The 64,654-nt window shown below is 40.8% G+C and overlaps 3 protein-coding genes across 3 annotated transcripts in view; all 3 read right to left on the reverse strand.

Annotated features, from left to right (window-relative positions):
- Positions 1-7,457, reverse strand: part of LOC139459437 (probable glutamate receptor) — a 14,068-nt gene extending 6,611 nt beyond the window's left edge. The window contains exons 1-2 of the mRNA XM_071240884.1: positions 7,391-7,457; positions 702-883 (exon numbers count right to left, since the gene is read on the reverse strand). Of these exons, the coding sequence (XP_071096985.1) occupies positions 702-883; positions 7,391-7,457 (249 nt within the window). The remainder of the gene's footprint in view (positions 1-701; positions 884-7,390) is intronic.
- A 7,134-nt stretch (positions 7,458-14,591) lies between these two features.
- LOC139459438 (uncharacterized) lies at positions 14,592-18,766 on the reverse strand. The gene is made up of 3 exons (XM_071240886.1): positions 18,676-18,766; positions 16,222-18,413; positions 14,592-14,663 (listed from the first exon to the last, which is right to left on the reverse strand). Exons 1-3 carry the CDS (start codon positions 18,764-18,766, stop codon positions 14,592-14,594), a joined length of 2,355 nt encoding a protein of 784 aa, XP_071096987.1.
- Positions 18,767-28,627: 9,861 nt separating this feature from the next.
- On the reverse strand, positions 28,628-60,710 carry LOC139458833 (uncharacterized). The gene is made up of 8 exons (XM_071240261.1): positions 60,659-60,710; positions 59,386-59,545; positions 37,501-37,683; positions 36,333-36,445; positions 34,391-34,594; positions 33,419-33,566; positions 32,333-32,414; positions 28,628-31,041 (listed from the first exon to the last, which is right to left on the reverse strand). Exons 1-8 carry the CDS (start codon positions 60,686-60,688, stop codon positions 29,415-29,417), a joined length of 2,547 nt encoding a protein of 848 aa, XP_071096362.1. The 5' UTR covers positions 60,689-60,710; the 3' UTR covers positions 28,628-29,414.
- Positions 60,711-64,654: the final 3,944 nt, after the last annotated feature.

Raw genomic sequence — 64,654 nt, forward strand, 5'->3', positions numbered from 1 at the left:
ACTAAGTGATTGAGATACATCGTGCTTATTCCTTTACAAGATATATACAATTCTAAAAAAAAACAAGCGTGATAACATCTTTGTCATAAAATGTCATCCTAAATTTCTGTCATCGAAAAAATATTCCTATCTCTTTCAGACGACAAATAGTCCCGTTAAGATTCGGGTTAGAATTGGTCTTTAGCAACCCATGATTATGGTAAGAGGCTACTAACGGGATCGGGTGGTCATGCTCGATGACTTGTCATGCATGTCATCATATCCCGTTTGCGTTGATCGATGTTCATGATGTCAATCACTTGATTGACTAACAAACAAACGATACACATTACAAGGTATTTTGGACAGTAGCGAAGTCGTCCAAATCCAACCGCTTTATATTCTGGAAAAGACCAAAAACCGCAGAGGTCTACACATATGGAACTGATCCCTCCTGCCTCCTCGCTAACATTGCTTCGCAAATTATGTTTCCAAAGTGTAAAAGGCTTGTAAGCCACTGATTCGTAAATGCTCCCAATGAATACTGTTTATATCTGGCTTTATCTTCCCAAGACACTTACCTATTATATAATAACTCTAGTTATCAACTTGATACCTCTTACAACGAAAACAGATAGACGACCATGGTTTACCAGCTGTTATAGTTCTTCTAGAAAGCTATATTCTTAGCGATTCGTATATATGCATGTTGTTTGACGTACCAATTGACGTAAGACAGAAACAGTGGTAGTGACGTCACAGAGGAGAAGTACATTGAGTCGAGGCTGGAGCAGCTTCTCCACATCTCCAAGGATTGTCAGCAGGTGCTCTTCTTGGAAGAAGCTGATATCATAGTCCATACTGGAAATACCTGACATTTCCAACGAACGGCCGAAGTGTATATCTGAAATACATGAAGGTATGAAGGCATGTAGGTATGAATAATACCAGTTACACAGCATGGATGGATCGATAAAGGTATCTGGGACGTTCCAGAAATGAGCTTGCGAACGTTTATAGATAACATACAACTGTGTCCTAATATGGTACAGTGATACGTGACATTTTTGTAAATGTTATGTGACATCAACGAATCATTGTCAGGTACAAACATGAACATTGAATCTGAACTCTAATAACAGATAGGTTTGACTGTGTTGACATGAGATTGAATGTTTCTATATAAAGTATGTAGTGATTGTCTTTTTTGTCTCCTCGGAGGTATGTTGCTACTTGAAGTAAATACAAATATATCATCAAATACAAATATGAGCACTAAATCTTACATTTTGAATTGGTATTCTTTCCTTATTAGCCCCTAGGCGACGCATGAAGCGAACAACCTCCGCCATCTTTCTTGCAACAGATTTTGTCTTAAGTCTACTCGGGGGCAGTCTCAGGACTTTACATCAATTTTTTCTTAGACTTAAGATATTCTCATAGATTGAGCTTCGTGATCCCCGATTTAAGACAAACTTTGGTCTTAAGTCTAAATCTTAGGGGTTAAGACAAAATATTCGATAGGTCGTAAGATGCAAAATAGTGATTAAAATTACACTGACGAGCAAACAACATTGACAAAAGAGACATTGACATTGCCAATACAGACAAGAAGAATTCATAAGACGTTGGATTTCTTCATTCGGTATTCGGCGGGTTTCTTTCCAGAATCCCTTGTAGTTAGCCACATGTATTTGCCTGAGGGTTACGTTGTCTTCTATAATGACGATTAAGGTGGTTCCAGAGAAGATCAATTTGCGATATGTTAGGACGTTATTGAAAGTGACGGAGTAATACGTTCACGCTGCATGTGGTCATGTTGCAACAGGATCTATGGGTTCTGTTTTAGAAATGGGAGCACACCTGGACGCAATACCTCGTCGAAGCTTGTGCTTCAACACAAGTTCCGGCATTCCCTGACCACATAAGCCAGGACAAATCATTACGTAACAAATGTTATATTTGGGATAACACTTTCTTAGTAAAGTACAGATTCTCGTACTTTTTTTAGGTTGAGTCCCGTCCGGGATTCGAACCCACAATTGCCTAAGTGAGGCACCTAATCGTCAGCACACAAAGTCAGCGATCTAACCCACTCAGCCACCGAGGCTTCCACAAAAATGAAAGTCCGACAACTGGTAGTCTAGATCACGTACTTTAAGTACTTTGAGTACCCCTCTGACATTACGCTGTCACTTTCAGATAGCACTGTCTCCTGGACACAACAACGACCGTGCGTTGTTGCAACAACATACATCTACCATCTACTCGGGAGAGCTGAAACCTGACCTCATCAGAAAAGACGACTCTCTGTCGTTTTCATTTTTCTGGATTGTTGTAGAGTGCGGACTCACCTGAGTCTTTGACGCCGATGTTGACGTATGAACATTGTCCCTTGAAAAGGTCAATAGGCCACAATACCATTACAATAGATTCAGTAGACATGTCCAAGAACAGTTGATCCTGATGTTGATACACTAAAGAAGCTGTTCTTAAATACAGAATATGAGGGATCGTCACAAAGTTCCAAGCCCACCAAAACAAAACCAATAAAGGTGAAAGTTTTATTTTTCAAAATAATCTCCCTGCTGTTCAATACACTTCTATGGATAGTGAAGCTTTCCAATTCCAGTCAGCTTTGAGGTCATCATTGTCGTCATAGTGCTTTCCTCGATGGTGTTGTTTCTGGTTTGAAAACAGATCGAAATCACTAGGTGCCAGATCTTTTGAGTATAGAGGGCGAGGAAGCTCTTCGAACCCACATTGTAGCACAGCAGCCTTTGTAAGTCAAGAGGAGTGAGTGAGTGAGTGAGTGAGTGAGTGAGGTTTTACGCTGCTTTTAGCAGTATTCCAGCAATATCACGGCGGGGGACACCAGAAATGGGCTTCACACATTGTACCCATATCGGGAATCGAACCCCGGTCTTCAGCGTGACGAGCGAACGCTTTAACCACTAGGCTACCCGACCCCCCCTCAAGAGGTGTGAGAAAAGGCATTGTCATGAAGTAGTAGATCTCCAGAAATCCCAATTCCTCGCTGCTTTTCTTTGATAGCATCTCTCAGGCGATGAATCAGCATAGTAGTCACCGGAATTCGTCTTTTGACTTTCTAATAGTAAACAAGGATCACACCCTTTGCATCCCAGAATGAATTCGCCATAACTTTCTTTACTGATCTTGAACACTTGAATTTCTTTGGTGCCGTAGAAGTGGATTGGTGCCATTCCATGGATTGACGTTTTGACACAGGGTCGTAGTGGTAGTCCCATGATTGATCACCCGTTGCTAATTTTCTTCAATTAGCTCTAACGTTAGATCTTAGGATCAGAATTTAGAAACTTTGGCACCAACGAGCAGATATCTTATTCAACTGTAAATGCTCATGAATAATAGTTTCAGTGGATCCATGGCTTAGACCTGTTTCTTTCTCAAGTTCAGCAATGGTAATACGTCTATTTGACAGTATAACATTGATTTCTATCTCCTTGATTGAATCTTCATTGATGGAAGTTGAGGGACGTCCAGACCTAGCGTCATCATCAAGGCATGTTCTCCCAGCGAACGTTTAACACTGGAATAGATAGGGCACATATCCTCATCCACTTGTGACATGCGGTCATGAATCTCTTGGGGAGTACTTTTCTCTAAAGTAAAAAACTTGATGACTGCTCAGTACTCGTTCTTTCCATTTCTGTGTCAGTTTGGACCGCTATCGCGTTTAGCTGACTGTCATTAATATACAGATGGCCTGTATGTAAAAGCATGACTAAGCTGTCTTATGATAGTAGTATAATTATCATGGTAGATTATCAGTTATTGCAAGAATTTGGATTGAAACCCCTAAAGTTTATGTATGCTGTTTTCTTAGAACAGATTTGTGTTATAAACATGACGTCAGATTATTATCAGGTTGTAAGGAAATGGTTTTTCATCAGAAGCCTATGATTTGGGTAAACAGTACCTGATTGCCATGTGCGTTTAACGCATGCGCAGACATACTGTATTAAAACAGGAATGTGGAAACATTTGTTTATCTTATCTATTGGATTCGTTTGCATCAGGTGAGAAATAAATGCATAGATAAACATTCCCCTTGTCCCAAAAATCATATAGGTCATATTGTATGTTTTTTATGTATGTATCAACACACAGTAGGTCTGGAATGTAAGTTTTAGAAGTCGGCAAGGCCGTCATCGGCAAAACTTCTGTTCGTTGCCGCCATATAGTCCAGGCAATCTAGGCCATTTTTTCACTAAAATTGGAACAAATTGCAACAGAATTTATTTTACAACAATGCATTTTTACAAGGTCCCGAAAACAACATACTAAAAGTCCCAAGCAATCCAAGTTTGGGAAATATGTCTAATTTGCATAATCCAATATGGCCACCAATTATCAATATATCTTCCATATTTCAGATGAGGGTCAATGTTTTGATGAAAAAAAGCATATGTTGTATTGCGAAATAGCCATATTATGTTTCTAAAAAAATATTCACAACAACTGAACGTTTTCGACTATTGACAGATCTGCAAAAATTCAAGATGGCCTCAATTTCAAGATGGTAATAGTTGTCAGTCGCAGATCGATGTTTCCGAAAATGTTGTTATATCATGCTAGTTTAGACATGAGATGGAAGAGAAATAGTTCTTTGATAGCATTGCATACAGTGTCGTTGATGCCTTAGTATAAAGTCATTTTGTCAGAATGAAATTTTACCGGGCTATGTAAGTGTTTTAGCGGAACGCAGGGTGAGTCTCTGTTGGGGGTAACGTCCCTTGGCTGTCGGCCACTGCGGAAGTAAACAAACTCAACGTCCCATTCAGTGTAAGTTAATGGAAGGTTAAGACTTGATCAATAACTACTACTAAGTGTAGAATCCCTACAATTTATGTCTTACTTTGGTACAAGTGGTTTGATGAGGATATTCTTGTAGATTAGTGCGTTTTGCATTATGAAGTGAATAAGAAAGTTTTCTCACGTGTTCTGCACATGAAAGTATTCATAAGTCCAATGTTGACAAATATATTTGTGCAGTATTCCTTTTGTAAATGCATATATAAGGGTTACAACATTGTTATAGAATAATTGTGAGGTTAAGAAATAATTATCTTTGCACAGGAATAACAGTTGCATTCCAATTAAGGGGAGATAATTATGTCTTTTCTGTCAGTTGAAGATGTTCTTTCAGTTTGTGTTCTGTATCTTGTGTATCTTCGTGTTATCAGTATTCCTGAGATCAAGAAAAATATTTTCAGGTCAAGTTTGATAAATTTGATATCAAGTTTGATAAAACATTTTGAGTATTTGTATGCACTTTATCATGTAAAGGGGGATGACATCAGTGATTATTGTCAGTTGTCAGACATGGAGTTGAGTCAAGGATAGCCATTATGGGTACAATTTTATGGAAATGTAACAACTGTAGTTAAGCAAGAAATTGTTGATGATAGGCGTTTGATTATGTAACACGTATGCGCAGACATACTGTATTAAAACAGGAATGTGAACACATGTGTTTATCTGATCTATTGGATTCGTTTGCTTCAGTTTCAGGGGATTTCAGCAGTCTTGGGGGCAGCCCGAGCAGGGGCACCTGATGGCATCAAACCTGTTACAAATATAGCTCATAGTTGAATGTTAGTCAGGCTTAGAACCTTTTTACCAGACCTCGTATGCAAATAAAGCTTATGGAGACACGTGGTTTGCCTGTCCTCAGTGTGTCCACTGCCTGCCCTGTATGAGTGCAGCCTGGTGATTGTTTTGGACGAGTCTAACATAACTGCGCAGAGATAGTGTCATGTTTTGTCCCCAACTGCAACTTATAACAGTTTCTGGACTTATGCATTGACGAACATTGTTAGCTGTTTTTATACCCACATGCATCCTATGATCATCCTTCCCGTGCATTTTGAATTTTACCCTATAAAGTCATTTTACATGGAATTCTTTGAACTAAATAACGATTTTTCAGTTCTACTTTTCATTTGTACAATTAGTTTCACGTGATTTTGGGGCATTATTACGTATTCGATTTCAAATTCAAATAAAGTTGATTTTGAAATAGTTTCTTTTGCTCGCCAAAGTGGTCACACGTCAGTAATGGCACCAGGCGTTGGCGAAGAGGATAAGCATGTGACTGCTCTATCCGTAGCCCCCACCACTCACACAGTTTTCATACTATTATAACAAAAGTAGCTGCCGTGTGAGGAAGACTGAAAAGTCCATGTCAAGGTCATAGCATGTGATAGCAGCGTGCTCCAAGAGGACAAGCGAAGGTAATATTCAGTGAGTTCCTCTGAATGTCTGACATAAACAGTTCTGAAATGACTTCATCGGGCCTTAATGACTTAATCGTTCTGTACTTGCATTCTGTACATGAGATGAAGACCCGTGAAGATCCGGGGTAGAATAGGTCTTCAGCAACCCATGCTTGCCGTAAAAGGCGACTATGCCTGTCGTAAGAGGCGACTAACGGGATCGGTTTGTCAGGCTCGCTGACTTGGTTGAAGCATGTCATCGATCCCAATTGCGTGGATTGATGCACATGATGTCAATCAATGGATTGTCTGGTCCAGACTCGATTATTTACAGACCGCCGTCGTATAGTTGGAATATTGTGTTATTTCACCTGTGTATACATGTACGTTCAGGTTATAACTAACTGGCTTCTTCAATCAAAACATGGAAATACAATCACAGCATTCAAAAACAATGGATTAATTTATCGGAGGATTTCACTGTCACGACATTATAAATACAGAAGCCGTTTTCTTCAATCGTGGTGTCCTTTTTCTCCAGTCGAGGTGGCCGTTTTCACTAAACCTATTGGCCGTTCTGTCACAGTTCCCCAGATTGGCACAGATGCGAACGTCATTTTAAATGTTTACCCATGCACCAAAATAAGACACTGAACATGGCTTCTCACTTGTTTGTTTGTTGTTTAACGCCGCACTCTGCAATATTCCAGCTATATGACGGCGGTCGGTCTCTCACTTAGGAGGCGCGGTCGGGTAGCCTAGTGGTTAAAGTGATCGCTCGTCACGCCGAAGACCCGTGAAGCAGGGGGATGCCAATCAATATTACAATCATCACTATCATCATGCGACTGTATGCCATCAAATACATCAGTATCCAGCAGATCATATTTTACTTCAACTACCACACATTCCGCTCCCCAGGTTTATGAAGTCAAACATATGAACATGTTTCACAAAGCAGATGAGCCAACATTGGCATTCGGTTCACTGCAGATTAATAATACCAAAAGGTGCAAGGTTTGCAATCGCAAGAAAATATTTCTGATTGCTTTACAGTGGTGTTTTGTAAATCTAATATCATAAGAAAGCAGTATGATACCAAGTTAACTTTGACACTTCTTTCAAACTTGCATTTGCATCAAACGACTCACCTAGCTCCTGCTGACGCAGGACGAGAACAGACTGCCAGTTGAGAGAAATCAGAAGATGCACCAGCATGGCGTTTTAAGGTTACTGCTCTCGGTGATAGAAAAGTTCTGAAAAACTTTACCAAGGAGAACATCACCGTTATGTGAATAATCAATTTCATTGTTTAACAATGCATCAACAAAGCAAATACGTTCTTAACATTCAAATCTTTTTTAGCAGGACGTAAGTGGACAGATGACAATGCTTACTTTAACGTCAACATAAGATTTAAGTTAAACATATTGACAAAGACTATGATGTTGATTTTAAAAATACAGCTGTATTTACAAAAGACTCAACTGCCTCGTTGGTAAAACATGTTGCCTGGTTACCGAAGATTATTAACCTGATGAATACTATGGTATTGAATTAACCACGACCCTACTTTTTGTGCAAGTAAACACAACGCAATATGGCTTAATTCCTTCATAATGAGATCACTATATCACCATATTTCTGTAAACATGTAAAAGAAGAAACACGTTCACGTAGTTTCGATGAATTGGACGCATTTGATTCAAGGTAAGAGTCCATCTACAATTACTTTGTTTGATTGATAAACAATAAATAGTATCTTTATTGATGCTGTTATACGGAGATATGGGGTGAGAACAAAGCCTGAAGTGGGGTTCGTCCTCTAGCTTTTCAAGCCAGATGACAGTTCAAGCCAACTGCGTTATGGAGTCATGTGTCAGTCTTCATTTATGCTTCATTTCTTATCCGTAGTTCTTCACATCCATAGGAAAGAACTTTTCAAAATTATGTACATGATACTACTCAACTATATGTTGGGGTATCTCAATAGTAATGAGGCCCGTGAAGACCCGGCATAGAATAGGTCTTCAGCAACCCATGCTTGTAAGAGGCGAATGGGATCGGGTTGTCAGGCTCGCTGACTTTGTTGATGCATGTCATCGTATATCAGTTGGATCGATGCTCATGATGTCAGTCACTGGATTGTCTTGTTCAGACTCGATTATTTACAGACCGCCGTCATATAGCTGGAATATTAATATTGCTGAGTACTGTCTTTGGTCTCCAAAGTGTATTAACTATCTTTAACTATAAATGAGTATAGAAGGTATTCAGTGAGTGTAAAAACCTTGTAAAATTGCGTCCAAAAAGTGGTATCAGGGTTACTGAATCTTGGAAAGGTTGTCATTATATAAATAAACTTTGAAAGACTTTGAAAATATTCCTGAAAGGGACATTTCGAATGTGAAGGTGACTTTGACCAAAATAATTCTTCTAATGAAGAAGCATAACATGCTACCCAAGACATGAGAATACCTTCATAAACATGTCTTCAATAAAGAATCCGAGTCCCGATGCGGCACTGTTACGGCGTAAATTGTAATAAAAAACTAAATGGTAATACTTGCAGCAAATTGTAATAATTTTGACTTAAATTGTAATAACAACGTAAATTGTAATAACAAAGTAAATAGTAATAAAATTTGACGTAAATTGTAATACGCAAATTGTAATAAAAATTGACGTAAATTGTAATAATCTCAACTTGCGGTAAAATGTAATAACTTTTTACGTAAATTGTAATAACCTTACTACCGTAGTGTCCAAGACGCCAAATGACTAGAAATGATCTTTGTCAGTTGAGCTTGCGTTTCACATGTACAATTCGAGAAATACTGTGTATGATGACACACGTACAAAACTGTTAAGTTAGTTCTATCTGTGGAGGAAATCTACAGTTTGGAAAGGTAAGCTGAAACAAGCAGCATACAGAAAAGAGCACTGGGCTGAACGGGTTTTTGATTCGTGGTATCTAGAAAAGAATGGTGATATGGGACATGATCTCAGTGATGAGGATTCATGTAGATATCTGATACGGAAGTAAAGAATCAGAAAGGGACATACCATAGGAACAACATCAATGCAATGTTTAGCTCAATTCTATACTCCCTGAGACAAAACTGAAGACAAAAACATTTTTTGTGATTCTGACCATGCGTAGACTCAGATTTGAGTTTCACTGCGAGCAACCACTGTGACAGCAACGCGGTTGTATAACATCGGGCTTGATGAGGCAGCTAATTGCCGAGTCACAGGTTATCTGCTATCCAAGAGTGATTGGGTGTTTTGATTGCACAAATTCTAGTACTTTTGCGGATTCAGTCTCATCCGGGATTCGAACCCACACTCCTCAGACTAAAGCAACTAATCGCCAGCGACCTAATCCACTCAGCCATCGACGCTTTCACAAAAATGGAAGTCCGACAACTAATAGTCTGGATCACGTACTTTGTATAACCTGGGGCGTTACAAAACAAACCAACAAACTTTGTAAACCCCTCTGATATGTTTAAACAGGTACGGCTCCAATGGTCAAAAGCTATGTAAAAACACTGTAGTTTGTACTTTACTAAGAGTGTGTCATCCCAAATAGAACGTGTGGTACATTCTTATTTACATGTAAGAACGCTTAAGTTGAAATAACAACTGACGTTACAGATTTACAAACATAACTCATACCTCATGGTGTCCATCACAATGATCGCTGTCAATGTAAGAGACCCGTGAAGATCCGTGGTAGAATAGGTCTTCAGCAACCCATGCTTGTCGTAAAATGCGACTATTCTTGTCGTAAGAGGCGACTAACGGGTTCGGGTGGTCAGGCTCAAGGACTTGGTTGATGCATGTCATCCATCTCAATTGCGTGGATCGATGGTCATTATGTCAATCACTGGATTGTCTGGTCCAGACTCGATTATTTTACAGACCGCCGTCATATAGCTGGAATATTGCTGAGTGCGGCGTTAAACAACAAACAAATAAACACAGTAACATTGCTCACCAATTTAACATGTAAAGGTGTTCATTATGAACACGATAAGAATCACCGTAACATTATGAACACGGGGCTTTCGGGTAGTCTTGTGGTTAAAGCGTTCGCTCGTCACGCCGAAGACCCGGGTTCGATTCCCGACATGGGTACAATGTGTGAAGCCCATTTCTCGTGATATTGCAGGAATATTGCTAAAAGCGGCGTAAAACCATATTCACTCACTCACTTATGAACACGATAAGAATCGCCGTTAACTACGAACTGGACCAGGTGGTCATGGCGACATGGTTGACTGCGAATACCGACCGCGTGGGAGATAAATTCATTGTTCATAAACGAACAATTACAAATCTCTGTTCCTTGTATGCAGTCCAACATCATGATGAAGACAATGTTGGGTTTGTTCAGCTTGTTGCAGAATCAAACACAGTATTCAAGTATCATCATTAAGAATACCCTATGAAAGAATTATTGCTTCCCTTTAAACTTTGCTTTAGGTAAAATAAACCAGAATCCCAGAACAATTGCCTGAACAGATAATACCAGGGTCCATATTGATGGGTGTGTGATGACTATTTTTTAAGGACATTCGAAACAGGTTGTCTTTAACGTACTGGTCATAACATTTATGTTGTCAGCCACTAGTTTGACTTGTCCAGACCCTATTGCTCATGCTTCCATGATATAGCTGACATGTTGCTATCCACAGCGTGAACAACGCTCTTTAGCCTTAAAATTTCAATGTTAACGTAAACGCAAGGAACTGATGTCATGGATGGCACTGACATTAATAAATTCCCCTGCTGACAGTCCAAAAAGAAGCGATTCGCTGTGCAGAGTTGTGTCCCTTGGGCACACCAGAAACCTATGATTGTGGGTTCGAATCCCGGTTCGCCTCAATTATGTTTCTAGGTTTGTCAGCACCATACCCGTGCTCGTTGGTTTCACCGAAATGGTAAACGTCGGAGACCTGCATCAATTCGGGCTTTCCTCCCACATTAAGCTGACACGCCGTGATATAACTGGAATAATGTTAAAAGCGGCGTTAAACCCAACTCACTCACTCAAAAGAAGCATCAATGAAAAACACTTGATAATGAATCAGTTTCAGGCTGAGTGTCCTTGGTGGTGTTTGATAGTTTTCTGCCCAGATGCAAGGACGTCAAACCAAGTAGGATCAATTCGGTGCACTTAACAAAGTATGCTTCCGTCATTAATTGTAATAGAGATTAATTTAATGTCATGCTTTATTTCTTTGAATATAGTTACGCAAAACGGTGTAAATGCGCTAGGAAAATGTACAATTTATAAACAAACTTGTTGTATACAATGACAAGTAATAGGAATCAATGTGACCTTGGTATGTGCACGTGAAAAGCACACAACATGCCAAAATGATGAAACCTGCGCCAAATTAACGGTGTTGGTCAATGAGTGAGTGAGTTTGGTTTAAAGCCGCTTTTAACAGCATTCCAGTTATATCACGGCGTGTCAGCTTAATGTGGGAGGAAAGCCCGAAGTGATGCAGGTCTCGGACGTTTACCCCTTCGGTGAAACCCACGAGCACGGGTATGGTGCTGACAAACCTAGAAACATAATTGGGGCGTACCGGAATTCGAACCCACGATCATAGGTCTCTGGCGTGCCCAAGGGGCGCAACTCTGCACAGCGAATCACGGCGCCTTAGACGACTTGGCCACCCGTGTCCCCCGGTGTTGGTCAAACGATAAACGGTCTCATTTACGCCTCAGTGGAAATCTTTCCAATCGTGATGTACTACGTTCTAGTTCAAGTCAGTTCAGTCAAAGAGAATATTATTATTATTTATGACACTTGAATTAATATTTTCAGCCTTTACAGACACTGGCGTTAATGAAAATGGGCTTGGCTTTTGAATGCAAGCATAAAGACACTGTTTGATCGTTGTTCTCGAATTTTAAGAAAACGTATTTCTGTCGCCTTATATTTATGAACTATGTCTTGCATAGAAATGTTGCAGGGTGTCTTAATAACTAATTGGTATTTACAAAGTATAAGCAGACAAAGCAAAGTGACACTTCATTAGTACCTGATGCTGGATTAAAAAAAGACCAATACAATGGTTCAGTCGACAGCAAAATCAGTTGAATAGTCGTAAAAGCTTCTAGGTGTTTACTCTGAGTAACGTATCAGTCGACATCAGGAGAGATCCATGACACCGCGCTCATACTATCAACCCCTGGTTATTACTAGCCCGCCCCAGCGTTGACCAATGTGTAGACTATAGACTATAGATTGCTACAATAAGAAGTTCACTGGTGTGTGGGACGGAATGATAATTCCCAAAGATTGTGTTTTTATTGGTACTTTGTCTAAAAGTCTCAGACCGCCTCCGTGGTCTAGTGGTAGAGCGTCCGCCCGGAGAGCGGAAGGTCCGGTGTTCGATCCCCGGGCGCGTCATACCAAAAGACGTTAAAAGATGGTACTTGTTGTTACCCTGTCTGGCGCTCGGCATTAAGGGGCTATAACACGGACTGGTCGGCTCGGAGTCAGTATAATGTGTCTGTGTGGGGTATTCATGTTAAACTGCAGCATGGTATCTCAGTGAGCTAGCACTATAAATCGGCATCATTCTGGACTAGTACAAGCAGCCACGCAAACACACACACGTACATGCACGTCGCTATATAAGTGCAATAATATTGGACGCCACGTTAAACCCCATCTCATCCCTAAACGTCACCTCACCTCACCTAAAAGTCTCAAAGTTTACCATCCTTGAAAGGATTGTTCTTATTTTATCAAAATCCTCAGATGAATGGTTCTCCACACAACGGGAGAAGAAAGGTAACGCTATCATCATGTGACGATATTATTGATGTACCAATACATTATTTTTCATTAATTAGCATGAGATATTACGACATTACCGTTAAGAGTGTAACAGAGACATAACGTTTACGTAGTGTTAATGAATGTGACGCATGCGATGCTGGTGCGGCAACGATTAGATTTCACCTGTAATTACTTTGTCTCATTGATAAACAATAAATACACTCTTCATTGATGCTGCTGTACGGAGATATGGCGTGACAGCCAAGTCTAAACAGGGGTTTAAACTATCTTTAGGTTGATCGATGTCCGTTCTCTTGTAATTCAAGCCAGGTAATGATTCAAGAGAACCGTCAGATAGCATGCCCACACACGTTATCCAGTCATGATGCCAGCCATCAGTTGTGCGAGGGTTGATTTCAAGTTCTGAGCCTCACATTAAAGGAATTGCTTAATGGTGATTTTTGTTGTTGACGACATTTCATGATTTCATAGAAGTATATTTACACAAACTTCAGTCATTTAACCAACTACTTCGATGTAAAGTCAGTAAAAACAGGTCGGACGGGGATGGGTGGTGGCGGTGTTTGGGGGCTGTGAATTTGTATCGAGAATAGATATTTGTCAGGTACAGTTACAAAACCAGACATTTTTTTATTATGTGAGTTCTTTTTTTCTTTCTTTTTTAAAAACCAATCTTGCAACAATGTCATTTTTGTGGCGGGCAATTTATTTTTTTCAACAGTCTGAGGCATAATTAGAGGGGGCAGCAGAGTTTAAGCGTGGCAGAGAGAGCATTAAATACACCCCCGTCCTGGAAGACCAGTGACGTCAACAACACCAGAAATGTTGCAGAGAATCCACGATATGAGGGTGTTTGACCGGCGAATGACTGGGCGCCATATTATACCTTCCAATATAACTTAAACGGTGACAATGAAGAAAGTAATAGCTCGTTAGGTTCCAACACATTGACATCTGCTACACAACGCACCAAACACATGCCTCGTGGTGATCTACCCATGTTTGAAGCTGATCCAGAAAGGTTCTTGTGATTATGGATGACACATGGGTTCACCATTTCCATAACAAGAGTTACAAAACAATCACCACCACCAAAGAAGGTAAAGATTGTTCCATCATCAAGTTGTGACATCCTTGTTCTGGGCTGCCAAGGGTGTCATAGTCGACTTCCAAAGGGCCGGACAAAAAACGGGGTATGTTATGCTGCACTTTTTAGGCATTGGTTGCCTCAAATTAAGACTAAGAGACATGTGAATTCGAAGCTGGGGAACAAATCAAGGCTACAATCCACGAGTGTGGCTTTGATCTCTTTCAGTGCCCATCTTTTTCTCCTGATCTGACTCCGTCAGACTTCCATCTTTTCCCAAACATGAAGAAAGCGCTCGCCGAAACCCATTTCGCGACGAACAATGACGCCATGGCAGATGTAGAGTCTATTTGCTGCAGCCAAGAGAAACTTTCCACGCAGCTGGGATAAAATGCATGAATGTTGAAGGGTATTATGTTGAAAAATACATTTACATTTAAAACATCGTCATAATACTCCCCCCAGAAGGTCCCTGCTCATCTACTGATGCTAAGAATGAGGCCTCTTTCTAGGGAAGAAACCAGATTTCTTTGTGGCTCTCAGGTTCTTGTCTAAACCTCCTGTGCATTAACGTCTGTTATTGCCGGGACCTCTTAAGCTGTTCTATAAATCAGCCACTGACAATATTCACAAGCGCATGTTAATGAAGTTGTAAACCCTTTACCCGCTGCATTTACCATTTACCATTCACACACGCACGCGCACGCACACACACACGCGCACACACACACACACACACACACACACACACACACACACACATGCAATGCTCAGGTAAAAACAAGCATCTTTCTTGAAGCAGAGCCCGTATACCCGTATTTATTCTACACAATTAACAAATGACTGAAAAACAGAGTCAGTGTCTTCCAAGGAGAGGAGAGGCCAATATGTGTTGCCAGAGGCGTGGTTAGTTTCCGTGACTTAGTCGATTCATTTTACCCGACTACTTGAGACAAGGCCTATTACACCAACTTTGTCTTTATCTCGCTCAACAAACAAACCAACAAACGAATAAAGAAGTTAACAGTATCCACACGACTTCATCAGTTCTGTATCGTGACGTCATGATCTACTGTGACGTCCAAACAATTCACGTAAATATGATGTCTGTGTTTCGTCAAGGATGGTGTGTATCACACCATGAAGGATACTGTGGTGCCGAAAGGCCAGTATAAATGGTAAATTTCTTTAAACCCAGAAATTGTTTGATCAAAGTTACAACATTCAAGGTCTCAATAAAGGTTTCAAAAAGGTAGACACGTGGACGACATTTCCAAATTTGACACATCAGTGACAAAAATGATGTCCGATGTTATTCTCTATCCTTTTGCGAACATCATTACTATCTGATTTCTGATTCATAAACACATGTTCATGATAAAGTCGGAATCGTACAATTGACTCGATTAAATTAAACTGACATGGGATTAAAAGCCATTGTGTGTTTAACAATACATTGTTAACTTAGAAGAAAATTACTACAAGTCTCTGATTGGCCTCTGTTTTCCTCAACGTACATGTCTCTGAATAGCAACCAATAGTCTTGGCACATGAAATTGGATCCAACCTTTAACATATTGGACATCTGGGAACATTTGCATCTTGGGCTTCATCTCCAGTAGGACGAGGATGGCAGCAGATGCAACAGTCTGTTTGATTTGCCTGTCCCTCCTTGCAGTACATGGGAGGCAGACCGTTCAGAACTATTGCTATAAAAAGAAGTCGGCCCCTGTTTCAGAGGCGGCAGTTAAAGTTTGGAATGGATCTAGACTTGACTGTGCTCAGCTGTTTGCTATTCCCAGTGAAGGCAAATGTCACTCCTTCCTTTATGACCAAATTACAGGATTTTGTCTCAACGTCACCGACGACAGTCTTGGCAAAGATACAACTAAAACGACCACAGCTGAGAATTGGGTTTTGATACCATGTGGAGGTAAGACATAATTATAGTCACTTGGGCTGGTGTCATATGCAGATAAGATATATTCACGTTGTCGAGAGTCATATACAGGTAAGTCATATATTCCCGCGGGCGGGTGTCTTGTACACGTGAGACATATAGTCACGTGTTTGGGTGGTAGTAGGAGAGCGGAGAGGTGATGGTGGTAGTAGGAGAGGGGAGAGGTAGGTGTCGGTGGAGTGATGGTGGTAGTAGGAGAGTAGAGGTAGGTGTCGGTAGGGTGATGGTGGTAGTAGGAGAGGGGAGAGGTAGGTGTCGGTGGAGTGATGGTGGTAGTAGGAGAGGGGATAGGTAGGTGTCGGTGGAGTGATGGTGGTAGTAGGAGAGGAGAGAGGTAGGTGTCGGTGGGGTGATTGTGGTAGTAGAGAGGAGAGAGGTAGGTGTCGGTGAGTGGTGGTGGTAGTAGGAGAGGAGAGAGGTAGGTGTCGGTGGGGTAATTGTGGTAGTAGAGAGGAGAGAGGTAGGTGTCGGTGAGTGGTGGTGGTAGTAGGAGAGGAGAGAGGTAGGTGTCGGTGGGGTGATTGTGGTAGTAGGAGAGGGGAAAGGTAGGTGTCGGTGGGGTGATGGTGGTAGTAGGAGAGGAGAGAGGTAGGTGTCGGTGAGTGGTGGTGGTGGTAGTAGGAGAGAGGAGAGGTAGGTGTCGGTGAGTGGTGGTGGTGGTAGTAGGAGAGGGGAGAGGTAGGTGTCGGTGGGTGGTGGTGGTGGTAGTAGAAGAGGAGAGAGGTAGGTGTCGGTGAGTGGTGGTGGTGGTAGTGGGAGAGGGGAGAGGTAGGTGTCGGTGGGGTGATGGTGGTAGTAGGAGAGGGGAGAGGTAGGTGTCGGTGAGTGGTGGTGGTGGTAGTGGGAGAGGGGAGAGGTAGGTGTCGGTGGGGTGATGGTGGTAGTAGGAGAGGGGAGAGGTAGGTGTCGGTGAGGTGATGGTGGTAGTAGGAGAGAGGAGAGGTAGGTGTCGGTGAGTGGTGGTGGTGGTAGTGGGAGAGGGGAGAGGTAGGTGTCGGTGGGGTGATGGTGGTAGTAGGAGAGAGGAGAGGTAGGTGTCGGTAGGGTGATGGTGGTAGTGGGAGAGGGGAGAGGTAGGTGTCGGTGGGGTGATGGTGGTAGTAGGAGAGGGGAGAGGTAGGTGTCGGTGAGGTGATGGTGGTAGTAGGAGAGGGGAGAGGTAGGTGTCGGTGGGGTGGTGGTGGTAGTGGGAGAGGGGAGAGGTAGGTGTCGGTGAGTGGTGGTGGTGGTAGTAGGAGAGGGGAGAGGTAGGTGTCGGTGGGGTGATGGTGGTAGTAGGAGAGGGGAGAGGTAGGTGTCGGTGGGGTGATGGTGGTAGTAGAAGAGGAGAGAGGTAGGTGTCGGTGGGGTGGTGGTGGTAGTAGGAGAGGAGAGAGGTAGGTGTCGGTGAGTGGTGGTGGTGGTAGTGGGAGAGGGGAGAGGTAGGTGTCGGTGGGGTGATGGTGGTAGTGGGAGAGGGGAGAGGTAGGTGTCGGTGGGGTGATGGTGGTAGTAGGAGAGGGGAGAGGTAGGTGTCGGTGAGGTGATGGTGGTAGTAGGAGAGAGGAGAGGTAGGTGTCGGTGAGTGGTGGTGGTGGTAGTGGGAGAGGGGAGAGGTAGGTGTCGGTGGGGTGATGGTGGTAGTAGGAGAGGGGAGAGGTAGGTGTCGGTGAGGTGATGGTGGTAGTAGGAGAGAGGAGAGGTAGGTGTCGGTGAGTGGTGATGGTGGTAGTAGGAGAGAGGAGAGGTAGATGTCGGTGAGTGGTGGTGGTGGTAGTGGGAGAGGGGAGAGGTAGGTGTCGGTGAGTGGTGGTGGTGGTAGTAGGAGAGGGGAGAGGTAGGTGTCGGTGGGGTGATGGTGGTAGTAGGAGAGCGGAGAGGTAGGTGTCGGTGAGTGGTGGTGGTGGTAGTAGGAGAGAGGAGAGGTAGGTGTCGGTGAGTGGTGGTGGTGGTAGTAGGAGAGGGGAGAGGTAGGTGTCGGTGAGTGGTGGTGGTGGTAGTAGAAGAGGAGAGAGGTAGGTGTCGGTGGGGTGATGGTGGTAGTAGGAGAGCGGAGAGGTAGGTGTCGGTGGGGTGGTGGTGGTAGTAGGAGAGCGGAGAGGTAGGTGTCGGTGGGGTGGTGGTGGTAGTAGGAGAGGAGAGAGGTAGATATCAGTGGGGTGATGGTGGTAGTAGGAGAGTAGACGTAGATGTCGGTGGGGTGGTGGTGGTAGTAGGAGAGGGGAGAGGTAGGTGTCGGTGGGGTGATGGTGGGAGTAGGAGAGGGGAGAGTTAGATTTCGGTGGGGTATTGACGCTAGGAGGGTGGGTGGACAGATATCTACAAGGAGAATGGCATTTCATCATTGTCAGAGCCGTCATGTTTCTAATTCCAGATCAGAGACCATGTGCTCGATATTCTAGAAGGACATTCCAAATGCAACCGGGTCACTTCTCAACTCTTCAAATCAGTGGTCAGAAGTTACGGGATTTAATGATATTTCTGTCTATTCAAAATTGCCGTAGAGTAAGGTTCGCTTTCTTAGCTAGTCTTAACTACCGCCAAAGTATACAAAACTACAAGATTGTATCCGTCACGTTACCTGAACCCGGAAAGAGGTTAATGACGCTATTGAGCTGTTCCCAGATCTTGAGACAATGCAACGAGAAGACGGTCCTCTCCAACCTGACCATGACCGCGTGTCCCGAGTTCTCTCCCTTTTGGGCTAACTGGATACAAGGCGATGTGTTCACTTTCAGGTTTGGCCAAGGCGACATGATCGGGAAGGAAACTATGGCAGAATTTACGTTTACAAGCACGCCTCCCTTGAGCTATTTTGTTCTTATGAACAATGACACCGAAACACTATCGTTTTCCTCAAACAAAAGATTCAACTATTTACCACGAGATAGGGGGAGAAGAGGTAGGATCGGGTAGCCCGGAGGTTACATCGTTCGCTCATCGCGTCGAAGGGTTGGTTCGAATCTTTACATGGGTACAACCATCTACCGCCATGAACATTGATAAAAGCGGCGTAAACACCAACTCACTCACTTACTGGCTTCGGATAAATGGAACAAAACCGAATCAGGTTGGTTAGTCGTAAACGTTTGACGTAGAATCGCCTTCCTTGTTCAGCTGTATGACCAAACAATAAAGATGAAAACGTGATTTTATGGTGCAATACGTTGTGTGTTTATTGGAGAAAGTCGGGAAGCAGCAGTAAGCGAGGGTGGTATTTCATCGGCTCGTCATCGGCTCGTCATCGGCGCGTCCCAGTCACGAGGTGACTATGCTTGTCGTAAGAGGCGACTAACGGGATCGGGTGGTCAGGCTCGCTGTCTTGGTTGATGCGTGTCATCGATCCCAATTGCGTGGATCGATGCTCATGATACAAATCACTGAAATGTCTCGTCCAGACTCCATTAGTTACAGACGGCCGTCATATACCTGGAATATTACTGAGTGCGGCTTTAAACAACCAACCAACCAACCCAGTCACGATGTATTATGAAGTTACCGGAATGGCTAGTTTGTAATTACAGGAATTTGCGTACATGTGTAGTTAAGACATTCTGTATATAGTTTTTCATTGTTAAACATTTCTACAGAGCACAATGTTTTTCTCGATATTGTCACCCTTATATTCATCCCTGGCTACATAGTATGAACTGAACATGGAAAGGGTAACTTGTATTTATCAGTAGCGGGGTGCGTGATGTTTTACCATGTGATTGGTCCAGTACACCATGTATCTGTAAAAGACCGCCCACCACGCTGCTTACAATGATAGGAATTTTATCATTACGAGTTAACAAAGACAAAGTTCTGTGAGTTACGTTTGTGTCTCATTAAGGACAATACTGTGTTTCCGCAGACTCAGTCCCGTAACTCAAGGTGTTTCCGCAGACTCAGTCCCGTAACTCAAGGTGTTTCCGCAGACTCAGTCCCGTAACTCAAAGTGTTTCCGAAGACTCAGTCCCGTAACTCAAGGTGTTTCCGCAGACTCAGTCCCGTAACTCAAGGTGTTTCCGCAGACTCAGTCCCGTAACTCAAGGTGTTTAAAGATCTGTGAATCACCAGCCATTATTAGTGGCGTAAAATAAAATGAGTCTTGTCCTTTTGTTTTGCTTCTGATCCTTTGAAGACGTTCTGTACACCTTGTTACAGTTCAAGTAATCCGTACGTTCATGCATGCGGAGGGCCTATATGATAAGGTTATGACGATATTTTACAGGGATCAATAAGGTTATATTGCTGTAAGCCAGGAACTTAGTAGTAGTAGTAGTATTTTAGTTATATCAGGTTTGTCAGTCGCTTTGGGCAGTATTTCAGTTATATATCGGTATGTCAGTCGCTTTGAGCAGTATTTCAGTTATATATCGGTGTGTCAGTCGCTTTGAGCAGTATTTCAGTTATATATCGGTATGTCAGTCGCTTTGAGCAGTATTTCAGTTATATATCGGTGTGTCAGTCGCTTTGAGCAGTATTTCAGTTATATATCGGTGTGTCAGTCGCTTTGAGCAGTATTTCAGCTATATATCGGTGTGTCAGTCGCTTTGATCAGTATTTCGGTTAACGTAGCAAAAGGCCTTTGATGTCGGCGTCCACGTCTCCTAATAAAGTCCCAGACGTGTTCTATGCTAAAAAGGTAAGGACTCGTGGCTTATCATTGGGGATGGGGTTTTTATGCTGGAGGTTGTCAGTCGCTTTGAGCAGTATTTAAGTTATATATCGGTGTGTCAGTCGCTTTGAGCAGTATTTCAGATATATATTGGTGTGTCAGTCGCTGTGAGCAGTATTTCAGTTATATATCGGTGTGTCAGTCGCTTTGAGAAGTATTTCAGTTATATATCGGTGTGTCAGTCGCTTTGAGCAGTATTTCAGTTGTCAGTAAGGATACGTGCAACGTGGGCACGAGTGTTATCGTCTTGAAAGACCAGCATGGCGTGCAAACGACACAACTATTGGGGCCAGTATGTTATCTTGGTACTACTGTCCAGAGACCCTTCCAAGGACAATAAAGTACAGTGGCGTTCTGGCAGTCAAAGTGATCCCGCCCCATATCATTACAGACCTACCCCCAAATCTGTCACATTGTCTTACGTTGACGTTCGCACGACGTTCGTTAGACACGTCCACGCTCATACAGAAAGTCCTAAGTGAATCTGGACTCCTAAATGAAAACACGATTCCATCGGCGATTCACCTAGTTTCTACACTTTAAACAATTAGCATCAGGGTAGAAAAAGATGGATTACCAAGAATAACCAGATTATCAGAGAAATGTAAAATGACAACGTTTAACGATCTGGTATACATAGAATGACTTCGAATGACGTGGAACTTTCATTCCCTCTTAAGGCACTAACACTAACAATTTAAGTTACTATGTTGGTTGGTTGGTTGGTTGGTTTTATGGTTGGTTTTATGGTTGGTTGGATAGTTGGTTGGTTGGTTAGTTTGTTGGTTAAATTTTGAACAAATTTGAACAACTTCTTCATTGTGAGTGAGTGAGGGTGGTTTTACGCCGCTTTTAGCAATATCCCACCAATATCATGGCGGGGGACACCAGAAATGGGCTTCACATATTGTACCCATGTCGGGATTCGAACCCGGGTCTTCGGCTTGACGAGCGAACGCTTTAACCACTAGGCTACCCGACCGCCCCCGGTTGGTTTTGAAGTCAGCGTAAACGACGTTTCACCCCACATATGTTCGATCGGCGACAGATCTGGCGAGACAGCAGGTCAAGGTGCGTCGGGATGTGGTGTCCCAACAGGTAACTTCGATATGGCACTAAACACCTGTCAAATTGCCATCGATGACCACCAGAGGGGTCCTGTAATGTGCAGTGAAGGTTAAACAACAAACGCATCGACCTAACGTTCCCTCCGACGTAGAAAAACACACAAACGGCCATCACCGTTGTCAAGATGGAACCTGGACTAACCTCAGTCCTGTAACCTCAAACTCATATGGTGTCTTGGTAATGACAGGCGTGCAGTTCGTGTTCGGTTTTTTTGCTCTCGTAATCGGTTCATCTTAGTCCTTGCACCAATCGGAAGTAAACCAGGGATGCTGCGGACTGTCAGCGGTGAACCAGGCGGATATAGCTATGTTGCCGATGTGACGTTACTCGTGGACGTCGGTTCCTAGTGTTTTCAGTCTGTTGGTACCGACCCAGGAGTGTCTGTGGTGTTACAATGAACATAAAAAAGCGCCTATCAACAACGTTGCATTTCACACTAAAAACGATTTACTCTGTGTTTGAATTGACTCGGTCCTATGTGTACTGTCAATGTGTGATGCATTTCTTACTCGTTTGATTTTATGCATGCGATGACGGGGATGGGCGTGAAATTTCAGACTCCGTTTTGTGACAGATATAGGGTAAATTGTGATACTTAATGTTAAAAGCATGATCATAGATATAGGTGTTACTATCATTTTTGGAAAAAATCCAATATGGCCGCCTTTTTCAAGATGGCCGCCAGGCACTAGTGTAAGGCCTTGTTTTCTAGAAATATTTATATCGTTTAGGGTTATTGATTAAATAAATGATATTTATATGGTTGTACTGTATTACTGCTGTGGTTTCACAATATACTGCTGGCATTTAAACATGCCCCTATTTTTGCTCATAATCGCTGGTGACCAAATCAATCACTGGATTCAAAGCAACACAATGTATATTTTGTGGTTTGGCATAGGGCATTCCTTCAATAACTTTCATCTCGTATTATGTGCGCCTAAGAACAGCCCATCTCCGATCACAACCTCCTCATGTTGAGCACTTATCCACTGCATATCTAACACACTTATTCAGGACATTCCAGGTGGCACAGGTAGCCCAGTCATCCAAGGCACCGTGATTCACTTTGCAGAGTTGCGTCCCTTGGGCATGCCAGAAACCTGTGTTTGTGGGTTCGAATCCTAGTTCGCCCGGATTATGTTTCTAGGTTTGTCAGCATCATAACTGTGCACGTGGGTTTCTTTCTGCATTACTTTGGGCTTTCCTCCCACATTAAGCTGACACTCACTCACTCACTCTGGACATTCCACAAATATCAAATGGTCAGTCCTTAATAACAAAAGTCCTTCAAAAGAAACATAACTTTATTAATATCCCTCATAACAACATGGTTGGCAATGTTCCTCCCAACGAAACACAAGGTTCTCCTCATGCTCAGCATTACAGTCGCTGTGATTTCACCACTGCTGAACAGGATTGTGTTCAAGAGAGGTCTGGTGTACAATACAGATGGCCACAAATGCAATTAGGGGCGGTGGAGTAGCCTAGTAGTTAAAGCGTTCGCTCGATTTCCAACATGGATACAATGTGTGGAGCCCATTTCTGGTGTCCTCTGCAATTAAGTTGCTGGAATATTGCTAAAAGTGGCAAAAACCATACTCACTCACTCACAAATGAAATTATTCAATATGGACAGAAAATATTTTTTCAATTTACAAACATCTCAAGTTCCATAAAATAAACATGTAGAGTTTTTTAATACGTTTGGGATCCATGTTGTAATAATTGTCTTCCATAACAAGACCTTATCATCAATTTTAAAACATGGTTTAAGTTTTCTAAACCTCTGGACAGACACCGGACATATAAAAATACAAGAAGATAACGATATCAGACACATTTTTAAAAACAAATTTATATGAAAAAATATGATGAATTCAGTACACTAGCACATACCAAAATTACATTTTAAAAAGACAATAATGGGTCTTCAGTGAAAATATATTTGAGCACCAATGTCAAATAGACATCCAAGGCAGCTGAACATTTTATTAAAAACATTACCGTCACTGAATTCAAAACAGTTCTGTCAGACAAATGTAATCAAATTTGACTTATATGTTAGCTGCCATTTGGGGTTGTTCCAGTAAGTTGTGAGGTCAAAAGAACATAAAATGTCCACCTGCTGTGAAATCAAATCAACAGACAAAACCTCAGTGACAAAATTTATAAAACATATTTGTTTAACAAAGTTAATGTCCTTTTGAAACTTATAGGTGGACTAAATGTATGAGGCCAGAAAGAAGCAAAGATATTCAAAACATTGCTTCCTGATACCTGATGTCATGAAAATTTGATTTTTTTACACCGACACCACACCTCTCGGTGTTACTTCTGCCGAAACATCCATAGAAGGCAGTATCACATGAGCAAATGATGACAACAGTTATGAAAAGGCTGCATGGCTTCTTGAACCAATCAGTGGTCAGAGTGAGAGAGTGAGTGAGTGAGTGAGTGAGTGAGTATGGTTTTAGCAATATTCCAGCAACATCACAGCAGGGGACACCAGAAATGGGCTTCACATATTGTTCCCATGTGGGAAATCGAACCTGGGTCTTCGAACACATTAACCACTAGGCTACCCCGCCGCCCCATCAGTGGTCAGATTTCTAAAACGATTCACTGTTACATCCTCTTTTCAGAAATTTCGGTTTGTACAAATGTAACCAGCACAGAACACCAATAATCCTTTCATGGAAGTCCCTTTCAGATATTGATACCACTGGGCCTGGAAACAGGAAGATGCATGAAATACCCACAACAATATAATGGCGCTATATTTCTACTTTTGGAACTTGTCATTTTAGTTTGTTTTCAAAGTACAGAAATCTGACAGGATGGTTTGAATGGTTCGCTCACTGGTACCAAGAATTTAGAAGCCTTGACAATGATTGGCTGACTGGAAGGTTCACCTGAAGTGACCTCCTATGGAGATGTCCTTACATCTTCACACTGAGAGGAGTAAAAGATCTGACTGCAGTCAGATTGCATGGCACCTACATCACAACCCCAGTATCGTGATGTCACAGTCCCACTGTTGTGATCCATATATTCTCACACCCATAGTTTGGTGATATGCTTTATATCACACACCCCAATATAGGTTTGCATAACATATCACACCCCTGCATCATCCTTAACAACCAATAAGTGAATGAGTTTGATTTAACGCCACTTTCAACAGTGTTCAAGTTATGGCACAGCGTGTCAGCTTAATGTAGGAAAAAAGCCCGAAGTGATGCAGGTCTCAGACGTTTACAACTTCGGTGAAACCAACTAGCACGGGTATGGTGCTGACTAACCGAGAAAAATAATCGGGGCGAACCAGGATTCGAACCCATAATCATAGGTTCCAGGTGTGCCCAAGGGACTTAATTCTGCACAGCGAATTGTGGCGCCTTAGATGATTGGACCATCCGTGCCCTTTAAACAACCAATGAGAGAATGACATGAAACATTCGGAGCTAGGTCCTGACAAAGGAGTCACAGACAGTTTCAATACCAGTCATAATACAACATACATATACAATACACAAAAATAAAATCTATGTACAATTGTAAGAAGTGGCAAGATTGTAACAGATATAGAGCTATGATACAAAATAAACACAATAAAATCAACAAATACATCTTTTCAAAATACAACTCAATTTTCAAAATATTCATACATCTCAATTTTCAAACCTAAATTTAAAAAATACAGATATTGCTACTCTTCTGATTATATGAACTCCCATCTCTAGAACCTGGGTAATGCTTTGTTCACTTAAATGTTATATCAAAAGACCAAAAGGCCACGGAGAGACCACATATGTCAACTCCTGTACGCTGACTTCCTGCTGATGGGGAAACTAGTAGCCTCCAAACAGTCTGTACATGAACTAGAATCTGTATCCCTCGTCTCTATGAACTACAACTTCTTAATGCTTATTTAAGACCAATGCCAGGACTTCAAGTATCTCCTGTATTGATCTCAAGACAATGCTGTCAATATATTCCGAGGTAATTAACCAACACCAAAAATTGAATGTCTTTTTGTTCAGTGGAACATGATTAATCTGCAGACACGTTTTTAACCATTTTTTCAGTCCTTTTAATTGGAGCTTGTGTGGATTTAAGATCGTAGGGTCACATTTGGTGGTGTCATTATACCTGGACAGTGTGAGGGTGCCATCCCCATTTTGGTACGCTGGATGCCAAACCAATGCAAAGCCAGGAGACCATGATGGGCTGGGACCCACCAACATGAACGCATTGCCATCCATTGTTCACAATGTCATAAACGATTTAGAGTGATGTCAATCCAGAAACAGACAGACAGAGTAGATGTCTTCTTGAGATCAAGAAACCCACATTTTCTACATTTTCTAAAGGTGTGGGACTTACACCAGTAATTTACTCAGGAGAAATAATCCAAAAGTCCTTGTTTTCTAAGTGTACCGCTACATATCTCCTACTGGAATTTTCTGCTGATTTAAGTAACCATTGCAGGCCCAGTCAGACTGTTCAGGTATAGCTAAAGGGAAGTAACTCTGAAATCCAGTGACTGCTGACCATGGTAGCATGTTGAAATGCGTATTTTCAAAACAAATTCAGCATTAATGATTTGTTTCTTATTTTACTGATGTATTGATGTGAAAATTGACAGTCGATGTACACACAATACAAGTACCCATGTACAGATTTTCATATAATTCTGTACTGATTTAAAAACAATTCTTACAAACTTTGCAACAACTAGGCTTTATAATTATTCAAGCTAGCATTACCTTTCCACCTGCATGTACCAGGTGGTAGGTGTATTGTGACCGCTAGTAATACCTGCATACCATGTGTATTGACACAGTCTCTGATTGACCAATCACATATAGACATATGCAGAAGATCTACTGATTGGTCAACAGTGTCTGTGCCTTACATTTGATTAGTTGAGGGACATATATAAGTATATACTTTACATGTTTTTTTAGAGGTTTGAGAACAAATTTGCAGCAAAAATTGTTATTCAGCACTAGAGCTGGGACGATACACCAACTGCATGATCCGATATGTATCACGATACTTGCATGTGCCTTTATCTGTGGTGCGTGAGCCATCTTTTTCATAGACAGGACAGCCAAATACCTGGCACACTAACGATTTACAGTTGGCAGTGTCAAGTATGGCGCAATGGCTGAAAATATTTACGTTTTCACTACTCACTTCACTAGTAATGAGTGTTTGGTGTAACATTTATTGAAGAATACATTGAAGGTAAGAATTGATACTTTTCACTTTGTGTGCGATTGTGATCGACACTTGTATCGAGAAATAAAAAATCGCGATCCGCCGATGCATTGGTGTATCGTCCCACTACTAGTCAGCACCAGCTATATCTCCAACAAAACCCAAAACTAAAGAGTTGGAAATGAACTTTCTTGTACTGCAGGAATATCCTCTTCAGAGAACTCTGTCTACTGTAATCTAGACGTCAGAACACAAGCAACATCCCAACCACAACAACACAAGGCTGCCTTGAAGTCTGGCCACCATCACTTTGGAAGACATCTGATGCAGAGGGTACATCTCAAAAGAACCAACACCATTTTCAAAAATAAATGCACATGAACTTTTGAGATGATCCAAGAAGGCCTGAGCAGTTTTCACACAACCATGATGAGGATCACAGAGTACACATGTACTCTCAACTGTAGAAAAACAAACATTTTTATATTATGCTGACCAAGCAATGTTGGCAAGTAAGTGTTCAGGAGGTACCCCAACTGATGCATTTCATTATCAAGATCTGTATATGAACATTTGGACACTGATGGAACAAATATGAAAATAATTCTGACAACATTCCCACATGAAAAAAAGCCCAATAATGACATCATCTGCACCTTAAAAATAATAGAAGCTAAACATTATGAAAACATAAAAAACACATGAATTTATAGTTTCCACAATGATACGTTAATACACCTGATGATAATGTAAATTGATACTGATATCAATCGTAAAGTTTCTGCTCTTTAAACGTGAGGCTAACAACTTCTTCAGTGTGAGAGAGTGAGGAAGGTTTTATGCCCCTTTTAGCAGTATTCCAGCAATATCATGGCGGGGGACAACAGAAGTGGGCTTCACACATTGTACCCATATCGGGAATGGAACCCGGGTCTTCGCGTGACGAGGGAATGCTTTAACCACTAGGCTACCCGACAGCCCCTTCTTCATTGTGAAACACGTATGTGGGTTAATATCCCATGTTTATCATATGCCCTTCACAATATGAAGAGGTTCGAACACACTTTTAACTGTTATAGATACTTGGTTTAAATCAGGCCTTTGCTTTTATATTTTAATTAAGAGTCCCGTGACACTGGCAGGTTGTAGAGGATTTCAAGAGCAGAATGACCTTGTACACCATGACACTGAAACTTGTTTTATATCTATTCACGACAAATATTGCACCGTCAAAATAATTTTATGCTGTGTTGCAAAGTTCAGTTACACAAATCGATGGGATTTTTATACCATCAACAAAAATTCTGTGACAAATGTTTTTAAATTAGAGAAATATTTGGTCAAATATGTTTGTGTAACAACGTAAGATCTATCTTGTTAACTCAAGTGGAAACAGGATCAGTTCTGACGTGACAAGCAAATAAACACCATGACTTCATGACGTCCGTACAAGGGGCAATCCAACTTATAAATGTGTTTTTTAAAGATTTAATCATGATCATAATGTATCACAAACATCACATTTTGTATAAAACACCCTTGCAGTACACACCACACATGCCTGTGCAGTACAATCATGGCGCTTCTCATTGGACAAGGGTGAGTGAGTGAGTGAGTTGGGATTAACACTGCTGTCAACAGTATTCCAGTTAATGTGGGAGGAAAGCCTGAAGTGGTGCAGGTCTCAGACCCATGAGCATGGGTACGGTACTGACATACCTAGAAACATAATCGGGACAAACCGGGTTCAAACCAATAAAAAATAGTTTCCTGGTGTGGCCAAGGGACACAACTCTGCACAGAGAACTGTGGCGCCTTAGATGACAGGGCCCCATTGGACAACAGCCCTTAAACATTCAGAATGAAGAAGTTGTCCTCTATAAGCTAATAAACCATAACGTCTAAAGCCATCAAACAGCCTCATAAGTGACAACCAGAAAACTTATTCAATAATCTCACCCAAATATTAATATTCAATAGATGCAAGTAAACAACATAATGTTGGTTTAAGTACATCATTATCAAAAATCTCTCACAAATAAAGCAATATAACATGCTTTACAGTTGAGATCCTAGATTAGAAAACCTTTCATTATGATGATGTAAATATACAATATAAAAGTCACATAAAAAAATATTGTGCCATATGGTGTACAAAATTGTCAGCAGATTTTTCCAATACTGAAATAGTCATAAAGATTTACAAACATAAATATACAGAGATATAAACTTGTAGCACAGATCATAATTATTAAGCAGCGTTTGTACAGATCAGTCTGAATACAAAATGGTTGTCATGGTTACGCACTCGACTGACTACCATTTCTGAATATTGGGTTAAACTGGTGAACAGGCACATACGCCATGTTTTGATTTCTCCTGGAAGAGCCCGACACAGTCTGTACAAGGGGTCCATTGTCACTATGGCGATGCTGGGAATTATGGGATGTCGGTCTCTGCACCTGCTCCTGGGGAGAAACTTGGGCTGGTTTTCTACGAGAAAATTCACGCATGGGTAATTTCTCTGAAGCACTGTCTTTATTTGTAGAATTCTCATTTTCAATACTTTTCACCTTCCTAAACGACCTTGTTCTGTCTGTTACTTTAATGTTTTTGACGGAGGCTTCAAAAGACTTGGCACTCTCTTGCCGATTAAGTACTGGTTTACCCGAATTTTCAAAACTATTTCCTCGAACATGTTTGGAGTTATTGCGTTCTGGCGTCGTACTCCGACTATGCACAGGAGTTGCGTTGCGTGAACGATGAAGGTTTTCGTGACTAAAATGTCGTCTGATTGCCCCCGGAAGAAGATCAACCAATGAACGACTTTTGCTACGAGACTGTCTTTCAAGGTTAGGCGAATTATGACTAGATGACGGTTTATAACCATTTGACTTCATATAGTTGTGAACCTCCTTGCTGGCCACATTAAGAAAATTTGGATTGGACACAGATTTGCGTAGTGTCTCATGGTTGCCCTTGCCCATCAGACGTCGGATGCGGCGAACACTGGGGCTCGGACTCCGGTCGACCAGTACCCCAGGTCGCAGGACATTATAATAGTCGACAGACTTGCTGCGGTCTCTCGCGTCCCAGTCAGCGCTGTTGCGAAATGCCTGCAGTCTCGTAAACGGCATGGGCGGTTTGTCATGATTCATGTTTTCATCCACCTCATTGCCTCTGTTCTCCTCATCATCCGACCCATCATTATAATACAACTGCATCTTCATGTGATCGCTGAGGTCTTCACAGCTAGCCGATGCTTGCTTCATATCTTTCACTTCCTGGTCTGTCATTTTGGAGTTCACGTTTTCATTGTCGTACTGCGACTGGTCGAAGCCAGAAGCTGGAGCTGAGTGGTAACTGTCCCCTGCCACTGCCGACAGGTAGTATGACCGGCTGCTGGTATAGGAGTCTTTGAAACTGGTATCAGAATTCCGGTAACTGGTTTCAGATCCGGCCGTGCTCAATCCACTGACCCTTGGACTAATTTCAGATCTGAAACTGGTTTCTGCGTTCAGAGTGTCATTTGCCACTGGGCTCAAATAATCAGAACCTTGCCTTAGCCTTGGGCTTGAGAAGCTCAATGCATCATTGAACGAGGGTGGTGGATCCCATTCATGAATTCCAGGAGACTTTTGAGAAAGAGGATTTGAGCCAAATGATTTTGATGGACTAGGGGACGTCATACCCATGTATCCTTCTGTAGGCGTTTGAGAGTTGGTGCCCCTTGGTCTGGGGACAGGCCGCCCAAGAGCTCCGTTTGTGTGAGGGATCTTTACGGGTCTGGGGGGAGGGGCCGGGGGTCGTCCTGTCAGTCGGGGCTCACCAGAGACAGCTGAGGTCGGAGTGTTTTGTCTCATCTGTGAGCTCAGTGGTGGAGACTGTTTTGATGTTGAGCCGGTTGATTGTCGTGACACTAGAGACCTTTAAGAAACACAGGAAAGTCATGAGAAACATGCAATCAAATCAGCAATTATCCCCTAAACAAGCCTGAGCGTGTCTGACTGAAATTTAGGAACTGAATATTTGTATTTCCTCAGCTTAGGAAATGCATGAATTCTGATGTAAGTTTTGTAAAATCAAGGAAATAATGCTGTCAATATTCCTTGAAAAAGTCTGTATTATGTAAACAAGTCTGTCTGTATTATGTCAACAAGTCTGTCTGTATTATGTCAACAAAGCTGTCTGTATTATGTCAACAAGTCTGTCTGTATTATGTCAACAAGTCTGTCTATATTATGTCAACAATACTGCCTGTATTAAATCATTTTGATCACATCAATAGAAGCGACAATGACAAGGGTAACAACCAGTCCTGACAAATTCTTGTAGATCAGTGCCCCTTTAAGTAAGTACAGCTGTGTTTTTTGCAGTACAACATCCCTGTGAGAGTATGTTCTGCACAGTTATCTCCCTTGGTCAATGTTCTTAATTCTCAAAATATCCCAATCATGAGTGAGGAAAACAATTGCAGATAGCAGAAAATTGAATTTACCGAAGGATTCCTTCACCTTGAATTTACTTGACTTTCGAGTCACCTTAAACTTATCTGATGGTCCTCACATGTTGAATTTACCTGACATTTCTCTCACCTTGAAGTTACCTGACATTTACATCATCTTGAATTTACCTGACATTTCTCTCACCTTGAATTTAGCTGACATGTACATCATCTTGAAAATCTTGAATTTGCCTGACGATTCATTCACTTTACATTTACCTGACTTTTCCCTCATCTTGAATTTACATGACGTTTCGCTGACCTTGAATTAACCTGATGTTTCGCTCAAATTGAAATTACCTGATGTTTCGCTCAAATTGAAATTACCTGATGTTTCGCTCACCTTGAATTTACCTGATGTTTCGCTCAAATTGAAATTACCTGATGTTTCGCTCACCTTGAATTTACCTGATGTTTCGCTCACCTTGAATTTACTTGATGTTTCACTCGCCTCGAATTTACCCTGCGTTTCTCTCACCTTGAATTTACCCAGCATTTCTCTCACCTTGAATTTACCCAGTGTTTCTCTCACCTTGAATTTACCCAGCGTTTCTCTCACCTTGAATTTACCCAGCGTTTCTCTCACCTTGAATTTACCCAGCGTTTCTCTCACCTTGAATTTACCCAACCTTTTGCACACCTTGAATTAACCAAACGTTTCGCTCACCTTTGATTAATGAATTTCCAAACAAAGTGTTATCAGTAAAAACTTACGATAATGAAATACTGGAGTCTTGAGCATGGTGGGAGATGCCACCATTCATGATGGGGTTGTTGTTGGGCTCGATCCTCACTCCTGGATTGAGAGAAACAACTGTACGTGCAGAAACAGCAGGAATTGTCTTCTCCAAGGTAATAAACAGCTACATCAGCGTTTATGAACTTATCAAAATCTACTTTCCCTGCATAGTATAATAACCTTGTAGTGTGGATCAAAAATCATAAACATTTCAATACGAAACTAAACAAAAGTGAAAGCAAAACTGCAAAACCAAGTCTATATCCATTCACCCGGGTCTTCCGCGTGACGAGCGAACGCTTTAACCACTAGGCTACCCGACTGCCCCGCCATAAAATGAAGTAACAAGACTTAGTAGTACTGAAAATATTTCTACTATCATGTTGTTGGTTTGTTGTTTAACGCCGCACTCAGAAATATTCCAGCTATATGACGGCGGTCTGTAAATAATGGAGTCTGGACCAGACAATTCAGTGATTGATATCATGAGCATCAATCCACGCAATTGGGATTGATGACATGCATCAACCAAGTCCGCGAGCCTGAGCACCCGATCCCGTTAGTCGCCTCTTACGATAAGCATAGTCGCCTTTTACGGCAAGCATGGGTTGCTGAAGACCTATTCTACCACAGATCTTCACGGGTCTGAATATTAGTTTTCTATTCTGATCGGACTTCTGTATCACTGTATAATTTCTGATGTGAAACAAACACATGTCCTACAGCCAATTAGTTCATGTAGTGAGTGAGTGAGTTGGGTTTAACACCGCTTTTAACAGTATTCTAGTTATATCACAGCGTGTCAGCTTAATGTGGGAAGAAAGTGATGCAGGTCTCAGACGTTTACCACTTTGGTGAAACCCACGAACACGGGTATGGTGCTGACAAACCTAGAAACATAATCAGGGCGAACCGGGATTCGAACCCACAATCATAGGTTTCTGGCATGCCCAAGGGATGCAACTCTGCAAAGCGAATCACGGCACCGTAAATGACTGAGCCACTCTTGGCCCCTAGTTCTTGTAAGTTACACAAGTAGAATACAGCCTGTTATTCCCCACCTGTCATGGTATAATTCCAGTTATCAAGCAGGATACGTGGGACCCCTGGGGTTGTCAGCTTGCAGGGCCTGATCGTGGTCAGCGTATGCATACGGTCAAACTCTTGCAAGTAGTCCTCTATCTCCTGGTCAGTGCCTCGTCGCGTTATCTGAACAAGAAAAAAATGCTTCCATCAAACTCGTGTCAAAAAAAAAATAATAATAATAATTTTTCAGTAACATGAATGAGTTCCTTACTACAAATCACCAGTGAAGAGGAGTTCTTATTCCGTAATTGACAGTTGAATGTTGTTTACGCCAGTCAGCAATATTCCAGCTATGTCATGGTGGCCTGTGACTAATCGAGTCTGTGCCAGTGGGTGATATTATGAGCAACATCCCACACAGACATGGTCAGCAAACCTGACCACACGATCTAATATGTCATCTCTCAAAACAAACAACGGAGTGCTGGGGACCTAATCCAAACAGGGTCCCCATGGACTTCCTTGTAAATGAGTAGATACTAACTGCAGCCAAACGTAGGTGTGAACGTAGGTGTGAAGAAATGGGGTTTGGTGTCGCGTTCAAGACGACTGCACTTATATAGCAATGTGCATACATGGCTGCTTGTACTAGTCGGATTAATGGCATTTGTGTAGAGCTAGCCCATAGAGATACCATGCCGCTGTTTAACATCACTATAGGGACCCGTGCCGACCAGTCCTTGTTAAATCCCCTTAATGCAAAGCGCCAGGCTGGGTAACAACAAGTACCATGTTTTAACATCTCTAGGTATGACATGGCCAAGGATCAAACCACCAGATTTATGGAGTAATACATATGCCATAAATAGATTAGTTTCAAACCATTCTTAAAACCGAATTTGCAACCAAACATAACCAAGCTTCCTGATTTGAGGCATTTCATGTAAAATGGCTTCCTGCAGATATCCTAACTTAGATGTTAAAACAACAGCAAGACGGCTCCTGACCTTTGACCTGTCGAGTGTCTCCATGATGTATCTATCGAGTAGATCGTACATGCTGCTGTCATCCCCCGGCTGGGTCTGGAACATGTAGATGCCCTCCCCCATGGGTGCCACACGCCCTGCTTCCAGGGTGAGGAGGCCCCGCCCAGACGACTCGTAACATCGGATGCTCTTGATCGGCCACTGCGCTACAATGCATCTTGATTGCTGCAAGGATGTATGTAATAATGCCAATGCCACTTCAGTGATTATCTTGCTTTATAAATACATTTGTTAAATAACTGGCGTGAGGTGTACTTTTCTTGTACCAATCAACCTATTTTGCAATATATGAATACATTTTGTTCTCACATTTGACATATATAACTAACCCATGTATATATCATGACGATATATCACCTGTAATGCCAGTTCATATCTCATAAAAATATCCCACCTAAATGCCAGTGTATATATCATGTATCCCGCCTAAATGCCTGTGTATCTATCATGTATATATCGTATATCCACCCTTTAATGCAAGTGTATATATCGCATATGCCACCCGTAGTGCCAGTGTATATTTCATGTATGAAGTGCCAATGTATACATCATGGATCCCAACTGTAGTGCCAGTGTATATATCATGTATCCCACCTGTAGTGCCAGTGTATATATCATGTATCCCACCTGTCGTGCCAGTGTATATATCATGTATCCCACCTGTAGTGCCAGTGTATATATCATGTATTACCTCTGTATTGCTAGTGTATATATCATGTATTACACCTGTAGTGCTAGTGTATATATCATGTATTATACCTGTAGTGCTTGTGTGTATATCATGTATTACACCTGTTGCGCCAGTGTATATATCATGTATAACACCTGTAGTGCCTGTGTATATATCATGAATCCCACCTGTAGTGCTTGTATATATATCATTAAAACACCTGTAGTGCAAGTGTATATATCATGTATCCCACCTGTAGTGCCAGTGTATATATCATGTATCCCACCTGTAGTGCCAGTGTATATATCATGTATTACACCTGCAGTGCAAGTGTATATATATTGTATTACACCTGTAGTGCTAGTGTATAAATCATGTATTACACCTGTAGTGCCAGTGTATATATCATGTATTACACCTGTTGCGCCAGTGTATATATCATGTATTACACCTGTAGTGCCAGTGTATATATCATGTATCCCAACTGTGGTGCCAGTGTATATATCATGTATCCCACCTGTAAGCCAGTGTATATATCATGTATCCTACCAGTAGTGCTAGTGTATATATCATGTATCCACCTGTAGTGCTAGTGTATATATCATGTATCCTACCAGTAGTGCTTGTGTACATATCATGTATCCCACCTGTGGTGCCAGTGTATATATCATGTATCCACCTGTAGTGCTAGTGTATATATCATGTATCCACCTGTTGTGCTAGTGTATATATCATGTATCCCCCCTGTAGTGCCAGTGTATATATCATGTATCCACCTGTAGTGCTAGTGTAAATATCATGTATCCACCTGTTGTGCTAGTGTATATATCATGTATCCCACCTTTAGTGCTAGTGTATATACCATGTATCTAACCTGTAGTGCTAGTGTATATATCATGTATCCCACCTTTAGTGCTAGTGTATATACCATGTATCTAACCTGTAGTGCTAGTGTATATATCATGTATCCACCTGTAGTGCAAGTGTATACATCATGTATCCCACCTGTAGTGCTAGTGTATATATCATGTATCCACCTGTTGTGTTAGTGTATATATCATGTATCCACCTGTAGGGCAAGTGTATACATCATGTATCCCACCTGTAGTGCCAGTGTATATATCATGTATCCCACCTGTAGTGCTAGTGTATATATCATGTATCCAACCTGTAGTGCTAGTGTATATATCATGTATCCACCTGTAGTGCCAGTGTATATATCATGTATCCCACCTTTAATGCAAGAGTCATGCCCCATGGGGAAGCATGCAAGATGCAGGTTGTGCTGACTGCTCCCATCCGTCGCATCGCCTCGGAGTTTTCTGGCTGGACCAAAATCATATCATCTGAAAACCAAACAAAATAATTTATGGACTCAGTTATACGGACTAGTACACTGACTAGTTATTACACTGCTAAGCTTAGACTGCCTCCGTGGTCTAGTGGTAGAGCGTCCGCCCGGGGAGCGAAAGGTCGGGGGTTCGATACCCGGCCGTGTCATACCAAACAACGTTAAAAGATGGTACTTGTTGTTACCCTGTCTGGCGCTCGGCATTAAGGGGCTAAAACAAGGACTGGTCAGCTTCGGGTCAGTATACTGTGTCTGAGTGGGGTATTCATGTTTAACTGCGGCATGGTATCTCAGTGAGCTAGCACTATAAATCGGCATCAGTCCGGACTAGTACAAGCAGCCACACAAACACACACACGTACATGCACGTCGCTATATAAGTGCAATAATCTTCGACGTGACGTTAAACCCCATTTCACCTTACTGCCAAGCTTAACAAAAAGATCAATATTCATTTGGATTATGTTAGTGGGATTATTGTCATTAATGGGTGCATTTTGTTGCATTAACATCATTTACTTTTACGTTTCACACTTCTTAGCAATCATTTATCAATGCTCTGATTCTTCATATATGTACTATAACCTACGTGTAAATGTAAAGACTGAAATAAATCACTCATTCTTTTCATGCTGTTATGACATCTTAGTAATAAATGGATTCCTTAACTATTGAATGGTTTGCTTAGGCTGTGGGATGAGAGGCACTTTCAAACACTACTGTTGATGAATAACAAAAATCAATAATGTTGGCTTTGTTTTGAAAAGAATCATGGTAGTATTGTCTAATAAAGGCAGGAGTTGCCAAACACTGAATCTCGTCCTTACAACAGCCTACACAAAAATCAATCAATTCCAGCAAATACATTTCACATTTATACTCTTCATCACAAAAGGACAATCTTGCATAGTGTCACAAAAGTACATGCGACAAGTGGCTATTCATGAGATTGAGATTTCTTTAACATTTTGTTTGAATACCCACACAAAGCATTCTTACTTCACCTTTTTATAACTAAATTCATTTTTGAACTTCCCTCCCACACAGTACCTTTGATGTTTTCCAGCAGCCTGGCTTGCATCTGGAGAATGAAGACAAACATGTCCATGGCTTTCTGTTCCTCTGCCGACAAACATAGTTGATTTTCTGGTGTTGTCAATTCAAACACGAAAGCTCGGTTTTTGGTATTCGGCAGTTTCTCGATCCTGAATGAGGGATGCAGCCATATTCGCCCTGAAGCAGAGATGCAGACACACATAATGAGGAAATCCAGCAATTTCAGGTGCTCTGAATAATCTACGTCTGAGGCCATGATGTATTTCCTTCAATGGTTTTACAGATTGTACAAACATAAATGAGCCTGGGTTGACTGAAAAAATATTTTGTGTCTGAATATTTTTCTTTGCACTCATGTTTTTTCGCAACAGTCAGTCAATTAACAATGTCACGAATAAGAACAACACCACTGACATTGATTCAATGACGTCATAATAATGATTGATAGGACACTCTGTACAAGTGTGAGTGAGTTGGAAATCTGGAAATTAATGCGTCTCAAAATTAAAACGACTGTGGACCCCTGGCCAAAAATGTGACTCAATATCAATGTGACTTGCCTGACCCCATCCACAGTTAATGGTGCATATCCTTACCTTTATCCAACCATATCTTAATCCAATCAAACAGCAAATAGCACCGCTTATTAGCACTGAGTAGGTGAGGTGAGGTGAAATGGGGTTTAACGTACCGGGTAGCGTCCAAGAATATTGCACTTATATAGCAATGTGCATGTACGTGTGTGTGTTTGTGTGGCTGCTTGTACTAGTCCGGACTGATGCCGATTTATAGTGCTAGGTCACTGAGAAACCATGAATACCCCACTCAGACACAGTATACTGACTCCGAGCCGACCAGTACTTGTTTTAGCCCCTTAATGCCGAGTGCCAGACAGGGTAACAACAAGTACCATCTTTTAACGTCGTTTGGTATGACACGGCCGGGGGATTGAACCCCGGACCTTCCGCTCTCTGGGCGGACGCTCTACCACTAGACCACGGAGGCAGTCAGCACTGAGTAGAGCACTTCCATAAAAACAATATTTTCCTAAAAACAGCACACAGTTTACTCTGTTGACTGGCATTAAGGAAGTTCAAAGGCATAAAATAATTGAACCAACAACAGTTCACTGATTGGTATGCGGAGAATTAAGGTGTCAACAAGCTTGACACGAGTGGGTAGAACTCTTGACCCCAGCAACTCACCGGATGCCCATTGTGTAATTCCTATTCTTTGATTAACATTGTTATGTACTCATTACAACTGCTGCTCAATAAACCGTGTTTGTGTTTAAATTAAAGTTGGTATTTCCGCTATCGGAATCATGTTGGAGACATAAATTAATGCACAATTAATGCGTGAATTAAATGCAAAAGACCACGTGCATTTTCCCCATTTAATTCACGCTCGCATTAATTTCAAGATTTACAGAATATCACGGCATGTCAGCTCAATGTGAGAGGAAATATGGAAGTGATGCAGGTCTTAGTTTCTTACTACTGCGGTGAGACCCACTAGCACGGGTATGGTGTTGACAGGCCTAGAAACATATACTGGGATTTGAACCCACAAATAATTAATGTTTCAGGTGTGCCCAAGGGACGCAACTTTGCACAAAGAATTGCGGCACCTTAGATGACTGGCCCCCTGTGCCCTGTATACTCTGTAGAAATGTTATTTCATACAATACTTCTTTTCCCCCAATACCATCACCAACCCCACCCTTCACACATCTCTCCCCCATTCCCTAACCACACACACGCCCTCCACTACCCCTTAATTATTAGCACTGATGACATCCATGCTCCCTCTCATCTCTGATGATTCATGCTCTGCTGTGATCACAAATTAGTAGACATGAAAGTAATTGTTCAGCAAAAACTGTAACACCAAACAGGTGCTTGTCTCCATCAGGCTGTCGATTAGCCCCTCCTCGCTGCATCCTGCATCCCTGGGGCGGTACATTCCCCGCATACCTACACTTACCTTTGCAGTCAGGAATACCAGCCTGCTGTACTCCTACCTGCATGTATACTCAGTAGGTGCACTAGTTTCAGACCAGTTCAAGGACTTTTATTAGTGTTTCCCAGACTCCATAAAACATTCTCTGCATTACTTGGATTTACTAATGAATATGCAATCAGAAATTGAGACAATGTAATTACCATGCTTTGCCCTTACCACGTTATTATGGCAATTACTCCCTCCTACATAACATGGATCCTTAGGCATGGTAATAAAATGTCGTAAAACCTCCACTGGCAGGATGTGGATGTAGCCTCTCTCAGTTCCTGAACCATGTCTTTTCCCCTCCGCTAGCCCTTACTGCATGTAAAGCCAAATGATTTGTGGTTGGTTTGTTGCTTAATAAACGCAGCACTCAGCAATATTACAGCTATATGATAGCTGTAAATAAACGAGTCTGAACCAGACAATCCAGTTATTAATATCATGAGCATCGATCCACGCAAGTGGGATTGATTACATGCATCAACAAAGTCAGCGAGCCTGACCACCCGATCCTGTTAGTCGCCTTTTACGACAAGCATAGTCACCTTATACGGCAAGCATGGGTTGCTGAAGACCTATTCTAACCCAGAATCTTCACGGGTCTAATGTTAAATGAAGCAAGTCTAGATTTCTGGGTTCTGTTCTGAATCTCCCATCTCACTGGGGCTCCTTTTAATTTAAATGGAGTTGTTTGCTTCCAACAAAAGCATATAGACTAAACAGAGATTATCTAGACCTTCTCAGAGGCCAATATTCGTCCCCAAGTCTGCAGGAAATGACAGTAAAAATTCCAAATATGACAAAAAAAATTATTCTCAATTAATCAGTATTTTACGAAAAATAAGAAAATTAAAAAAATATAATTTGGAACAAGATCACAATTTTTTCCCAAATAGCCTGCCAAAGGCACTTAGTTTTAAATCCTAGATAAATTTGTGCATAGATGAGGACTACATGTTGTTACAAAACTTCACATAACTCACTACACGCGAATGAAGAACTTAAAATAAAGAAATTACAAGTCATTCTGTGGCATTTTATAACCTTAGAAAGCATTTTTATTTTGCATTTCTTTCCAAATAAAAAGAAATTGGCCAAACAAACTACAGAATACTGTTTTGATTGAATGGACGGGGTTTGTGTTATTGCATTATTGAATTCGTACTGTTGTCTACAGTTTTTTGTGTTAATGATTAGATAGGCAGTCTGCGAAATTATTATTGTTGACATATTTATCTAAAGAAATGACTTCAATATGTATTTCCATCATCAGTGATAATCATGATGATGTCTAGTGCTGACTTAGCATCATTCATTATCATCATAATCATCATTCACATAACATGATTTTATTATTTGTTTTACGTGACAACAGAAATACTCCAAACAACCACTAAATGAAAGGTATATATAATGGCTTCCTCTGTTACTAAGAAACAATTGTTTCCACTGCCCCAGTTCTGTTCCTCACAAAGCAGGAGAGGTATTGTCCCACCAAGGAAGACGTTTCAAGGCTACTGGGAGAGGGAAGTGGAAACTCATGACTCAGATATTTAACATTGACCTTGTACAAACTCCACATGTCATATAACTCATGTGCCATGTGAACGACAAAAAAAGGTTCTCCTCGTGCTCAAGAGTATGTTATTCCTGTTTGTACAGGAAAGGCTCATCAACATATAAATCTCCATACATCCAACACTTCAACACATGAAATCCTGCTGTCAGTCATGTTAGTACGGCTTGTAGCAACTCAGAGCTTGTCAACTTTCCTCTGTTTTGAAATTCAACGTCAATAAACCACACAGGTAACATCTGTCTATCTGTCTGTCTGTCTGTCTATCAATACCAGATCATGAGGTGAGGTGAGGTGAAATTGGGTTTTATGTCGCGTCCAAGATTATTGCACTTATATAGCGACGTGCATGTGTGTGTGGCTGCTTGTACTAGTCCGGACTAATGCCGATGTATAGTGCTAGCTCACTGACATACCATGCCGCAGTTTAACATGAAAACCCCACTCAGACAAAGTATACTGACCCCAAGCCGACCAGTCCTTGTTTTAGCCCCTTAATGCCGAGCGCCAGACATGGTAACAAGTACCATCTTTTAACGTCTTTTGGTATGACGCGGCCGGGGATCGAACCTTCCGCTCTCAGGGCGGACACTCTACCACTAGACCACGGAGGCAGTCTACCAGAACATGATAAAACTGATATTCTAGACACCTCAAGCTACAAGCCATTTGCTCTTCTTTCTCGGAGAACTCCTGCCTGCACAATACCTAAGGGCTGTGGGTTTCAGCAAAGTGGTAAACGTCACAGACCTGCATCACTTCAGGCTTTCTTCCCACATTAAGCTGACACACTGATATAACTGGAATACCGTTCGAAGTGGTGTGGTGTTAAACCCAATCACTCACTCTCATCACTCCTCCAATCACATTCTGTGTCAGGCTCTGGATTTAAACAAAAGTTATTGAAGTTATTCAAAATTTAAATAATTTATACAAGGGCATGTAAGGTTCCTGTGTCGTACCCAAACTACACAAGAGTAACAACACGTCTAGTAATTTAGAGTTCATTTACTCAAGTGCCAAGAGGTATGGCGCATGCACAATGACGTCATCATACTGCGTAGTATGTGAACACAACATCACAGACCTACTTAACAAATTAACAGTTCCATTTGGAACTTTTGAACAACAACAACAAACAAAATTCTGTAAATCATCAGAGATTGGGCCACTGATCTGATACTGGGAAGATAGACATCAGTTCTCTCAGCAAATGCAAGATTAGACATACCGTATTCGACATAATAAGCGCCCCGCACTAATAAGCGCCCACGGAGATATTTGCTAATATATTGGCAAGTGAACAATCCCAGTTAGCACCCCTTCCGATTGATCAACGTACGCAAGACTTATTCATTCGTGTATAATACACATTGTGTGTTATATGCACCCTTAATTATGGGCAAGTAAATTCTGGAAAAATATATCTTTCGTATATAAACAGTCAGGCTGTCAGCATAAACCACGAAATTTATCTTTCAACTCTGTTTTTTCCACCAAAATAATATTCTAATAAGAGCCCCCTATTTCTAATTTTGAGAGCGCCCTCGGCGCTTATTACAGCGAATACGGTAACTGAATATTCAGTGCTTATTCTGAATAGTCTCTATGAAGAGTCAGGTAGCCAAGTGGTTAAAACGTTTGCTTGTCACACCGAAGAACCAGGTTTGATTCCCGACATGGGTACAAAGCCCATTTGTGGTGCCCCCACCGTGATATTGCTGGAATATTGCTAAAAGCGGAGTAAAACCATATTCACTCACTCACTCACTATGAAGTGTCAAGACGCTTACAAGAATATCTTTGATAAACTGCTGAGAATTTAAAGGCACAAATATCTCTTAAGGGGTACAATAACAGCAAATATCATCCTAATACTTGAGTGTAAATCTATTTGCATTTCATTATTAAGCAATCAACTTTGTATTTTAACATATCGCAGTTACTAAGTATGCAATCATCCAACATCTGAAATGTATGAAATGCGAATCAGCTCTGCAGATACTGCTAACACCATGAAAAACTTGCCTGAGCTAGAAAATGGCTTAATGTCACTAAAAATAAGCTTCCATCAATATAACGTCGGGGGACTCGAAGAGTGGGCTTCACACATTGTACCCATACAGGGAATTCATCGTTAGAAATTGGCACTAGTCCTGTAGTCCTTACCAAACTGCCCAATAGTAAAGGTATCCTAAGGACTAGTAGAAATTGGCCCATTTTAAAGGTTTTGCTATATGTTATCATTATAAGGACTAGTGGACAAAAACTGTTAGTTTCTAACCCTGGAATTAAACCCAGGAATTCAGTGTGATGAGTGAACACTTTACCCTGTAGGCTACCCAACGTCCCCCACAGACTAACTGACAATCGTGATAATTTTGATCCCTGTCAAGTCTTACATTATATCATTAGCCAGTAATCCGTTGCCCACAGCAAACGTGATCACAATATGTAAATGTTGTGATCACGATTCCCTGCGATGATAACAATGTGTACTATGTCCACCCCCTCACAAGGAAATGACAACCGCTTTTCACAATTCACCCACTCCTCTTAAAACATGCTGATAATTTAACACCCCGACTTGTCCGTCAGGTGTCGTAACACCTCAGCTGACATGATCTAGTTTACATGTTACAGACCCACGCACAAATACAATCACCCGGTCAAAATTAAACTTCCTGTCTGATGAAAAGAATTTCATTCTATCATAAGTTATATTTTGTATTTCAATGATTAAAAATAAAAATGTCAAAATAAGCTGCAAAACCAAGCAGAAATACAGGTAATTTGCAAGAGAAATTATATTTCATTTTTACGATAGTGATGTACCTCACACCTGTCCCTTGCAAGTGCAGGGAGCACAACTAGGACAGAAGTTTGTATTTCTTGCATTATATACATTGGTTAGTATTATATACTACTCAAAAGAAGTTAAGGAACACCCAATGCAGATTAACTATGGTGATATTCATCAAAGAACAGGTGTTATCATTTTAGCTGTACATTTGTTATCATTACTTCTGCAGGAGAGAGTTTCTTCCATTATGTATTTTCATTATGATGATTTATCTTTTATGGTGAACCTTGAACCCAGTCTCTGCAACAGGTGCCCTGCCCAAACTCTACCCCACCCTGATTATACATAATATTGTCTATTCCTGGACAAGTCTGCCGCCCAGCACTCAGCCAGTCTTCCTCTTCCATAAACAACAAATCATAACAATTCAGTTACCGTTGACTGATCCCTGGACCCATTCAGTATACAATGTAAATCCTGCTCTATAGTTAAACCCTGTTAGTTAGGAGAATTAGAAGGATGGGTGTCTCGTAAAGAGGCTGATACAAAATAACTCACCCTGACCCAGGCAAGTCTACAATTCTTTGGCAAGTCTAGATTTCTACAGTTTCAAAATAAATATTTCTCTGCAATGTTTTCTATGATACACAAAAGAGTCAGTTGATAAAAGAAAATCTAACAATATTTTTATTTTGGAGACGAAATGTTTATAAGTCAAGGATTGGGTTTTCATAGTCGTGCGCCAGGACTGTGGAATTAATATATATGGTTTTTTTCACTGAAAGCCTGTGGAAGTCTAGATCAAAATAAACCAAGTCCTTGAGCAGAAGAACAGCAGAAGAGGAAAGGTTGTTTTGAAAAAGAACCCATCACAATTATTTTAAAGAATTTTTTCATTGACAAAGTGTTAGTCTAGGGTCTCCATTAGTGAACTTCATACGCTTTTATTCCTGTTGTACATTGACATAAGTGCCCTACGAGAGTGCCCACTGTCCCCCTACTACCCTGTCTGTACACAACACACCCTCCAGACTTCAAGTCACAAAGACCAACAGTAAACTCACACACTAACCCAACCCACAAAAGTACGCAAATCTGAGAGACAAACATGGCCTCAATTCAACACCAACCAGCTAATTGCAAGGAGTCAAGTTAGTTGTTTATGTACTGGAAGAGAGTGAAAGGTGAAAGCCGAGGGGTAAATACGTCTTTTATTCACCCATGAATACACGGATGATAAGACAAGAAGGGAAAACAATATTTATGAACCACAAGCTATAAAAAGATGCTTTCTGCATGACTACTTGTGATCATTCAAGTGGAACCAGACAGCAAGAAATGCCATGGACACAACTCTGCCATCAACACTGGTCCGCTATCGACACTGCCTCGCTGTCAACACTGCTCGTGTTTGTGACCATAAGTGTGTATGATCAAGTTCAAGGTTGACTGCATTTTCATACACGCACACACACTGATTAATGTTGAAGAGATCTTCAGAGTAAGAAAACTGTTCAGGGTAATGTTAAAGGCATTTGGGGCTGAGTAGGCATGTGGAAATCCCTACTGGATTTGGTTGGGAGTTAGGAGTACTACCTGGTGTGTGTGTGTGTGTGTGTGTGTGTGTGTGTGTGTGTGTGTGTGTGTGTGTGTGTGTGTGTGTGTGTGTGTGTGTGTGTGTGTGTGTGTGTGTGTGTTAGTGTGTGTTAGTGTGTGAGTTATATCACGGCGTGTCAGCTTCATGTGGGAGGAAAGCCCAAAATGATGCAGGTCTCAGACGTTTACCACTTCGGTGAAACCCACGAGCACGGGTATGGTGCTGACAAACCTAGAAACATAATCAGGGCGAACCGGGATTCGAACCCACAATCATAGGTTTCTGGCCTGCCCAAGGGACGCAACTCTGCACAGCGAATTGCTGCGCCTTAGATGACTTGGCCACCCATGTCCCCATAAAAACATGATATAGCATGAAGTGCATATCTAAAACATTACAGATTGTGTTATATCAATATCACTTCACAGTGTTTGCATTGTTCCCCAAAATAATGGGATCCCCTGGGAGGCGGTAGCTGCACAAAGCTATCTAGGGGTTCGAACCTACAATCATAGGTTTCTGGAGTGCCCAAGGGACGCAACTCTGCACAGCGAATCATGCCTTAGACGACTGGGCCACCTGTGCCCCCTCTAAATACAGAGACTTCCATAGTTAATGTGGTAGCTACAGAGTGTGGCAAATCGGTCACAAGCATGTAATTAATCTGTGGACTAACGTCATCTAGTAACACGCTCTGCTTAATTCTCTTGTCCTAAACAACACAATACTCCTTGTTTTCTAGATGGCAGTGGAAGGCCAGTATGTGGCTGTCAGAGGTTCCAGCCAGCTGTGTTGCAGTCATAGTTGAGGTGAAATAGGGTTTAATGTTGACAAGATTATTGCACTTATATAGAGAAGGGAGTGAGTGTGTGGCTGCTTGTACAAGTCTCGACTTATACTAGTTTAACAGTGCTAGCCCACTGAGATATCATGCTGCAGTTTAACATGGATACCCCATGCTGACTTCCGAGCCGACCAGTCCTAGTTTTGTCCCCCTAATGCAGAGCAGCAGGTAGGGTAACAACAAGAACCTTCTTTTAACTTCTTTTGGTATGACTAGCTGGGGATCGAACCACTGATGTTCCTCTCTCTGGGCAGACGCTCTTAGAGTAATAGTGGTGCCTTGTAAGGCATCGGTATGCAATATTTTTTAAAACGGACATTTGACAAAGAGTAAGCATCTATCTGACAGATGTTCAAATTCTACAAATATTTATGTGAATACCTCTCATTACACAATGCCAGTAGAGCAGAGGTTACTGCATGAGGTGAAACACCCTCAGACCCATTCTGACATCTGACGCCCTTCTTATCACTTTCCTACAATTAACCCTTTATGGCACAGTCTTTATGTTTCTATATACATAAAGTTTCAAAGTTGTAGGACTAGTGGTTACATGTTATAGTCCAGAGATGAGACTTATTTGCAACATCAAGGATTTTATTCAGTTGTTTCAGCATGTCAACTTGAAGTGGGACGACAGAGGCAGTTTGAACAGGAACATTTTAAGTTCTGATGGCAAGTTCCAGCCGCCACTGTTGCTGGTGATCTAGTACAGTGTAACACAATGCCCAACCCAACCTGCAGGTAATTACATGGTCAGGATCTGGTGAACACAACAGCAGGTTTCCTAATCACCAACACGGGCAGATTAGCTCTGCTCTACAAACATGCTGTTCAGGCACATTAAGTTATTGCCTCGCTCAAACTTAATTCTTCTACAGAAACACGGTGAACAGAATAACTAACTCACCCACATTCCATAGACACTCCCTCTCTCCATGACTCATCAACACACTACCTCACCCACAGACACACCCACCTGCTCACCCATTCACTCCCTAGCTCACCCATTCACTCCCTAGCTCACCCATTCACTCCCTAGCTCACCCACCTACAGATATCCAAAACTCACTAACCCACTCACCCAGACGCACTCAATAATTCACTCACCCAACTACTCACTCACTCACCCACCTCCAAACACACTCACCAACAGACTCTAACTCAGTCACTCACCCCCAGACACACCTACCTAGAGACACACCTAAACCTCACGAACTCACCCCCAGACACACCTACCTAGAGACACATCTAAACCTCATGAACTCACCCCCAGACACACCTACCTAGAGACACACCTAAACCTCACGAACTCACCCCCAGACACACCTACCTAGAGACACACCTAAAACTCACGAACTCAACCCCAGACAAACCTACCTAGAGACACACCTAAAACTCACGAACTCATCCCCAGATACACCTAACTAGAGACACACCTAAAACTCACGAACTCAACCCCAGACACACCTACCTAGAGACACACCTAAAACTCACGAACTCACCCCCAGACACACCTACCTAGAGACACACCTAATACTCACGAACTCACCCACAAACAGACACAACCACCCACTTATCCAGACGACACACACACACACTCATCCACAGACACACAGACACACACACACTCCTCCCTTCCTATGGTGTAGGTCACACACAGAGTTACTTTGACACCAACAAGGGATTTAAGCATGTATGAAGAGAAGTGAAGTACTTCAAAAATCTTTCAAATCATATATCAGAACTCAAATGCCTTGTAGTTTACACATATCTGACAAACCTTCTACTTGCTGTGATTTGCTTCTATCCCTTGCTTGTGGCTATTGTTGCACAATACAAAGCTATACAGAACACCTAGACTTTCACCTAGTCCCCAAATTAAATCAGGCATTTAAGGGTAAACAAACAATTAAATAATTCCATAATTTCAGAGCTGTGGGAATGAGTATAGACTGATAATGTCCTGAGAATGAGACGAGATTATGGAATGGGGGATGAATGTTTACTAAATATGTGCTCTGGGCTCTTTAAGAAAGATTAAAAAGCACCTTGCATCTGCAGATAACCTGGCTGCAGCATACTGACAGTTTAATCACACAGTTCTACATAAATCAATGCACTTTGTTGTCGATATGAGGGAGCAGCTTAACCTAAAACATTTACTAGCCCAAATAATGATAACAAACAAGGAGCCCTGTAAACAGCCTAAATGTTCAGGTTACCCTTAGCAACAACTACCCGGTACCCCTAGGTGGCTGTAATGAAGTAACTGGTTGTGACACTTCAAGTGGGGTCCATCTTCAGACCTGGTGAATACATTGTAACAATGTGCTATATAATAAGTTGCTTCCCCACTTACTGTCCATTGAGATCATGAAACGTCAATTTCATTGTTACAAACAGAGTGGTCTTTATAGCAACTTGTTTTAACCATGCTATTACAATTCTAACATTACCTTTGGCTCTCTTAATACAAGAACTTTGAAACTTGCAACGGTTGCTTAATTATTGACCCATATCAAGGTGAGTTATCAATGTTTCATTTCAAATAATATCAAGACATTTTAGAGTCCTGTATTCAGACTGGACCCCCAATGGAACTGATTCTACGTTAGAACATGAGTTTGCTGATTATACTTTACTTCATAGCACTTCTTTCACAAACACAACCAGTTGACAATTTCAAATATTGATTTGAAACCCATAAAATTTTCAAATTTGAAACTTCATGCCAAAATGTTCAGTTTCTAATGAATATTAAAGGTATCAAATCTAAGTTTGAAACCTCAAAACTGAAAACAGATCATGTATCTTTTAACTGTTCAAATTCATACCATATCTCAAGCTTCATGGTCGAGCAGTTTACCAGACAGATAATGACTGCTCCCTGTCCTGTAGCTGAAGACATGCCACCTAGCTGAGGTGTACCAGGGAGGCCCATACATGTCTTTGTCAACAAACTAGACAAACGTAAAATTACCAACACACTTAGCCCGGAGTTCAACAGCAGTCATGTTCACTGTACTCACAATGTAATGATTTGTCCCGGTATTTCCAAACTTGGTGTCACAGAGTACAAAGTTGTTACACCAGTTATGTTTTCAATAATCCCTGATCACCAACCGTGAAGTTTACTTTTAATTTTTGCATCTAATTTATTGCCTATTTCTGACAGGACAATGGATAATCATCCTGCAGTTTGTAGGAGTTTGGTTTGTGTGCAGTGTACAATGTTTCAATACTTATGCATTAAGTGAACAGTTACCATGAAAATGGCGAGACCAGGTCTCAGAAACACAGGCCAGATTGCTGAGCAGTGGAGGGTAATGTCTTTTACAGGGTCAATGACAAAAAAGCAGTATGCATGATGATTGTTTGTTTATTTGTTGTTTAACGCCACACTCAGCAATATTCCAGATATGTGACGGCGATCTCTAAATAATCAAGTCTGGAGCAAACAATCCAGTGATTGATATCATGAGCATCGATCCAAGTAATAGGAATACGATAACATGCATCAACCAAGTCAGCGAGCCAGACAACCCGATCCCGTTAGTCAGCTCTTACGACAAGCATTATAAGTCACCTTTTACGGCAACCATGGGTTGCTGAAGACCTTTTCTACCACGGTTTATGCATGATGAATTACAGATTGAATCTCTCTTGAAAAAAGAAAATTAATCAGTGCGTTTTGTCAGTTTCCTATCATCAATACAGACAAACAACAAATTGAACTATGATCAGATATATTTACATCTGATGACATTATCCAATTGTTATCAATTGACTTCGCTGAAAACCAAACGACTGTTCATTTGCTTCGTATTGACAAATCATTAACATTAAACAATACTTAAATATTACAAAATTCCAGGAAAATAATAATTTATGAGGTCCATGTTTTCATTTTTTTCATTCAAAGTCCGAAAGACAACAGAAAAGTTTGACAAATGTGTAATCTATCAAAGGTTACAGTGACAAATTACACCATTAACTGTCTCCGGCACTTGACCCAGATACCTCGACACATACAGAGTGACAGGGAAGGTTGTCACACTTCACATCATGCCGAGGCATGCTGTACTCCACACCACACATCATTATTCAATAGGGGGGATCTCGATACTCCATGCCACACATTATTTGTTAATAGGACGGGTGGCAGAAACATCATCAGACTCCTTGCCACAGCCCCACCACTCCCCCTCCCCATGACACCCCCTCCCCCCACTCCCCTGGCTGTCTAGGTTTATTTGTTCACCTTGCCAGTACACACGCCTCTCACACATTGAAAAGAAATATTTCAAATATGCATTTATTAATGGCACGGCAAGCAAACATTCATACAATGTTGGAAAAGGAAACATGTTGACCGACAAGCGTTTTTATCCCTTCTATACATAACTTACTTCTTGAATTTGATTATCAACGTTACATATAAAAAAACTTAACTATTAATAACATATTATTGCAAAGTTTTTTCCCCTAATGTATATAACTTCAATCATTATCAATTTGTTTCTTACAAACACATCTAACATAACATAATACCCTGTCATGTTCAACGTATGTTCAAAGTATTTGTCATATTTCAAATCACCCTCCCACGCCATATGGCATGGATCAATTCGAGTGCTCCTCTCCAAAACATTCTAAACTTTCAAGCATGGAGAGAAGAAGGTCAGTGGAACAATCCCGCGAGTGACATACCAAAAGATGTCAAAAGATGGTACTTGTTACACTGGCTGGTGTTCAGCATTAACGGGAGGTCGGTCGGGAGTCAGTACCGTTATATTGCGTCTCAGTGGAATATCCATGTGAAACTATGGCATGTTATATGAATGTGCTACCACTATAAAAACAGCATAAGCCTGGACTAGTACAAGCAGACACAGACAGACAGACACAGACAGACAGACAGACAGACAGAGACACAGACAGACAGACACAGATAGACAGACAGACACAGACAGACAGACAGACAGACACAGACAGACACACACACACACACATACACACACACACGCATGCAAGTTGCAATATAAGTGCAATATTTTTTAACTGCCGTCCATCACAGTGCTCCTGTCTCTCCCCAAGGAATTCCCCTTTTACTTCCAACACCAAAGTCCACCAACATCCCCTACCCCCACCATATACAGGGCACAAGGTCAAGTAACAGGAAGCTCTGTTCACCATTTCATAATGGATGCCACATTTGTGTGTCATCCCCTTAAAGCCTCCACCAGCATTCAAGCCCAACAAAGGTCCACATCCTGAGAGTTACCAAACTACGTTGCATCTGGCCATCACTGTATCCACTATCATATACAAGGTTAATGATAAACTCAGATGAAGGGCAGGATGCACAGAGCTACAGATAAGCTGCATATTTGCATAAAATACCCCCCCCCCCCTCCAATTACTTTCATTTTACTTGCGTACAGAAACACATGCATTAAATGAAACACTCAAATGTATAAAAACAGGACGCGTAAATACCCAGTGAAGATTTTTCAGCATGCATACATTAAAGAGCTTATTTCCAATGCACAATTACGAGCTAATTTACTTTCCGAGTCCAGCCTATATACAAGCCTGTAGTTAGAACAGTTATCATGGTTAAATCCATCTAAAACATTATTTCCTTTTTTTTAAATCTTAAAATAGAAACCCTAGAGTAAAACTCAATTGCTCAAAATGTTATCTGGAGCTGTGTTTCTAATATAGAGGTTTCAAACATTGATTGAATACTTGTAAATTTCATTTCGAACCAAATGTAAAATATTTACAGGTTTCAAACCGGATTTTATAACCTCTAAATTGAAAATACAGTTGGTCTATCTCCATTCTTATTTCTACCATGACAAAGTTTGAAAGAAAATAATTTATTTGTAATAGTGATGACTTGTAAGGCATCAGTTCATAACATTTTTAAAACAGACATTTGACAAAGAGTGAGTATCTTTCTGACAGATGTTCAAATTCTACAAATATTTATGTGAATACCTATCATTACACAATGCCAGTAGAGCAGAGGTTACTGCATGAGGTGAAACACCCTCAGACCCATTCTGACATCTGACGCCCTTCTTATCACTTTCCTACAATTAACCCTTTAGGGCACCTAGTCTTTATGTTTCTATATACATAAAGTTTTAAAGTTGTAGGACTAGTGGTTTCATGTTATAGTCCAGAGATGAGACTTATTTGCAACATCAAGGATTTTATTCAGTTGTTTCAGCATGTCAACTTGATGTGGGAGGAAAGCCCCAAGTGATGCAGGTCTTAGATGCTGAGCACTTTGGCACACCTGGGATTCAAACCCAAAGCCATCTTGTGACCTGGGATATATGTTGGTCTATATATTTGCAACTCCTGCCAATCCTGGGGAATCTGGGTTATAGATTTTGGGGCCCAATCATTAAAATGGGGGTTGAGAGGTGACCACAGTGTTCAAGGAAAATATATTGCACAAAAATGTCTGTGACGCCTTATGCTTCTTTGCAGACACATGACAGTGACAAATTCAATCTCATTAAAATCAGATCTTAGTTCTCGCTACCTTTAAACAAAGATCTGAGGACATAGTATTACAGGTCACGTCAGAACGACCTTTCGCGAACATTGACCAACAAATGGGATGACTGACAAGAAGTCGACATTTGCCAATCAGAAGGCAGCTTTCTCGTGCTTCACGGCACTAGTTTCAAATTGCCAATGACGCTTTGAAACATTATTTGCCAATTTCATGATTAAAATGTGAAAACTAAACAAAAGAACATCATAGAATTGCTAATAGATGGTCTAGATTGTATGAATTCAGTCGTAAAGCCCTGCAACTGTCGTTCGGAATACCTCGTGTTAATTTTTTCGAGGTTGCACGATTAGAAAACACATTCCAACGGCCACTTTCTTGATCTGGTAAGCGACGCTCTGATTGGTTGGATGACCCATACAGGGATGTCTTCAAATCTTTGTTAATGGAAGCGAGATCTAAGATCTGATATTACCGTATTTTCTTGAGTATAGTGCGCACTTTTTTTCCAAAAAACACAGCTGTGTAGAAGGGGGTGCGCATTATACACGAATTATGAGTTTGGATGTTTTTTTCCCCAATGGAAAGACATTACCGTGAGCACGAAACACCGGAAATACCATGTTAACAAATCCATACTGAAGTACGCAAAATAATTATGTAATTACACAGTCTGGCTATAAAAAGTGTTCTTTCTATATCTGGACTCATGTTTGTAACTTATTTCATTGATTTTATTCAAAATTCCTTATAATATTTTTTTTATTAATTTCGGCGAAATCGTGTGTGAAGCGATCGGAAGATCACACAACTCACCGTTATTAACAGCAACCACGGTCAGAATACCGCTATTGACGCCTTGAAACAAACTTTAGTTGACAGAGAACGGATACATATATCATAAATGACATACTTTGACTCGTTAAAAGTCATATTTGTTTTTGTTTGACAATTCTATGTCAACATGAAATTCTCGCGATCACGTGATCACGTGCGCGTGAGCCTTGACGGTGACTGGTCAGACATGTTCCATGTAAAAAATAATACCCGGGAATAGCGATCAGCTGCTTCGCTTAGGGTTATTATTATTTTAAATATGTTTAGTAAAGGTTGCATATAATTAAGAAAATAATGGAATATATTATTCCTGATAAATAAAATAGTTTCAGATACAATTGTTGCCGATCCTTGCATTAAAAATCTTATAAAGTTATATCATTGGGTGTGTCTTGACCGAATCACCGGTCGATTCCAAGAAAACGTGTGTACAGCTGATTGCTGTTTCCAGCTTAGTTTACGAGAAAATACGCAAGGTAATCTTAATCCCTAAATATAAAACAATGCCTAGCAGAACAATAAATACTATTTAAACGGTAAATAAACATGTCTGGTGATTTTTTATCTCAAATTTCGAATTTGTACTGACGAAGTTTCTCAGCACCCGTTCGTTTGCCGGACTTCGCTGAAAGGGTACGGTGTAAAAATTTTCTGCGCATAATATTCAAATTTCTTTTTTTCCCAAAATATTGAACCTGCTAGAGGGGGGTGCGCATTATACATGGGTGCGCACTATACTCAAGAAAATACGGTAATTAGATTGGACAACTTCTGGACATTTGTCAGTTCACCGACATATAGGGTTGTTACTTCTGCTGAGGCCACATAATTTCAACCATTGTATTGCCTTTATGAAACCCTGTTTCATCATACTTTGTTCATTACTCACTGATCTTGTTTGATCTTTTACTGATTTTACAATGTCAGGCTTTTCGGACAGATTTCTGGGTTAACCTTCGAGTTCCAATAAGGAAATCGCCTTATGACGAAAAAAACATCCTGTAAACCCCTGCCCCTTCTAAAAAAGTGTCAGACACCTCATACCAGAAGATCATACAACAGAATAGATAGGGTTAAACACCACTTGCATTGTAAATTGTCCACGGAGTTGGATGGCATTTAACCCCTGCTTTGCACCTCATTCAAAGGAACTGACATTCCCATTCTGGAATTCATTGTTTGTGTTCGATTGCCTTCATCCTCATACAGTGATGCCATGCATTTAGGCATTCTAGAATCAGTGGCGATTCTCAGGATAGTTGACCTCTGTCACATGGTCAAGTGCCATGGTGCTTACATACAAATAGGGACCGTATCATAACAAATTATTACCTTTCACTTTCCAACAATATAGAATATAGTATACAACTTTGTACAAAACATCATGAGTGTGGACCTATCATCAACATATTTATACAGAGGAATATATATATTACATAACCAAGAAGTGCATAGATTTATACAACATAGGATTATTTGAATATGTGAGTTTCACATAGATCTATTACCTACCTTTAGTCTCTTAAAGAGAATATTTCATGTATAATTTATGCAATTGCACTTGCATGTTCTCTTGACGGGTTCATAATTGATTTTAAAAGGCCAATTTCGTCATTTAATCCTGGGTCATAGATTTCTCGTATTGATAACATTATGCATCTTCCTGAGGCAAGGGAATTAACTGACAATAAAAGTCCAGTTTTCACCCTTGACGAACTAAGCGGGAATTATGGAGTTAAATTTTGGCTGGACAAATAAGTCTACGCAAAGTCCAATGGATATCGCGTTACGAAATTGGCATCCTGTTCGTAAACTGCCGTACAGATTTCGGTTGAGTGCAAGATTTGCAAAGCATGTGTAATGACAACTTAGCATCAACAGATATTTTCCCCAATCTTTTCATGTTTTTAATCAAGGTGCTCATGTGATTTGATGCACTTCTCAGGGTTAGACCCATTCTATTACAATATAGATCTTGATTATCGATCAGATTGTCTTCACTGGGCGACACCATTTTATTTGAAGCAAATGCAAGTGGTATGAGAGATGGACTCTGATTGGTCAATAGGTGGGACATAGAAGGGACATAACTCATAATAGCCACTGGTGGCACTGGGATTGACCCCCGAAATTCAAGCCTTTTCGGCAAGGGTGGAAACTGGACTTTTACGGTCAGTTAACTCCCTTGCCTTGAGAAGATGAACATTATGGTCCATTATTATTGAAGGACATGACACTTAAAAGTGCCCCTCATTCTCCACCCTGCGAGAACTGCATCGGTTACAAAACCTTTCATCAGCTGTTTCATTTTAATTACATTTCATCTTTCATATATGAATGTTCTAACATATATTCACTAAGATCCTATTTTGAGAACTATAGTAATATTAATATAACACAATCTGTAATGTCTTAGCACTCTAAGCTACATAATGTTTTTATCAGGGCACGGGTGGCCAAGTCATTTAAGGCATGCGAATCGCTGTGCAGAGCTGCATCCCTTGGGCATGCCATAAACCTATGATTGTGGGTCGAATCCCGGTTCACCCCAATGTTTCTAGCTTTGTTAGCACCATACACCCCCTCCCCCCCAAAAAAAATTTAAGCTGACACGCTACTGTTAAAAGCATCAATAAACCCAACTCGCTCACTCACTCATTCATGTTTTTAAATCCATTTCATTTCCATTTTACTGATTATATGCCCCCCCCAACAAGGTCCGATCCAACGTCAAGTGATTTGTCATAGTAAGCAATCATGTGAACCCACTTAGGAGAAAAGACAAAGACCTCTTGACTCAAGTTATTTCATGTGAATATGACGCCATCTAATCACATGGCATATCTCATACACAAACAATTCCCAATGATTTTCTACCTGGAGCATTAGAATAATGTATTCTAAATGTTTTTCAAGCCATATCATGTTAACATACTTCTTGCGTGTGTCACTGTGCTTAGAAACTGTGTAAACAAATATTTCTCCTGATGTCCAGTTCTTGTATAAATAGACCACTAATAATACAGTTTCAGGTTATCAAATTACAACAAAATACAGTTGGAATTTTAAATATTCAAATTACAAAGATGTTTACGAAAAATGTTCAACCACCTCTTTAATAAGAGTATAAATCATACATAATATTCGACTTTCTTAAATATCACCATGCAAAGCATATTCATCCTCTCCATAAATCAAAAGTCAATTATGTTATGAACATTTTGTTTGTAGTTAAATGCTGCATTTAGCAATATACCAACTGATGGCAGCCTGTAGCTAAGCAAGCTTGAACAAGACAATCCTGTGATTGATACTCTGAGCAACACTCCATGCAGCCGGGGTACGAGAGAATCAATTAAGTCACCGATCCTGACCACCCAATCAATTCAGTCAGCTCTTATGACAAACATGGGTTGCTTGCTCACCTGGGGACCAATTCTAACCCAGAATCCCCAGAAAACAGTGAAAATGACAACTATGAAAATGTCCCTAGATCATCTAATCTAACAGTCTAAAAGTCGTTTTAACATATCACACATGCTTGTACAGTAAAACACTGCTTGTTATTTGCTGAAAATAAAGTCTTGTTTCTAACTTATGATCAGATATCGCCTGTTTCAGTGTACCTATTCAACACCTTATCGTTTTCGTCATAGCCACAAAATAACGGAATCTGTCCTGGCACATTATCAATGTTTCTTCACTGTACAAAATCTTTGTGACGACATATTGTTTAAATCAAAATAAGCTTATTTTTTCGTCTCGGCTAATTCCAATACCAGGGAGCATATTGTAAAGGGAGCTAACTTTTGTGGCAAACAACATATAGGAAGTACGGTAACAAAGTCATAAAAACCTGCAAAGATGCACCAGTGAGAATGACAAACACCATGACAACCTACTCTGTTTAGGTCAATGGCGGTAAATTTCTTTGGTAAACAAACAACAATAAATCTGTTCATATTGTATACAGGTGCACGCATCAAGGATAGGTTAGGAGTAGATGCTTCAGTGATACCTGTCTATTCTCTGGACTTGGACCAGTCTTCCAGGAATACACTCAAACATGACTGTGATTATAATGGCCTTGTGGCTGATGACAAGATTTGTTTAGAAGGAACTCTAAACTCATCTGTTGTCTTAAACATTTCAAATGTTATGATGTACTAAACACATTTTTTAAAATAAATCAAGATTTAAACAAATTCAAATTTGGGGGAGCAAATTTTGTGCATTCAAAAAAGTTAAGGTGAAATTTTTCTTTCATTCCCATTAAAGATGTACAGCTGTCTACAGTGTCATAATGGCGATGTGTCTTTCTCCTAGACCCTAATATGTATTAAAACAGCATCAAGTAAAGGTACCCTGATCTATCTTGACATTTATTTTTGGTATCCAAAGTTGAATGAGTGATCGGTCTGTTAAGTCACACTGTCCACATCAGAGTTTGTTTGTTTGTTGTTTAACACCGCACTCAGCCATATTCCAGCTTTATGACGGCAGTCTATAAATAATCGAGTCTGGACCAGACAATCTAGTGATTAATATCATGAGCGTCGATCCACGCAATTGGGACACGATGACATGCATCAACCAAGTCAACGAGCCTGACCACCCAATCCCATTAGTCGCCTCTTACGACAAAATTAAGCATAGTCGAATTTTCGGCAATCATGGGTTGCTGAAGACCTATTCTACTCCGGATCTTCATGGGTCCCTTATCAGAGTGAATGAGTGGGTTGGATTTAACGCTACCGTGAACAGTATTCTAGTTATATCACGGTGTGTCTGCTTACTGTGGGAGGAAAGCCTGAAGTGATGCATGTCTCAGTTTGGTGAAACCAACAAGCACATGTATGGTGCTGATAAACCTCGAGGTGAACCAGGATTCAAACACACGATCATAGGTTTCTGGCATCTCAAAGGGGCGCAACTCTGCATAGCGAATTGTCTCAGCTGATTCTGCCAGCCTGGCTCCAAGTCCATATCATAATTCATATCACTTTTTATCATCCTTAAATTCCTGTGATAAGTTACTTTTGAGTTTGAATATATAACAGCCTGTCATCCTCTCTTGTAAAGAGGAAAGACCAACATGAAGAAGGTTATAGATATAGATGTGAAGCACTATGATGAAACCCACAAGCATAGGCATCAGATGCTCACTGTTCCTGAACCATATTATTTCACCTTCAGCCAGCCCTTCTGTAATACTACAGCCCTAAATGAAGCAAGTCTAGATTTCCACTGGTTTAGGTCTGAAACGTCATCAATGGGGCTCCTTAACAATTTTATAATTCGAAGACTATAGATAGGTCCATGGTCTCTGATTTAAATGTACTTGCTTGTTTCTATCAAAATAATTTATGTTCAGAAACAAAGCATTGTCCAGCATGATGCTAACAGGCCAAGGGACATCATAGGGCTGATCTGTCATCAGCCTAAAATCTGATACAAGAATGAACACAGCTGATCACAGTACAATTCTGAAAAAGAACTCCAAGCAGGATATTAGGGTTGGGACAAGTTTAATTCTCTACCCAAGTACCAGATCCCATATGACCCGACCCGACCCTTCCCAGGTACCTGGTGCAGGTCCCAAGACCCAAGTTACCTGTCCCAGCCCAACAGGGGCATCTGATCAAGTTGATCACGATGTACAACTAAAGCTTACCTTTGGGAGCTGTGCTGTTTGTCTTTGGTTTCTTGTTAAAATAATCCAATGCAGGTTTTTCTCCAACTCTCTTAACTTGGAAATATTTTTGTTTCCATTTTGATTTACCCAACAAATGTAACTTTCCATGTTTGGGTTCACTTAGCTTGTAGAGGTAATCCTGGAAAAAAGGGAATGTTAGTTATATTTTGTTCCAAGAAGTTTCATGGGAATTTCTGAAGAAGTCCTGAATCTTGAATTGAATGATCTATAGCGTTTTCATTGAATAAGTATCATAAGCTGATTAACGCAAAATGAAAACAAATATGATTAACAAATATGAAGACACCCAGGAAGCATGAATGATGATCCTGCAATTAAAAATGAGAACTCTTTAAATTGTGACTTACTACTGAGGAAATACTTCATTAGGTAATACATTAATTGCAAGTGATTCCATGACATTTGTCGGTAAACTAGCTGATTTTCTTGCACTTATGTTTGAAAAAAAATAGGCTACTCGCATTAATATTTCCTTAAATTAGTAAGGGATCAATAAATATGACATGTTTGGGTTGATAGAATAATTTATTTTCAGTGTTATTCCTTACTAATTACACATAAGATATAGTCAGCATAATGACAATGTGATAAAGCATTCCATAATTAATATAGTCCATGATTATAGAGTTCAAACATGAAAACGTAAAAAATGTAATAATAATGAAAGCAATAAATTCAAGGATCGTGAATGGATATTTTGAAAACACTGTGCAAAATAGCATATAGGTTTTAATGAAAATGTTTTAGAAAACTCAAATTGTTGTGCGCGTGTGTATGTGGGAGGGGGAGGGGGTGTTGGGGGTTAGTGATTCAGGTATGATGAAGTTGGCAGCATCGCAAGGGATGACCAATCGCTTAGCGAGCTCCTGCGGTTAAGTCATCGCTACTAAAATTCTCACTACCACTATTACTCGGTTGATTGATTACCAGTTTTATTACCCCTTTGAAATCCAGAACAATCTGATCCCTAACAATATGTTTGAACTTATGTTGAAAATGTCATATCATGTACAAGTTAGTAAGTTAGAAAGTAAACAACATCGCTTCAGGCAACGGCTTGCCCCCCTTCCAGTGAAGGCAGCTGAATCAAGAGTGATCCTAACTCCTCATTACTATAAAGGCATGTTATCAAAGTTAATAAACATATTTATCACAATATAAAAAAGTGACAAGTCCAAGATAATTGAAATTGGGCCACTGTCAAAGAAACTGAAAAGATAATAGCACTGACCTCAAATATCACCTCTTCGTTAGAATCCATGCTCAATAGTGTTGTTTCCGGATATGTGACGTCAACAGGTGCCCGATACTATATCCGTCATGGGTACTCTCAGTAATGAACAGTACTCTGCTGAACACAACGGAGGCCAAGCATATTTATGAAATGTTAATCAAAGTTCCATCCAAGATTGTGATACTTGCTTGGATAGATTTTCATACCTGAGATATAATTAAAATAAAATTAAAATTCATAATTAATAATGTTTATTGTTGAAATTTTAAAACATAAAATTTATAAAAACACATTTTGAAATTAATTTATCCAGAGACCATAGACCATAGACCATAGATTTATGGTCTCAGATATTATTAATGTTTTCGTCTGTGACAGCGGCTGTATATAAAAACATTATGCTTCACGGACTTCTTCAGGCTGACAATAAACAATTTTATGACTAATGGAGCTTCTGGTGGTCAGCGTTAATTGTTGATTGATGACCAATAAAGTCAATGGGGCGTGAATACACGTCATTGGGGACTGCATATACCGTTAGGCGGTGGTTTACAAGTGGATGTTTGACCTAGGTGTCACGGTGTTATGTAACGTAACTAGCATTATTAGCCGGAGGTTCGGCTCTCCATGATCAAAGCCAACAGGTCCTTCCGTTAGCCCGTAGCCGGCAGGCGGCAGCGTGGCATATGCTGTAATGATCTGACAGACTGAGAAACTGACAGGTGCTTCAACGTTGCACTTGTGATATTGCAGCGATAGTTCACACTGCAGTTTCACAAGCGCTGGCTATCTGCTGACTTCCCAACGTACAATAGGATTCTAATGTCAGATACGGTGTTCCAGAAAGCATGCCGTTTGTTATCCCGCGGTCAGGACTAGATATATGTGCCTCACATATATATTTAAGTATCAGAATGACCTAGCACCACCTTATTTGTCCAGCCTACTGGCCATTTACAAACGCCAGTGGTTACTGCGCTCACAAAATCAGCTCTTGTCAATTCCACATCACAAACTAAACAACTATGGAAAGAAATATTGCCGCCCCAGAATTGAAGAATCAACTACCTCTGAGCATAAAGCTATCTCTAGACTGACATTTTGTCCCATAAATAAATTTATCTTATTTAAAAATATATACATCCACAAAATAAAAATATTAAAATCTAAATGGAACCCAGAACAATACTTAATATCAGAACTGAGGCAAACTAGACTTGCCAAATCATTCTAGCGCACTGTCACATTGTTTATCACTATATTTGTGATATTTTCTTAATTTGGATCGATCCAGATGTTGAAAGTCACGTTTTAAAGAAGGATATGCATCTGAGGCAACATTACTGCGAATACTGTTTTCCACAATGCTTCAATGTCTTCATGACTGATAACTATTTCCCTTCCCCCAGCATCTTGACATTATCCAGGAATATCCGTAGAGCGACAAGACAGATCTGACCTGTATATAATCGATATTCCTAAAGAGAAAAACCCCTATCTCCTGGCAACAGGTATATATTTACATTTACAGTAATGCCAGTATATGTTCGGCCTCAGAGAGGAAGCGTGAAGATTTATCATCATTTGTGGGAAAAAAATTACATTAAACATGTTTCCTCATGTTTTTTGTCTATATTTTACTGTCAATATGAAAAAAATACGCTTCGGAATTACACGAGAGAATAGAAGGAATGTAACTTTATTAACTGCTTAACACCGTGAACATCCAGGTTAGAATAGGTCTTCAGCAGCCCATGCTTGTCTCCCCGTGAACATCCGGGTTAGGATAGGTCTTCAGCAACCAATGATTGTCTCATCGTGAACATCCGGGTTAGAATAGGTCTTCAGCAGCCCATGCTTGTCTCCCCGTAAACATCCGGGTTAGAATAGGTCTTCAGCAGCCCATGCTTGTCTCCCGTGAACATTCGGGTTAGAATAGGTCTTCAGCAGCCCATGCTTGTCTCCCCGTGAACATTCGGGTTAGAATAGATCTTCAGCAGCCCATGCTTGTCTCCCCGTGAACATCCGAGTTAGAATAGGTCTTCAGCAGCCCATGCTTGTCTCCCCGTGAACATCCGAGTTAGAATAGGTCTTCAGCAGCCCATGCTTGTCTCCCCGTGAACATCCGGGTTAGAATAGATCTTCAACAGCCAATGCTTGTCTCCCCGTGAACATTCGGGTTAGAATAGGTCTTCAGCAGCCAATGCTTGTCTCGCCGTGAACATCCGGGTTAGAATAGGTCTTCAGCAGCCCATGCTTGTCTCCCCGTGAACATCCGGGTTAAAATAGGTCTTCAGCAACCAATGATTGTCTCCCCGTGAACATCCGGGTTAGAATAGGTCTTCAGCAGCCCATGCTTGTCTCCCAGTGAACATCCGGGTAGAATAGGTCTTCAGCAGCCAATGCTTGTCTCCCAGTGAACATCCGGGTAGAATAGGTCTTCAGCAGCCCATGCTTGTCTCCCCGTGAACATCCGGGTTAGAATAGGTCTTCTGCAGCCTATGCTTGTCTCCCCGTGAACATCCGTGTTAGAATAGGTCTTCAGCAGCCCATGCTTGTCTCTCCGTGAACATCCGGGTAAGTATAGGTCTATCCCAATTGCGCGGATAGATATCACTCACAGGATTGTGTGGTACAGACTCGATTATTTACAGAGCGCCGCCATGTAGCTGTCATATATTCTGCGTGCGGCGTTAAACAAAACACGAAATGGGAATATACCAGTAAATGCTTATATACTCACCACCAAAAGAAACGCGAACCATAACAACATATGGAGAAGTGTGTACGTTAAGAAGAGATGTTTCAAATGTTACCACAGAGTGTCTTTATCCTTATCACGAAATGCTACCATTGATTTCCAAACTATACACGCTAATCCTGTACGAAGACAAATGGATTTCGAGTCATGAATCTATGACGTCACATGTGATGCGTTCATGAGCGTCAGTTCACACAACATACCAGTGTGTTCGTTTGTGCATCGAACCAATGTAATATTGCTTGAATATGAGTAAATCTTCATATATTAACTAATATGTATGGTATTCGCGTTTCTTTTGCCGGTGAGTATATATGTCTTATTGACAAGACGATAAGCTATCTCCTCTTATCCATTGGTTATACTGTGCACGGTCACCATACAGTATATACACCAATACAACATATGTTACAGTGACTGTGTAAAATGTGATTCACTTGGGTAAGTGACATAATGCCTAAATATTTCAGTCATACAAATTGATTTAAAGATCTCACCATTGAAGTTCAAAAGGGCATAGAAACATCACATTAGACAAATTATGCTTGGATTAGAAGCCACAAAACAATAACAAATATACACTGACTATCATTTTCTTTAAGCCCTATCATTTTCAATCACCGTGTGGTGAAATTAAACATAAAAATGTTTGGAATTATCATAATAAAATACATGGACATATTTCTCAATCAATATTTAGGCGTTTTGCATCTTGCCTAAGTGACATCACAGGCATTTTACACAGTGACTGTTAGATATATATATGAGCGATCGCCCCGTATTTAGATAATAAATGTATGGATGTTGAAGTTTGACCTCTTTGACCTTCGATCGGGGCTTTAAAGAGATGTTAAACTCTGATGTAACTTTTTATGCCTCCTTGTGAACGAATCCGGAAATAACATGTGATCATGTTATAAAATATGCAAAAGGAATTCCCTTCAAGTGAAATAGAAGGAAAGGTGTACTATTTCTACGCATGCCGGAGACGTATTATGATCGAATTCAAAATAAACGCTAAATTCGACGAACAACTCCAATAATGTGAAAAGCATTTTTGACGGCAATGTGCTCGTATCCTGGACACTACGGTAATGGTCCTAGACAACGACGTGGAGAAATAACATTTGACAAGGGATTCATTTTAGATCTGGTAAAAAGAACTGAAAAATCCGCGGTATTATCCGGTACTGTTTACCCTGTATTCCAAATGCATCTTTTGCAAAGAAAAA

This window comes from Haliotis cracherodii, unplaced genomic scaffold (assembly GCF_022045235.1).
Source record: "Haliotis cracherodii isolate W230 unplaced genomic scaffold, xgHalCrac1.p SCAF_13, whole genome shotgun sequence".
Classification (NCBI taxonomy): Eukaryota; Metazoa; Mollusca; class Gastropoda; order Lepetellida; family Haliotidae; genus Haliotis; species Haliotis cracherodii.

Excerpts from the sequence above, each read along its gene's own strand:
- LOC139459438 (XM_071240886.1), bottom strand. The coding sequence starts at position 18,766 with ATGGTCAGGTTGGAGAGGACCGTCTTCTCGTTGCATTGTCTCAAGATC. Across the intron at positions 18,414-18,675 it reads TAACCTCTTTCCGGGTTCAG|ATATCTGTCCACCCACCCTC; the intron begins GTAACGTGACGG and ends TTCTCCTTGTAG. Across the intron at positions 14,664-16,221 it reads TCCTACTACCACCCAAACAC|AAAGAGGCCTCATTCTTAGC; the intron begins GTGACTATATGT and ends TTTCTTCCCTAG.
- LOC139458833 (XM_071240261.1), bottom strand. The coding sequence starts at position 60,688 with ATGGATTCTAACGAAGAGGTGATATTTGAG. Across the intron at positions 33,567-34,390 it reads AGACACTCGACAGGTCAAAG|ATAACGCGACGAGGCACTGA; the intron begins GTCAGGAGCCGT and ends TTTCTTGTTCAG. Across the intron at positions 32,415-33,418 it reads CTGGAATTATACCATGACAG|GAGTGAGGATCGAGCCCAAC; the intron begins GTGGGGAATAAC and ends CTCTCAATCCAG.